The sequence below is a fragment of the Leiobunum rupestre genome, chromosome 2, assembly GCF_980474605.1.
Source record: "Leiobunum rupestre chromosome 2, qqLeiRupe1.1.hap1, whole genome shotgun sequence".
Classification (NCBI taxonomy): domain Eukaryota; kingdom Metazoa; phylum Arthropoda; class Arachnida; order Opiliones; family Sclerosomatidae; genus Leiobunum; species Leiobunum rupestre.
Window position 1 is genome coordinate 90,946,140 of NC_143385.1, and position 72,089 is coordinate 91,018,228.

Here is a 72,089-nt window from a genome sequence, read left to right on the forward strand (position 1 = left end):
TGTGGTAGAGCGCTCGACTGCCAAGCCGAATGGTCTGGGTTCGAAACCTGGTTGGCGGATTTGTTTTTAATCAATAGAGAAACGCTAAATTAGAATTTCTTCGATGCAATAATTTCAATTTCAATTCTATTTCAATTAAACCAAAATTTCGTACTCTATTAAATACGCTTCCGATAAAGCTGAAGGTCTAATTTTCAATAAGGCGTAACAAGTGTCGGTGGTTCTGTGGTAGAACGTCCGCCTGTCAATCAGGAGGTCTCGGGTTCAAATCCCGCACGATGCGATCGCAAATTGATACTAAGACGAATACCGTGTACAACTGGTGGAAACCCTGCCATTGGACGTTGAGAGGTAGCATTACACTCAGCACTCGGTCCGTCCCAAAGTCATTAAGAAGAAGTTGGAGAGAAAACGCCCATATAAACACAACAGACTCAACATGCACATCCATCAGAACACAAACACAACAAATTCAACACTCACAACCTACGCATAAACATTACAAAAACCGTAATACACCAAACCGTCACGACGGTGAGCGAAAAAACACCATCCAAACCAAACCGCAAATGCATCCGTTAACGCTCACCGTCACACGGTGGTTTTGCCAACCCTTTGAGAAACTGCGTACGCAGTGATTACACTTTGCGCCGAAAATGCGAACGCGTTCGCAGTCCTGACAGACAGACACACCCACAGACCCACCCACAGACCCACCCACAGACAGACACGGTCGTTGTATAACCCCTCCTAGGGGACTTTGTCCCCTCGGAGAGGTAAAAAGAGTAATGTAACAGTTTGACTGTATTTTTTTTACACATTCGAGACCATAGCTTTCAATCTAGATTTTACTTATGGAGGCATATAATAAAAAATTACTTTAATCGAACTTATGCTAATGTACTGGTAATTTAGTAATCGAAACGTTTTTATTGAAGTACTCGAACTTAATACTTTTCTGATTTTTCTTAAAATTCAATTTTTTTTATTAATCTTTTTTTAGCCAAACTTAGTTTAAGTTCTACAAAGAATGTACGGATTTAAACATTAAAAATTACTGAATTTTATCTTTGATCCCAAAATCGCTTAGTCTCGTTCGACCCAATAATTAAATCGCAGATTTAATTAAATTATTAAACAATTAAAGAATTGGAATTCACTTTTACAAAACAATGCGTATCTAATTTTAAGATGTTTTTATAAAAGTAGTTTTAAATTTTCATATTAAAATGATTGATTGATTTTGCCGTGGCCTACGTTATTATAAATTCATGGTCAGAGGGGTACATTTTAACTATGTGACAACTTTTTTAATTCTGCGAAATTCACGAAAGATGAGGTTTCCAAAATGTTAGTCTTAAAGCAAGTAGTCGGCAAGTAGCTCTTTTTTCAACAGATGTCGCTAGCGTCAAAATAAAGACAAGATGCTGAAGCTACATTTTGACCTAAAATTCGGGACGTAAAATTACCCTTCGCGTTAATTGGCTCGTTTGAAAATTTCACAATAACTTTAATTAAAGTAAGTTTTAACAATATATTTTAATTTAGATTAAAATATCAACTAAGCAGAGAATAAGTTGCGTTCTCTGACGACTTTATCGTTTCGCTATTTTGAATTTTAGCTTCCCTTGCCATTAATAGATGGCACCACGCTCTCGAGTAAAGTCTTTTTTTTTCAAAGCATCGGATAGATTCATTGCCATCTCTAATAACAAAGGCCTTATCATAATACAGGTGGCAATGATAGAACCGACAGTTGCATTGACCTTTTATCTTGAAACAAAACAAGCCCTTTTTTTTCGTGGCTCTTGACTCTTCAAATTTGAAGCCTTGTCGTTGTCTAGGCAACGATAAAACCTAGTGGGAGAAATTTCCAAACTAAAATGTCATCAATTAATTGACGAAAATTTCCGCGAATGTGTCTTTATAATCACGTAGGCGGCTTTTGAGAGGTAGACGGGTTTATGAATCGATCAGGAGTCGACAAATTAGGAAGAACGAGATTTTGAAGGCAAATGGATTTATGCATTTAAAGACCAATTTGATGATTTTGTGACTTCATACAAAAATTTCTTTCACGAATTTCCGACGTTTCTCATCGTTTTGAAGATTCAAACTGAAAAAGAGCTATGGTTCGATGGGCTTTTCCGATTTTAGTGTAGCAAGTTAATCGTTATTTAAAAAAATAATTTAATAGATTCAAAATTAACCGGTTAATTGTCGACTCTACAGCAGAAATGTTCTTAGGTCATTTTTATCTATAGTGTTTGGGATTTGCGTGAATGTCGGACCCCTCGTTTTTCGTAAATTTGTAAGAAATTAAAGGAAAATGAATACTTATCTTAGATCAAATGTCGGCTCTATCATTGCCACCTGTATTATTAAAAGGCCCCTGTTATTAGATATGGCCATGAATCTATCCGAATCTTCGACAAAAATTACTTTCGTGGAGAGCGTGGAGCCATCTATTAATGGGAACGGAAGCTAAAATTCAAAATGGCGAAACAATAACGTCGTCAGAGAGCCATTATAAAGTATTATATTTAGACCACTTCACTCTACTTAGTGAACTTTAACCTTAATTATATATCCCATATAAAATATATTTTAAACAATTACTATAATTGAAATTATTGACAAATTTACAAATGAGCCAATCAACGCGAAGCATACTTTTATGTCCCGCCTTTTGGGTAAAAATGTAGCTTCAGCATCTTGTTTTGATTTCGACGCTATAGCGACATCTGTTGAAAAAAGAGCTACTTCACCTAGAGCCGACACTTGCTTTAAGTATTCGTCATTGATATTGCAAGTTAGTTGTATATGAAACCAAATGAATTTCATTTCGAAATTTAAAGAAGCTTTCGTGTAATAGCGAAAATTTCATCACGTGCTTGAATGAATGTCTTCCACGCGGATGCACGATTCTATTGAATTTACATCGTCAATTTTTACCTCGAAGTATTAGGGTTAAGGTTGAGTTTCCCTTTGGCGTAAGACTGGTGTGAAATATTATAATTTAAGAGAGAGTTGTACCACAGACCATCACTAGCGTCCCTACACTATCTACAACTTTAAAAGCTCCGAAAGTTTTTATGGATAGAGGAAACCGAAACACTCAACGCAGAAGGAGTTGTTAACGCAGTGCCCCAAGCTGGGACCGAACCCAGGCTTCTCTTGCTGCGAGGCGAAAGTGCTAACAACTTAGCTAACTTTCCTGGTGAGGGTATATACAAGTAATGACTAGTTTGCCTTGGGTATTAGCCTAGCTGATTATTATTATTATTTTTTATTTTTGGGGCCGTGTGAGTACTCGAACATTATTGATTACTCGAACAAAAATTGCAAAGTTTGGTACCCGATTACACGAATAAGCTGTTCTAAGTTCAAAGAGGGGTTTTTGCAACTTTTGGGGGTGGCAACAATAAACGGTACCTACAAAAGGTACAAACAACCAATGCTTTGAATAACCTTGGGGATTTCTCACAGTTTTTAATACGTAGTGCGCCGGCGCTGTTTTTCTCCAAACAATAATATTAAGTTTTGGTTTTGGTTTGGAGTGTCACTTTGATGTTTCTTCAAGAGTTCAGATGTCGACCGGCGTTAGGATTCAGGAGTCTTAACTTCCTAAGCAATATAAGTTACATTTAATAATTTAAAAAATGTATATTGTATTATTTTACTATTAATTACTATAATCAAGAGACATAGAAGAAAAAGAGTCTGCCTCGACGCGGCCTTCGTGTGCCATGAAATTTTCCAACTTCTCTGTCATGTTCTTTCCCCCCTTGCGCATGAGTACATTTGACGGGCGTAGCACTATAAAAATGCGGTATTCCTGAATTCGCCGGAATTCCTACTAGGGTCGCTAGTGTCGCGGGTCCTACTTTAAAAAAAAACACACGATTTGAATTTGAACAATATGATTGGCTCGCAAGTAAGGGGTCGGAGAAGTTGCAAGTTTTCAGGAAACCTATGGTAGAAGCTAGGGGAGGGCTCTCGAGGCAGACTCTTTTTCTTCTATGTCTCTTGCTATAATTAGGCTAGTAGCCTAGTATACTAATATTTTAAATCCCACTAGTCACTATAAGGTTACTAAAGTTGTGGAAACTGTGGTTCATTTAAATTAAAGGAATATTTTTCAGCATTGAAAGTTAGATTAAATTAAATTAAATTTTCTAATTACTTGAAAAAAACCAGCTCCTAATCAAGTATACTCGATAACACGACTCGTTGAAAATATTACTAGAGCTTTTTTCTCAATTATTTGACTCGAATAACAGAAAATTTCCTCTTAATCAAGTACTCGATTACTCGACTAGACTGCAATATTACTCGACTGGAATAATCGATGAAAACAATTTCGCACTCGATATCCAACTCGATTGCCTAAAACCACTACTCGCACAGCTCTACGCTATTTCGATCTCGAATTTCAAAAGAAGTGCATTTACTAACGAAGAAAGTGTTGATAATAATCAATTTTCTGTTTAGATTTAATATTTATCATGGTTGATAATTCTATAGGTCCTTTAAACACCAATGTCTATTGGTACTAGCATTAAAATATAGTATACTCTTACGAGAAAAATTATGCGTAGGGAAGATCGTCAAATATGTATTTTCTTATGGCATTTCATTAGTAAACTCTGTTTTATTAATACGAAGTGTCATTTAAACATATTTAAACCTAGGAGCAACAAACACCAGAACCCAACTAGCCTTTAAACACGCTAACGCCGTGTTGCGTACAAATTTCATTGGACGAACCTTTACGCTGAACGTTTTACGGAAAGGGGGAAGACAATTTCCGAATTTTCCCCTTCCAACGGCAGCAGGCGCTAAAGCGTCTAACCCATAAAGTAAACCACTCACATAGATCTCGAGTGGAAGGCTATTAGCAAAACTTGTTAACATTTTTTCGTACGTAACGTCTTGTTTTCGAGGCGTTAAATAAACAAGTTAGCCTAAAGGTAATATACAATATCTGGACAAAAAAGTAAGTATATACTCTATAAATTGTTAAAACAACAGCATCGCTCTTCGGACTATATTTATTCACGCCTCGAAAACAAGTCGGCCCGTTAGGATTCATGTTTCATGCGCTTCCAAAGGGCCTTCCACTCTATGCGAGTAGGTTACTCTATGGTCTAACCAAAGAAAAATGTACACAACAAAATACACGTCCTCTTTGTTTGGGGTGCTGTGTTTGTGGCTCCTAGTTGAAACGAAGTAATAGATTTTGAGCCTGATAAAGTACAGGTTTAATTTAATGCCCTAAATAGATCCTTTTTTCATTAGAGGTATATTGTAAACTTCTGATACTACGAATTTAAATTAAATATTAGTTTAATAGATATTAACATAATCACGTATAAGTATGCCTCTATATCTGTAATCATTGGGTCACAGGATATTAAAACAAAAATGCTTTTATCCAAGCAGGTTAAAGGAGTGTGAACTAACAAGGAGACGACCCGAGGTGATTTTCACCGATTTTGCTTAAATTCGGTGGATAAGTAGACCTTTATGTAACTTGAAATTTCCCAAAAGGGCTTTAGTTTTGCCAGGGCAACCAAAAATGTTTTTGATTATTGAAAATTTTCTTTACCCTAAGGAAATTAACACGGATAAATGGCATGTACATTTCGGTAAATATTATCATTATTATAAGTCGCTTGGGTGATTATTATTATTATTATTATTATGTGTAAATTAGGTAAATGCAAGTAAAATTTAAAACATTTTGATTGTGGAAGTAAAATTGGTAATCGCCATTAAATTGGGTTAATTTGGGTAAACTCATCAAGTAAATTGGCTAAATTTAGGTAAATTCTATTAAATTGGCAAAATGTTTAATAATATAACCCAAATTTACTTGTATTTACCCAATCTGCTTATTTGGCCCCTTATGTACACGCATTTATCCAAATTAACCTGAAATTACCTAATGTACACTTTTTTTAATATAATTTATGGTTTTAATATTTTAAAATTGTTCGATTTCTCCATGTTAATTTCCATATGGTTTTAAGTTATCAGTGAAAATCATTTCGGGTCGTCTCTTTGTAAGTTGGGACCTATCATTAATGATCAGTTATTAATGATATTTTAGATTTAGAGATATATTTTAGGAATAATTTAAACAAATAAAATATGTTTTAGATTATTTCATAAATGTTTGAAAATTATTGTAGTCAATTTTCTTCACCTTTTCATAAAGTGATATACAGTCTCGGACAAAAGTTTCTGGACACTTTGTTTTTCAGACGTTTCTAAAACCGAATTTCTTGAATTTCTATTGGTTGAAAAGGCGATGTTTTAGTTTTTTTAAGCCTCGTGCCTTGGGTATTAGCCTAGCTGATTATTATTATTATTGTTATTATTATAATTCTTCAAATTTTAAAAAATTTAAATAACCAAACGACGTTCTTCTATAAACGGTTTTATAAAAATTTTAAAATCAAAGTGCCCAGAGACTGTAATATTTATCAGATGTATATATTTTAAAAATCTTTGTTTAACTAGGAACGGTCAAGCTTTAACCAGTTAGATAGCCCTATAGCCCATTAAAAACTAAAATTTATGGCGAAAACCGCATAAAAAATATTGAGTGGTTAATTTTTAATAAAATAAAGAAATTTCGGGAAATCTAAAAGCGCGCGTTCGCCGCGACACCTGGTGAGAAGTCTTAGAGACAGAGAAACAACGTAAAAGCGCCCGCTGCTGAAGACGCAAATAAAAATGTTTTGCACGCGCGGTGCGTTCCAGATATAAGAGACCTAAGCCTAAATTGCGCGATTTCAAAAGTTACGCTAGTTCGCAAATCGCTCATACGGGGTTAGGGGCGCTGGCGGCAGCCCCTAAGATGGCGGCGAAAATTCAAACCCAAACACTTGGCGTTATTTTTCGTTTCAACTTTTTGGGCCAAAAGCTATTTTTTCAAGACAAAAAAAGGTACGTGTTAGTATATTGAACCTCTTGTTAATCTTTTGATACGGAAATAAGGCCATATTTGGAAAAGCTTGGCCGTTCCCCTTTAAATTACAGTCTTAAAAACCGTAATAGTAATTTGCTCAAAATATGAAGCTGTAAAGTAGTACGTTCTGGGTTTACATTTTGGGCAGATTTAATAAATTATTTTATACGAATTAGTTATTGACTTCAGTAAGTAATATATTCGTATTTAGAAGAACAAAGATGATTCTTCAACCCCAAAATTTATATTCCCCGCAACAAAAACCAAATCAGCAGCGGCACCAGCAAATCATATCCTTTCAATATCAATTCCGATGAAAAGAATATATTATAATACAAAATCGGACACAGCCAGTGGAAGGCTGAAGGGAGGAGATTTTTATCATTTCGGGGATATCACGAAAGGGCATTACCATAAAATCGCAGCTGCGTTTTATTTCCTAGGCCGGTAAATCCGGCCTTTGAAAGCGGCCCAAGAAGAAAAGAATCGAGAGGACGCGTAAAGATTGCGAGAAGACGCGTTTGAGAGACAGTATCAGATTGCGTCAAAAGTATAAATAAATCACAAAGTATTTAAGGCCGCCCTACTAATCGAAGCGCTACTCGGTCCATCCTCTGGCGCCTACCTCTCTGCTCTCTCCTCTGTTTCTACCAATAACGTCCAAGCTGTCAAGATATGATGTTCGCGATCGACTTTTAGTCGTTGCTTTCATGAGCTCCCATCGAGCTCCTCTCTCCCAACAGCAGCGCCACCAGCAGCGGCACCAGCAGCGGTGGCGGCTCTCTTTTCTATATCAATTGGTCGTCCGATCCGCGAGAGGGCGTTGGGCTTTTCGCGCTTTAAGCTTCGCCGCATTCAGTTTTGCTCCGAGCCTCCGCCAGTTTGGGTCATCCTCGCGTCGATCCCCGACTAAAACTCCTCTTCGCCTTCCTCGGGAATCGGAGGCAAGAATCTTCAACTCTACCGATTTTCCATCTCACTCGGATCGGCCTTTTCGACCCTGATAGAGCCCTTTTTTGTCCCTTTCGCCAATCTGGCAAACGTCAACTCTTATTGCGCTAGTACGGAGTAACGGGTGGAGTTTTTCCCCATGAATATAAAACGGCGCGAACGCGACTAAGCAGACTTTCCCTTCTTCCGGGGATTCCGAAGGCTGAAGCTCAACGTCGCTGTGGACTGCCGTTTTCATCGCCTTCGTCCGACGCTTGTTAAATGCCCTCGCGGGGATACAGTGGTGTTACCTCCTCGCTGACGTAACAAGGACCAGATATAGATATAATATATATAACTCTTCTCTTCGATCGTCACCCCCTTATACCGGACTGCGGACTGGACTGGACTGCAAAGCGCCGAGGTTTCGACGCTACCGTCTTGACACGTGCGGATTTATGAACAAGGAAATATTTAGGTATTGAATTTTTCCTTTACACTAGAGAAGACCTATTTCTATTTGATGTATACTAGACTAACAAGGACACTACCCGAGGTGGTTAACACCGATTTTGTTGAAACTCGGGGGTTAGGTGGACCTTATGTTAGTATGAAAATTTCCAAACTGAATAGTTGCAATGGGCTTTAGTTTTCCTATGGAAACCGTAAATGTTTTTGACCTCTTCATTTAAAAAAGTGTGGGATTTTCTCGGTTACCCAAATTCTGTTAAAATTTAACCAAAATTGATAAATTTTACCCAAAATCCATGATAAATTTTCCCCAAAATAGGTCAAATTCATCTTTTTTTAGTAAGTTTTGAAAATGTAATTTTTAAAAAAATTTTAAGTAACCGAGAAAATGATATGCTTTTTTAAATGGAGATTTTTTGTTTTGAGATATCAAAAACATTTTCGGTTGCCATGGGAAAACAAAGGCCCATTGCATTTTTTCCCATTGGCAATTTTCATAATAACATAAGGTCTACCTAACCCCCGAGTTTCAACGAAATCGGTGATAACTATCTCGGGTAGTCTCCTGTAAGTTGATATATGTAATTTCAATGTTTTAGATTTTGATTATTTGATCTTTGTAGTGTAAAAAACCGACACTATCGTATTTTACATTATTACAAGTAAATTTATAAAACGAGGGATCAATATTTAGCAATATATATTTTTATTTAATAAGATAATTAAATATAAGTATGATTTAAGGTTGCGTTTACTTTCTTCAAACCAATGGGCTCATTTATCTTGAGAAGGATTTTCGTACAATTGGCATTTCACTAGAAATTTAAGCGATTCCACTAGACACTTAAGACATTTTATCAGTAAAATTTTGATTTTAATGATGTCAGAATATAGCCTGAAGACATATTGTGATTACTGAGAGGTATGGAATAAAAATTTCCGTCTTGGAGAAAGTTGTATGACGCATTTCCGGTAAAACAGGAAGCTAATTAGTTAAGCCTCGTTCATTTATGTATCAGTAATGGGAAGTTCGGAACCTTCTGGAAATTTTAATGATTCGCGAGCAATTACAATAATTATATTTTCGTCTAATTACCGGTATTTTGTTCGACGCAAATTTAATTTTGGGAATTGAACAATTACATTTGGATGGAGAAAAGGAGAGCCTTTTTTAATTTAAGGACCTTTTATTTTAAAATGTATGGTAATTTGAAGAACAATTAATATAGAGAAAGAGATGAAAATCTAATTAAACTTAAGGAATTTTAAATTAATAATGTATGGTAATTTAAATTAAGAGGTATACAGCTATTAAATTAAGGAATATTAATTTAAAATTGAATTGTAGTATGACCTTAAGCATTGATGGTAATTTGATTTTAAACATTGATGATAATATTATTATAAATCTTTATGGTAATTTGACCATAAACATTGGTGGTAATTTGACCATAAACATTGATGGTAATTTGACCATAAACATTGATGGTAATTTGACCATAAACATTGATGGTAATTTGACCATAAACATTGATGGTAATTTCAAAATAAACATTGATGGTAATTTCAAAATAAACTCATACACATCGATGGTGATTTGAAAATACACAATTATGGTAAATTCTAAATAAACATTGACGGTAATTTCAAAATAAACATTGATGGTAATTTCAAAATAGTTATTGATGGTTATTTCAAAATAAACATTGATGGTAATTTCAAAATAAACATTGATGGTAATTTCAAAATAATTATTGATGGTAATTTGATCAAAAACATTGATGGTAATTTGATCAAAAACATTGATGGTAATTTGATCAAAAACATTGATGGTAATTTGATCAAAAACATTGATGGTAATTTGATCAAAAACATTGATGGTAATTTGATCATAAACATTGATGGTAATTTGATCATAAACATTGATGGTAATTTGATCATAAACATTGATGGTAATTTGGTCATAAACATTGATGGTAATTTGATCAAAAACATTGATGGTAATTTGATCAAAAACATTGATGGTAATTTGATCAAAAACATTGATGGTAATTTGATCATAAACACTGATGGTAATTTGATCATAAACATTGATGGTAGTTTGATCATAAACATTGATGGTAGTTTGATCATTCACATCGATGGTTATTTGAAATTACACATCGATGGTTATTTGAAATTACACATCGATGGTAATTTCAAAATACACATCATTGAAATTTTAATTCAATAAAAAGAGATTCGTATATATTTTATAAGGAATATTTAAACTTAGCAACTACGAAAATTTGCAATAACCACTACGACTACATCTCATTAAAATAATTAATTTAAAGTTATTAATAAAATGGTCCCGCACATACAGTAAACGAATACATGCTCGATATCGGCACAGAGTAACTTAAACCGAACTATTAAAGATAATTCACCGTTGAAAAACAAAGATCCTGTTCAGCGTATACAATATATATCATCCCTTTCATAAACGATTTAGCGAGAAGCGAGTGGTGGGGAGGCTCTGGAGCAAACGTCGACCTGCCATGCACAGAGAACGTATCCTCCAAGAAATTTGACATAGAAGATGCGAAGGAGTTCCGAAAGAGACCGTATACGATATGGATCGAACAACATTTTATATTTTGCTCAGTCGCGTGCGCGCCTGTATTTGACTATATATATATATATATATATATATATATATATATATATATATATATATATATATATATATATATATATATATATATATATATATATCGAAAGAGAGCTCTCTTTAAAATTGTGAATAGATAGTCATAGCTTCAGCTTGTATATTTAGTATATGGAAGTACGTTATAGGCCGCTGTATCATCGATTTTCTAATTATATCTGCCTCTTCTCCTCGGGAATCGGGTGGAATTCCTCATTCTCTTTCCCTAACTCGTCGGTTGGCTCCAACGCAATATCGGAGTTCGTGCGCGTTTGTGCGCTCTTGCATTGTTTATTTGCATGACTAGTTTGCACGCCACGGGCCGCCGTTCTATATGTTACCATGGCGAATCGCTCATGGCGTCTTTAAATTGCCAATTACGGTTTGAAGTATTGATCTCGCGGAAGATATTTTTTTAAGTTAGCAGTTGAAATTAACTATAAAAAACCATAATGAAAAGAAGGGGGTGTTTCATTAAATCGATTGGACATTACTGTAACAGATGGAGTTTCATTTTAATAGGTTTGGGTACACTGTAACAAGGGGTTTTTAATTTTGATCGATATCAGTACACTGTAACAAGGGGTTTTTAATTTTGATCGATATCAGTACACTGTAACAAGGAGTTTTAAGTTTTGATCGATTTCTGTACATGGTTACAGAGGAATGATTAATTTCGATTGCGTTTAGTATACTATAGCAAAGGAATCATTCATTTCAATCGCCTTGAGTACACCGCAACAGGGGCTGTTTCATTTTAAAAGCTTTCAGTACACTTGTATAGCTGGAGAATTATTCAGTTTGATCGCTTTGAGTACACTGCAACAGGGGCTTTTCATTTTAAAAGCTTTCAGTACACTTATATAGCTGGATAATGATTCAGTTCGATCGCTTTGAGTACGCTGCAACAGGGGTTGTTTCATTTTGATAAAATTGAGTACACTGTGAAAGGGGCTGTTTCATTATGATCAAATGACACTGTAACAGGGGTTTTTCATTTTGGATATATTGGGTACACTTTAACAGGGGGTTGTTTCATTTGGATCAAATTGAGTACACTGTGAAAGGGGCTGTTTCATTTTGATCAAATGACACTGTAACAGGGGGCTGTTTCATAATGATCAAATTGAGTACATTGTAACAGGGGTAGGTTTCATATTGATGGCTTTGAGTACACTGTAACAGGGCGTTGTTTCATTTTGATCGCTTTGAGCAGGAGCTGATCTAGGCCATCAAGTAAGGAGGGGCGATCATGGGCATTCAAAAGTCGTCTGCTTTTTCTTCACAAATTTAGTTGGCAGGTATTAAAGTACATGGCGCTATCGTTTCTAAGCTCGAAGCCTATATGGAGCGTGAAAATGTAACGTGGAGCTCTCATTTTCGTTTGCTTAAACGAAGTACTTTCTACAACTAGAAAGTCTAGTATACTCTAGTCTCTCTCTAAAATTTGAAAACACGTAAAGAGTAGATTGAAAAGGCAGAACAAGTAACGTGTTTAGCTGACGCTTTAGGCAGTTAGGAAAGTTTTGTTATGTTTTTTCAAGTATTCTAAGGGGGGGCGATCGCCCCCATCGCCCCCCTATGGATCCGCCCCTGGCTTTGAGTACACTGTAACAAGTGGCGGTTTCAATTTGATTAAATTGAGTACACTGTAATAGGGAGCTGTTTCATTTTGATCGATTTGAGAACAGTAACAGGGGTTGTTTCAATTTGATTGATTTGAGAACAGTAACGGGGGTTGTTTCAATTTGATTGATTTGAGAACAGTAACGGGGGTTGTTTCAATTTGATTGATTTGAGAACAGTAACGGGGGTTGTTTCAATTTGATTGATTTGAGAACAGTAACAGGGGTTGTTCAATTTTGAAGGCATTAAGTACCTTGGAAAGCACAACACAGATGTAATAAAATACTAAATTAAAACCTATTTTCGTGATTTTGTAATTGGGAGCACTGTTTTGGGTGAAATTGGGTGAAGTCGATACAAAACTTACTTCTTACGCCAGTATAGGGTTCGATGACTGTTTCTCTCGTGGGGCAATGTTAATATCTGGAAAGGGGAGGTGAGCTGGTGGCTGAAGCGTGTACGTCTTGAGAGGTTCGCATTCCAGACTGGGGGAAAGAAGACTCTTTCTCATCGGCGGTTTCTGATTTTTTGTTATCGGTTCTCGGTTATCGGTCGGAATTAAAGGTTTCTTAATGGTTTTGGTTTCGGGGAAAAGTTAATTGGATTTTTATTATTTATTGATCAATTTTCTGTTCACGTGGACAATTTCACATCAATTACTGTTAGTTGTTCAAATTGCAGAGAAGTTGAGTTTTGTTAAATGAATAGTAACATAGAGTAGCTAACATAGAGTGGTTTACTCTGTGAACTAACCTCTACAAGTTTTAAAGAAAAGGGGAACCGAAGAACACGTCGGAAAACCCCTTTATCCAGTGGGGAGATAAACTCAAACTCTACGCGGAAGGATTGGTTCGAAGTTCTCACCCAGTGCGACAAGTTCGAATCAAAGAATATAAAGCCCCAGGAATGGAAGGATTGATATTATTGGCCGCGTGTTTTGGCTGCGTTAGAAACTTCCGGCAAAGCAAATAAGAGTAACCGGAAACGGTTAACGCAACCGGGTCTCTCTTTAAGAACGAGAGGCGCAAAAGTTCCACTAGACGGAGCTACACCTTCCATTCCTGGGACTTTATATTCTTTGTTCGAATTGAACCCGGCTCCTCTCGCTGTGAGGCGAAAGTGCTAACCACCAAGCCACCCCTCCTACTTCTTAGCCAGTTTTAAACTAGCTTTTATACAAGTATTCAGTATATAACAAGGAAACTATAGAGGTATACACTTGGAATGTCTACGGTTCCATTGGGACGATGATACGAAAGCGCGTCGAGGAAAAGGCGGGGCTTAACTACGTCAAGTGTAAGACGTAACACGAAATTTCAAATTCATTGGCTCGAGGTTTGACGCGAAAAGAATGCGTCGTCATTGTAACAAATAGGCGATCTTCCCGCGCAAAAAAGGCTTATAAAACAATGGATTTAAAAACCTCAATTTGTTATCGTACTTAATATTTTAAAGTAATTATAATGTTCTTCGCGAAAGAAGTGTAGTTATACCTAATTTCAAGTATTTGTATGGTTATAAAAGAGATAATCAGGTAAGCTATTAATATACTAACCATGACTAGGCTTAATGACGAGTTTTCGTCGAATTAGGGTAGCGAGGTGCGAGAGTTTTTGCTCGTGAGTTTTCCCGCTTTAAGACACGCCCATTTCTACGAGCTTCATCACGGCCGTAAAAATCTTCCTTAGACATTCCAAGTGTATACCTTTATAAATTCCTGATATAACTATAATCACCAGCTTTAGAAAATTGAATTGACCGAGCAAAACGGTGTGGATTTAAGTAATTGCATTTTCTAGACGCATTAACCGTCGATATTTTAAACATGGATTAAATCGATAGCTGAGAGTGAATCTCAAACAAGTCGAATTGAAAGAGATGCGCAATAAATATCGTACAGGGTTTTTACATTAAGCTGACTTATTTTTCTTATTTTTAACCTTGTATTCGTATACTTTCTCAAATAGCGGTTTTTAGACTTGCTTGACCTTCGCTATCAGGCAGCGAATTGGTGAAGTGTTTTGCTGTGTAGAAATAGAGATTGGAAAAATAAATTGATTTCTTTCTAAAGTTGATGTTTTGATAAGAATAATTTATGGATTGGATTCCAAATATTTGTTCGTTTTAAAATTTAAACTCTATGTTTGAGCCAAATGTTTCAAACATACATGTTTAAGACAACCATTTTAATAAAAATTAATTTGTTTTTAAAAATATAAGCACGTGTATAAATAGCATTAAATAAGTTTTAATTATAATATAATTGTACTCAAATATTTTCTGTATTTTATAAATGCCAATTATTTTTTAAGAGTTTAATTTATTTTTTTATTTTGATTTATAAACCATAATTTTAACAATGTTTATTTTAGTTTTCTAATGGCCTAAATTATTGTTCTTTAGTTCGTGCCATGGCAAATCGAGTGGGTAGTGTAACGTGTCTTTTTGGGAAATTTCATATATCATATAAGTCTATATTACGGCCGACGTTGAACCAAATTGGCAATAAACACCTCTGGTACTCTCCTTGTAAGTCATCCAACGCCTGCTCACCGTCAACTACACCCATATTTCGCCAATTGAAATGGTCAAATGTCTGATTCCAATATAAACAAATTACAATGCATTACTTTCCAGATGAAAGTGTTTGTTTTAAACTATACATTTTTATTGTACGATTCTTTTATCATAATTTAATTAATTTTTGGTTCCTAAATATTTGAGCCTAGTAGCGTGATTTATTTTGGTCTATTAAATACATTCGTTGCCTATTTATATTTTATTTTATTTTAATTATTATCTCATTTTTTAAGAGTTGTGTCCGAATTATAGATGAACCAAAAATGTAATTTTTATTTATTTGTTAATACTTCTGCATTGAGTTTGCAAGTGCTCTCCCCACTGGTTTTAGAGGTTTTCGCTCGAGCTCTTCGGTTTCCCCTTCCCATAAACACTTGTTGGGGTTGAAGGTAATAGTTAGTGTAGGGAGCTGTTGCCTCGCGTGGCATGCAGGGCTTGCCACCACCCTCCTACGCATTATAACCCGGCCACCTGAATTAATGGCTTTAAAAGTCGGCAGATGACTTGGACCTAGGGTGGTGCCTTGGGTATTAGCCTATCTGATTATCATTATATTGTGTCCTAGACAAAAGGGGGGTTTCCGGGTCCAGACCCCCTTGGACCTACCTTTGACTGTACTAAATTTCCACCCCCTTCTCGACCCCCTCTTAACATTAACATACTTCGACCCCCTTGACGAATTTCTGGCTACGCCACTGCTCGGCCCTCTTTTTAATTATTGCTTTGACCATTGACCTTTGACCATTGACCATTTACTGTACTAAATTTCCACCCCCATCTCGACCCCCTCTTAACATCTTTGTGATTATTGCTGTGACCATTGACATAGATTTTGGCCTTAGGCATTGATTTAATTGAAGGAAATTTTAAAGTTGTATTCTCTTCATATTTGATTTTACGTATTATTTTATATATTAAAAGTTTCAATTTATAATTGACCTAACTTGAATTTGAGCGTATAATTAATTTATGCCTTTATCAGAAATACCTCAATTCCTGCCTTAATTATCGTTAGTTACTCAGTTTCGATAAGATTTAGATTAGATAAAAATAACGTTTATCAATTTCGTATCGATTGATAGGCGATTCTAGCCGTATATTGAATCGAACATTTGCAATATTTCACATTAGTTTAATTCATACTCAGTATCGCGCTAATAATGAAAATTGATGACAATTTGTATTCCAAAAGGCCTGCTGATTTGTCCTTTTCAGTAAAATATGCCCGTTAATGATTATCATAATTTTATAAGATTAGATAAGTTTTATCCGTCAATGCTTAAAGATTTCAAAGGACCATGTTTAAATTTTACGGCCTTTATGGATATTTCTTCTGTACGATAGGTATTATCATTCGATTCTGCTCTGATGTATTGCAAATGCATTTAGACTCAAAGTTCGCAGTGAAAGTTCAATGCTTGTAGTCCCAACATAAACACATGGTTATATAAGTTGAAAGAAAAAATGGTATGCGATACCAGCAGTATATAATATTTGTTTTACATATTCAAGTCTTTATAAAAATTGTATTCCTATTGTAAATATGTAAGCCGAATTTAAGGTGATAATCGTGGTATTCGTTAAAAATTTATTTTTGACTTTGAAACAGAATGGCTCACGATTGTCATACCACTTTCAATCAACGCTGGTTAAGTAGTATAATCGCTCTATGGTTTGACAGTTATTGATTTCAGTTATAATAATTCCTCTAACCTCGATAATGCTGAATCAAATTTGATTTAAAAATAACATCCAAAATTTGGGAGATCAAAAATCGATTTTGATGGTAATCTGTCAAATTTGATTCAATTACTACGTGTGAAATTCTAGTGATTTCATAAATAATAATTTGATCCAATTAAATTTGAATTCATTCTGGATGCATCTTGATTTAATTTGGATCCATATTTTGATCAAGAGATGCTTTTATATACTTCTGATGATACTATATCCGTGGAAGCATTTCTTTGAGTGGTTAAGTAAAAAATATCTTCGATGAAGAAGGGAAATATATAGGACATTGCATTACACGCAATCTCGGTCCAAGTAATATAAATTCAAATATGCGGAGGCCTGTACGGCTTTATTGGAAAGCCTCACATTTTCACCCATAGAAAACGGTCTAGATTGGCAAACAGTATATCCCCGGAAGGTGCGGACGCTCGTGTATCTCATCGGGGAAATATGGGTTTTTATTCGCAATCAAAAGAAATAGGCGCTTCCCGCGCCTAGGGCTACCAGGAAATTCGTTTTTATAAAGCGACACCTCTCGGAGGTTCCAAAGCATTCGTTTTGGAATTTCATCCTATGAAAAGAATGCCTCAAATGATAAATTTCAAATTTAATTTCAAAACATTTTTTCTTGAAAATAAGTTTCCGAATTTAAACCAGAGAAACCATTTAAGGGCAGTCCAAATGTAATAAAAGTAATTTTGGTAATTTTCTAGAATTTTTTTTAAAGTAGGTAAATTTTAGCAATCTAACAAAAGAAATTGATGGTTTTATTAATCTAAGCTGCCATCAGCATAGATATAAACTTTAAGGAATTGCCACGAAATATTCCCTAAACACGTGTTTTTGATAGTCTTCAATTTCCGTTATGGGGTTTCAAATTACCAAATTTTTGGTCTTAATGATAAGCTTCTCTATTAAGAGAAAATGGTTCATTTTAGTCGCTACAATCTAGAAACTATTAGAATTCTTCGATTACGGTGGGCTGCAACAAGCGCAAAACCAAGCGGCAGGGACTTTAAATACTGTTTAAGTTTACTTTTTTTACGCTGGTTACCTCGATTTGTTTACAAAGTCCCTTTTTAACTATCACAGGAACCCAAACCTTAATGTTCGCATTTCCTTGCGGCTTGTTGCAGCCTACTTCCAGGGGCTAGTAGGCCACACTTTTAAGCTCTTTGGCGCTCTTTTAACTAGTGTTCGGAATTGGTTATTCATTATCCACAAATTTTCCGATTTATTTATAAAACGTTGGTAAAAAGAATATCATTTTAACTTATTTAATTATGTTTTTTACTCAACCAAGCATTTATTTGAATAAAAGTGGTATTTATTTAAATAATTGTTGGTTTTATTTAAATAATAGGCTTGCCACCACCCTCATACGAACTGTAACCCGGCCACCTGAATTAATGGCTTCAAAAGTCGCATGATGACTTAGGCCTTAGGTGGTGCTTTGGGTATTAGCCTAGCTGATTATTATTATTATTATTATTATTATTTAAACATTTTACAATTTTTATTCAACTATTGGTTATTTAAATAAGCTCGGCTATATTTAAATAATATTTATTTTATTCATGGATAAAAATTAATCGACTGCCGAACACTACTTTTAACTCATCGTAGGAAAATGGGAAAAATCAGGCCTACTTCTAAACTCGCCCCCTACAACTTCTTAAAATTTTTTGCATAACCTTTTGAAACACCCTGTATATTTTTTATCGCACACTAAGCTAAAAAAACACTAATATGTTCATAAACAGGGTTTGAAAAAAAACACACGTAAATAAATTTGTATATACCTTGTTTCATTACAAATGGGGCTTAAAAGGGTAAATAATTTTGTATATACCTTGTTTCATTACAAATTGGGGCTTAAAAGGAATGTATACTAGTTGTAGCTTCTTAGATTAAACTAAAGACAATTTTTGTTTTTCAAGACTTTGGATTTTTATTGCTTGTTAAAGGCCTGGTTGGAAATAAACCCACCTTATTTGTGTTTTTCAAAATATTTAGTTTTTATTGCTTGTTAAAGGCCAGATTAGAAGTAAACCAGAATAAATGAACTAGAACACCAAATGATTTGGTTAAAATAAAATATTTTCGTCTAAGACCTTTTGAAGGTTGAGACCTCCAATTTTCACATATAGTTCCCTTGGGCACACTGTTGACAATTGATATTAAATCAAAACATTTGAGATATCGCTCGTTACATAACACAAAATTGCACTGAAAGAAAGATACATTAGTGGGTCATTACTGGGTATTTATGTGGGGCAAATACGCATACATTAGTGACTTTGTCCCACTGTGAAATAAGGATTAATTTTGAAGGCCCGTTTTTGGAAGCATAACAGGGGCGTTATCATCAGGGCCGGACTTAGAGATCCTGGGCCCATAGGCAGATAAGGAGTCTGGGCCCCCTTTTGACGCGCTGCATTTACTCTTATCCCTGGAACTAGGCTGTGCCTGAATTTCCCTGATTCAGCGTAGAAGTCTGAGCTCTACGGTTATATTACTAAATAAAAGCTCTTAACATTCGTCGACTAAATATGCGATAATTATACAGCATTGCGATTTAAGGCTGCGTCCGTAAACTGCCAGGCAGAAATTTTGGTAATTTTAAAACAAAATCTTCTAGCTAGGAATTTCTCCAATATAAATAACGATTGATATTATATATTTATGCCTTCGAATACAGTAATTACGGTCACTGGAGGGCCCCTTCCAAGAATGGGTTGGCCTAGGCGGAAATACGGCACTGGTTATCATATTTTATCACTCCTATATTGTTTGAATCGTCGAGATCCATAATGTGTTTTGGATATATCTGAAACCATTAGGTTAAAAAATGGTTAAATAGGAAATATTAATCCTTCACGGTTGTAATACCAATTTGGGCAAGTGGGGTGCAGAAAATTGGGCAATTGATTTAACTTAAATCGTTAGGCCTAGAAAAAACACATTCGATTTGAAACTTTTATTAGAGCCGGACTGACACTATTTTTTTAAGTCGAAATAGGATTTAGACCAAATAATATAAGTTTTAATAAGTGTTTACTTCAATTACAAATTGATCTCTCCAATTTGTATCGAAACTGGTAAACATTTGTACATTTACATTTTAATTATGTACCATTTGAACCCTTCGCATTCAGAATATTGAAATTGAGACTCAGTTTCGTTTACATTTATATTTCTTTATCACGAGTCCTACTTTACCTCATAAGTATTATTTTTAAATAATTCGCCAGACCTCAATTTTGTGGCCCGATTGTTTCAGTTTCTGTATTTGGTACACTGTCTAAACTAATTACCCACCACAGTTTAATTATTTTAAGCATTTGCTTCTCTTCAAAATGTATGGGAGAAAGTTACTTACATTGTTAATCAAAAAATTAATTCAAAGTACCTAAGTGACCAATAGCAAGCCGGAATTAAGTCATCAAAATATGTCAACGCCCAGTAAAGTAATTTATAAAATAAATTACAACATTAACGTAGCTTTTTTCCCAATATCGTGTTTAATACGGGAAGGTTTATGACCCATTATATAAAATAAGAACGCTTTTAAAATATACGTTCAATCTTGGGAGGAAGTATAAAAAGCTGATCTATCTTAATCGATAATATTTTTGATGAGGTCGGCGCTCAGGCCAGCAACGATGAAATAATGTATTGTTCCTAAGGTCAGTGGCCTACTAAAAATCTTTCATAATAATCTGATGTATTAGGTTTTACACAAATATGGAGAAAGCGAGGCAACCTCGGGCCTTGAAAAACATTATTTCTTAGCTTTCGGTCATCAACCTTTGCACTGCACATTTTCTCAAATATTTTAACTACAACGATGAATTGAAGTTTTAATTTGGAAAGTAACTTAGATATGATAACACGTTAATTTAAAGCTTGTAGGAAAATTTAATTTATCAATTTAAAAACATCAAAAATAGTTTCCTTATTTCATTAAGTTGTTATGCTTCCGAAAGTTTTAGTAGGTCCCCATAAGCAAAGGTTTAGGCCAAATTTTTGAAGATCACATTCCCGTTATTCAGAGCAAAAATAATTTAAACTCGTACCCTAGATTCGAAATCACTCTCTCGCGCGTTGCTGATAGCGTTTACCCACTTCCCGCCGGAACTCAGAAAAAAATCGCTCCGTGGTTTGCGCTTTACCGCAACCGATGGAGCCCGATTTTTCTGAGGTCACGTGCCGGAAAAGGGTAAACGCTTCGTAACAAAACCGTCAATGGGAAAGCTCTCAGTATTCGAATCTAGGGTACGAGTTTAAATTATCTTTGTTAAGAGGTAGGTATTCAAAATCTGCATCTCCTAGTGGCTACGTCCTCAACTATGCATTTCTGAAATAAATTTCGCGAAATGCATTATGAATGCGCACAAGCCGTGCGCGAACGTATTTTAAACTTAGAACCACGCGGGAGAAATCTACGCCGCCAGCCCTTAGCACCGTAGCCAAGGCTTATTTACAATTTCATCGATTTAAAACTTAAAATTAACACTTATCTTTGCAAAATGATTCATCGGAACCTAAATCTGGCTATTATATATAAAAGTTGCGTTTCTGAAGGTATTTATTTTTCATATTTGAGATTTCGACGCGTTTTGTGGCATTTATCAACCCAAGCGTGGCTGCTCTACCAAGTACAAAAATATTTTTGATGTAGAAATTTTGAAAAAGATGTCGCTACTGCCATATCGTCGTACGTTCATTTTCTCCAGGACAACGCCGTTACCATGCGCCCCCTATGGTAGACCTTTACTTATGGGGATATTATGATAGGCTGACGGTCTTAACGATAGCTATATTTTATTGTAATAAAGTTTATTTTAGTACCACAGAGGGTTACAAAATACATGTAATTGCAAATTAAGTAAATTTAAGTGCAGTAATATTTTATCAGTATTATTTAGCGATATTATAAAAATAACCAAATTAATATAGAATAAGATATTAAACATGATAGTTCCTCAAATACTCAGTGTTGCGTAATTTACAATAAAAATTTCATCTTTGTGTTTTATAAAACAGTATTTGTATTTTGTTTAAAAATCGTAATTTAAAAGTTTCAGGCTGAATTTTGCTTTAATTTCCGTTGGTATATTACCAGTTTCAATCTTAATATTGCCTTAATTTCCGCTCGTAATTTACCAGTCTTAAGCTGAATTTTGGTTGAATTTCCGCGGGCCATTTACCAGTTTCAAGCTGAATTTTAGCTATAATTTTTGGTGGTCATTTACCAGTTTTAAGCTGAATTTTGCTATAATTTCCAGTGGTAATTAACTGGTCGTTTACCAGTTTTAAGCGGAAAATTGCTTAAATTTCCAACGGTCATTTATCAGTTTGAAATTGAATTTAAATTTCGGAATCACCTATCACTTTTCTTTAAAAAATCATACAAACGCAACTGTTTATTTAATGATCTTCAAACTGTGAGAATTTATAATAATTTAATGCAGAATGGCGTCCCACTCAAGAGCTATAACTCATTGACCCATTTAGCCAAGTTCACAATTAGTAAACCCACCTCGGTTTACTAATCAATATATTGAGTTATAGTGTTCAACAATAGATTATCAAGGATTAAAAGCTAGTCTATGATAATGATTTTAGGGTGAATGTTGCACGCAATTGGAAGACCTCGTATCTTATTTAACTTACCTTAACTCTATTAATTAAGAATTTAACGTTCCTTAACTATACATTAATTTTCCCGCGTTGAATAATTATTACTATCAGGAAATTATTTATACATATATATATATATATATATATATATATATATATATATATATGGCGAAATAGGTTGATCCCGTTGATACCGACCAAAATGGGAGGGCCTAACAGTTTCTGTGCACTAAACTCGACGAGTTAAGATTAAGCCTTGCCTCCAATGATATTTCACAAAGTTTATAAGCTCTTTTTAACCTTTAAGTACTCGAGCATTGACGCAAACTAAATATATTACGCTTAAAACAACTGTCGGCTCTATCATTTCCACCTGTTTTATGAAAATTCCGCTGTTATTACAGATGGCCATGAATCCAACCGATTCTTCGAAAAACGCCACTTTACTGAAGAGCGTTGTGCCATCTATTAATGGGAACGGAAGCTAAAATTCAAAATAGCCATTGGTAGCGTCGTCAGAGAGCCATTGTAGAGTATTATAAATAGACAGCTTATACTCTATATAGTGGACTTTAACCTAAATTATATATCCCATGTAAAAATATTGTTTATAATTGCTGGAATTAAGGTTATTGAATCATTTAAAAACGATCCAATCAACGCGAGGGGTACCCATAGAAATATAAATGAGACTAGAAGTGCGATTAAACTGTGGTACGAGTAAGACGGTTGCCATGCAAGTGGAATCGCCAGTATTCTTTGTGGGAGCACGCCATCTATTTAAAAAATTATCATTTTTAATTTTGTTTTAATAGTAATAATAATAATAATAATAATAATATTTATTTTGCAAAGAATAAAAATAGATGGCGCACTCCTGCGTGGATAAGTAGCGATTCCACTCTCATGGCAGATTTCTAGCTTTACCGGATAGCGCAGTGGTTCTAGTATCATTTCTTTTTCTCAATGGGGTACCTATAAGTATCGCCTTTTTGATTTCGACGTCAGCGACATCTATTCAAAAAAGAGCTACTTCACGTCAAGCCGCCACTTGCTTTAAGATCCACTCTTAAAAAAGGTTATTGCTTACACTTTTCAATATCACCTCTTTGAAGATACAAATACATTCGTAAAGGGGCACCGTTACACCCTTTACGTGAATATTAATCTACTTAAATTAAATGATAAAATCTTTTAAAATTTACTTAAATTGTGCTAAAAATCCATTTTCAGGAAATTAAATTACACCAATAATTGGCTTAAAATACACCCTTTTAATTACGAAATTACACCCCTAAGGTTATAAATTAAGATCTTTTAAGTTATAAATAAGCACCCTTTAAATGATTAAATTTCACATATTAGTTTTCAAGAAAAAACATTTAAAATTTCGAAATAAATGTTGATAAATATGGAAACACCTTTTTAATATGATTAATTTTTATCCATTTTAAATAAAATAAATTTTTGTTCTAAAAACCTTGAGCATGAATTACTAAATTTTTTTTAAACAAATCAGGAATTTAACCGTGGAAATTATTTTAATTTGAAAATATATAAATACCCTAGTACTAGTTAATCAAATTAAATAGTAATGCCAATATTGATTATTTTTATTGAGTTAACATATTTATTGTATCATGATTTTCAACTTAATACAGTGAAAAAAGGTAGAAACCATTATATTAAAAGTTGGATTTTGGTTTCTTTTTGAAATGATCAAATAATGATATACCTTTTTAACACCTTAATACCATGAATATATCTAGCTATGAATATCCAACCCTACGATATAGCCCTTCTATCATGTCGATTTGATTTGGGTGGCAACTTTCGAGACCAGTGACGCGTATTCAGCCAATCAGGAGACTGAAGGAAAAGACGGCATGCTCCTCACTCGGTCGGAGCAGACGTTATTGATCACGTGACTGGATAAGCCCAACCCAAATTTTAGCGGGAGGTTAGAGAGGCTATTGCTATTGTATATTCATAGCTAGATATATTCATGTTAATACTACTAAAATAGGTATTTCTAAAACCCACAGAAGGTGTTAGAGGTGTTTATACCTTTTCACTAACATTTCATAGCTTATGGCCACCTTTGAACACGATTTTGACTCCTTAAAGTGCCAAAGTGGGGCTTAAAACTATTTTTACACTCATTTACACCCTTCAACAGTAGGATTTTTGTCGTCAACGCTCGCCGTCGTGCCGTATTTGCTTAAATGAGAATGAGCCTCAAAAGAATTAGTGAAAGCAACCTTAAAATAAATAGTTAAAACCAACCTTTAAATAAATAGTTAAAACAAATCTTTAAATAAATAGTTAAAACCAATCTTTAAATAAATAGTTAAAACCAATCTTTAAATAAATAGTTAAAACCAACCTTTAAATAAATAGTTAAAACCAACCTTTAAATAAATAGTTAAAACCAACCTTTAAATAAATAGTTAAAACCAATCTTTAAATAAATAGTTAAAACCAACCTTTAAATAAATAGTTAAAACCAACCTTTAAATAAATAGTTAAAACCAACCTTTAAATAAATAGTTAAAACCAACCTTTAAATAAATAGTTAAAACCAACCTTTAAATAAATAGTTAAAACCAACCTTTAAATAAATAGTTAAAACCAACCTTTAAATAAATAGTTAAAACCAACCTTTAAATAAATAGTGTAAACCAGTCTTAAAATAAATAGTTAAAACCAACCTTTAAATAAATAGTTAAAACCAACCTTTAAATAAATAGTTAAAACCAACCTTTAAATAAATAGTTAAAACCAACCTTTAAATAAATAGTGTAAACAAACCTTTAAATAAATAGTTAAAACCAACCTTTAAATAAATAGTTAAAACCAACCTTTAAATAAATAGTTAAAACCAATCTTTAAATAAATAGTTAAAACCAACCTTTAAATAAATAGTTAAAACCAACCTTTAAATAAATAGTTAAAACCAACCTTTAAATAAATAGTTAAAACCAATCTTTAAATAAATAGTTAAAACCAACCTTTAAATAAATAGTTAAAACCAACCTTTAAATAAATAGTTAAAACCAACCTTTAAATAAATAGTTAAAACCAACCTTTAAATAAATAGTTAAAACCAACCTTTAAATAAATAGTTAAAACCAACCTTTAAATAAATAGTTAAAACCAACCTTTAAATAAATAGTGTAAACCAGTCTTAAAATAAATAGTTAAAACCAACCTTTAAATAAATAGTTAAAACCAACCTTTAAATAAATAGTTAAAACCAACCTTTAAATAAATAGTTAAAACCAACCTTTAAATAAATAGTGTAAACAAACCTTTAAATAAATAGTTAAAACCAACCTTTAAATAAATAGTTAAAACCAACCTTTAAATAAATAGTTAAAACCAACCTTAAATAAATAGTTAAAACCAACCTTTAAATAAATAGTTAAAACCAACCTTTAAATAAATAGTTAAAACCAACCTTTAAATAAATAGTTAAAACCAACCTTTAAATAAATAGTTAAAACCAACCTTTAAATAAATAGTTAAAACCAACCTTTAAATAAATAGTTAAAACCAACCTTTAAATAAATAGTGTAAACCAGTCTTAAAATAAATAGTTAAAACCAACCTTTAAATAAATAGTTAAAACCAACCTTTAAATAAATAGTTAAAACCAACCTTTAAATAAATAGTTAAAACCAACCTTTAAATAAATAGTGTAAACAAACCTTTAAATAAATAGTTAAAACCAACCTTTAAATAAATAGTTAAAACCAACCTTTAAATAAATAGTTAAAACCAACCTTAAATAAATAGTTAGAACCAACCTTTAAATAAATAGTTAAAACCAACCTTTAAATAAATAGTTAAAACCAACCTTTAAATAAATAGTTAAAACCAACCTTTAAATAAATAGTTAAAACCAACCTTAAATAAATAGTTAAAACCAACCTTTAAATAAATAGTTAAAACCAACCTTTAAATAAATAGTTAAAACCAACCTTTAAATAAATAGTTAAAACCAACCTTTAAATAAATAGTTAAAACCAACCTTTAAATAAATAGTTAAAACCAACCTTAAATAAATAGTTAAAACCAACCTTTAAATAAATAGCTAAAACCAACCTTTAAATAAATAGTGTAAACCAGTCTTAAAATAAATAGTTAAAACCAACCTTTAAATAAATAGTGTAAACCAGTCTTAAAATTTAAATTGAAAACCAAACCAGCCTTTAATAGAGCTTGAAGAAACGTCTAAATTTACAGTCAAAATTTAAATTAATCATAAGAAATTCGATATATGGATATTATTCCCGACTATTATACGATTTAATATGCAACAAATAAGTTTTTTATTCGGATAATTTTTGGATATGGATATAAAAGAAATGAACGGAAAATTTCCTATCCGAACGCCGAGCGCTAGTCTTTAAAGAAAAAGTGAAAACAGCCTTAAAACGACCACAGCACGTTCCTTTAATACAAAGGCCTATTAAAATCACGTCGTCAATAACTAATAAGTAGTTGTTTTGATTGCAGGTAATGGTATCTGGGAACGGTCCAAATCAGTGAACGTGAGAGTCTCTCGAGTCCTATGATTCGGCCAAGATGCCTTTGGAAAAGAAGAGATCCACTCGGCACCAGCTCCAGAGCGGCGGCGGCGGCGGCGGCGGTGGCAGCTACTGCAACAACCAGAAGAACGGCTGCCTGGAGAGAGACCCGCCCAGTAAATGCCGTTCTTGCTGCCGGAAATTTACAGCGTTCATGTTTTCGCACGTGGGCTTATGCGGCCTCGTCGTGGGCTACAGCATTATGGGTGCTTTCGCTTTTAGGGCCCTGGAGTCCCCTTACGAAGTCGAAAAGGCTTCGCAAGTTATCGCTATGCGCGAGAAAACGGTGCATCGGCTTTGGGATATTACGGTCGAGTTTAATGTTTTGTACAAAGACAACTGGACGACCACGGTCGGGAAAGAAATACAAGACTTTCAGAAGAAACTCATCGCAGCCGTGAAGGAAGGTTACGACGGCAAAGACCAAGGCAGCAGCCAGTGGTCTTTTTCCGGAGCTTTTCTTTATTCACTTACGGTGATTACGACTATAGGTACGTACCACGTATGTTCCTCTCTGTGTCTCTCGTTTCCTTCAGACGGTATCCACAAAATGGAGTTATTCCAGATGGAGAACTCAGACTTTATGGGACACGACCCGAAAAGGTCTAAAAATAACCTTTAATCAGTCCATTTCGAAATACAAACACGTCTAAACACTGTTTCGCGTAAGATTACACTTCCTGTAGCCTAATAACCTTACGACAAAAAGATTTTGGCTGGGTTTTTGTTAACCGTATAAAAACTAATCATCTTGCGCCATTAAGGTTAGAGCCAAGGTTTAAACGGTGGTTAAAATTTTGTTGGGGTTTTAAACTATAACCACGGGGATTTTAGTTAAAAAAAAACTAATTTGTGGTTTTTTTTGTTATTATTTTATAAGTAACATATTGGTTTAGTTTATTTTTAATGATTATTTTGTTTGATCTACACACGGAATTTTAGTACCTTTTTTCAAATTAATATTTAAAGTTTTGGTTTTTATTGGCCGATGCGTATCTACAATAAAAGAAAACTAACAAATCTGTGAAATTAGAACAAGATGTCACGGACATTTAAGTACACACATTCCCCCGGTTTTTATTAATTATATTTAAATATTAAATTTAAATTTGAACAAATTTCCAATCATCTTGTACGTTAACTTAACATACCAAAGAGGAAACTTTTTCGAGTTACCTGGTTTTGGAAATATGGTAGAGAAAAACGAATACCTTATATTAAATACATTTTTAAACAAACCGAACACTTTAAATAATTTAATTTTTAAACAAACCGAATTTTTCGAGTTACCTGGTTTTGGAAATAAGGTTAGATGGCGCCTATATCAAATGGCATGAAATTCTAATATGAAAATAGTGCACACGCCGGTTGTGGGGTCCCGCGAATTGGTCAGTAATCTCACTTATAATTAAATTTTCTTAATGCAACTGAAAACGTTAAAAGAAACTCAGGACATTAATAAATATCAAAAAGTTAATTAATTAATATTATAGCACCCCATTTCAATTTTTCATAATTTAAGCAAATTAAAGCTAAATTTAATTTACAAATATTATAAAAGAATTTAAAAATTAATTTGTTTTTGTTCTTTTTATTATCTTTTAAAAGACAAATCTCGAATATTGGATTTCATTTATTTTTAATTTACCCTTCTCATCAAGAATCCTTTTCAAATAACGAAATGAACTTAGGGAAAAATATATTTTTCAATATTTAATTTACCTAAATATTTAAATAACACGAATTGCTATGTACGTAAAATTTAATTAAAACAGGAAGAGTGTAATTAATAATAAACAGCAAAGCTAATATCTAAGGCACCATCCTAGACCGAAGTCTTCTAGCGACTTTTAATATCATTAATTCAGGTGGTCGGAGAGTTGTGCCAACCTCTACAAGTTATTATTCAAGGGGAAACCAAAGAACTCGGTAAAAAACCCTCTTTAAACAGTCGGTGAAATTTCCCTACCTCCTATTAGTTGAAGAGTCACTTCTCCTACGCCAAAGCGTTGTCTATTTCATCTTCTGTGACTCCCCAGCATTAAGCAAGGTAGTAGATGACGTAAGGGAAGTGAGTGTTCACAAGATAGAAGAATGGAATTTTCACCCCCTGACCATCGGAATAATTTTAATGTTAATGACAATAACACTCTTTAAAAAAAGGTGTTGAAGGGTCTTTTATTGGTGTAACATAATAATCAGTTAGGCTAATACCAAAGGCACCACCTTAGGCCTAAATCATCAAGCGACTTTTGAAGGCATTAATTCAGGTGGCCGGGTTCAAGAGGGTGGTGGCAAGCCCTTCATGCCACGCGAGACAAAACAGCTCCCTACACTAACAATTACGGTTAACCTCGACAAGTTTGCTATAGAAAGGTGAAACTGAAGAGCTCGGGGGAAAACCCCTTAAACCAGTGGGGAGAGAACTTGCAAACTCAATGCGGAAGGATTTGGTCCGAGTTTTCACCCAGTGCCACAAGCTGGGATCGAACCCGGCTCCTCTTGCTGCGAGGTGAAAGTGCTAACCACTCCGCCACCCCACCATAAATGGTGCTAAACCCCCCTTTAAAGAGTGAAAAAGGTATTAAAATGTTGCCATAAGCTCTCAAATGGGAGTGAAAGGATTTAATCACCTTTAACACATCTACTGGGGTTTTAAGAAACACCAATTATTATAATTATTATATTAATATTTATAGTAGTAATAGAGCTCGGGGAAACGGATAACTTAACCGGCAAAATTTCAATTAATCATTAAAAATTCGGTTAACTGTTTATTTCTGGATATTATTCACGACTGCTCTACGATTAAATACATATATTATTACATATATTAAAGAATTTTTAAATACGTTTTTATTCGGATAATTTTCCGATACGGATATACAAGAAATTAATGGAAAATTTACTATCCAAACGCCGAGCCCCAAGTATTAAGGTGTAAATAAGGTATATCATTATTTTATAATTTAAAAAATAAACCAAAACCCAACTTTTAATATAATGGTTTCTTCTTTTTTTCACTGTATAATTTGAAAATCATGATACATTAAATGTTTCCTTAATAGAAATAATCAATATCGACAATAACATTTTACCATATTTAAATTTAAAAACTATTAATTATAATATTTCCAACTTAAAAAAATTTTAACGATTAAATTTATTTTGTAAATTTAATTTTGAGTATATCAAATGTCAAAATTGAGACCAGAGAGTCCCCAACAGTAGACCAGTTTCGCCCTTTAGGGGCTCATCAGTACTGTGTAGAAACTCTGGCTACCCTCGGAAATCTGCAGTTCATTGCAATTTATAATGAAATTCTTCACCAATGATTGCATGGCGGTCGCTATTCAGCAGACATCTTTTACGCTCGGGCGGCCGTTGAATTTCAACGTTAAGATATTTTTATATCAAATGTCAAAATTTAGGCCAGAGATTCCAACAGTACTGATGAGCCCCAAAAGGGCGAAACCGGTCTACTGTTGGAATCTCTGGCCTAAATTTTGACATTTGATATAAAAATATCTTAACATTGGCGACCGCCATGCAATAATGGGTGAATAAGTTAACTATAAGTTGCAATGGACTGCTCACATATAGGGCACTCTGAATGTTTATTAATTTTTAGTATTTTACTTACGCAATAGTTGTTTTTTACATATTTAGTAGTGTATACCCATAAAAAAAGGTATTCTCAAAAATGTATACACCATTGGTATTATAGTCAGCTCATTTACTTAGAGTTATAAACACAATAGCTAATAAAATATTTTGAAAGTATCCTTAGAAATCTAAAATTTTCAGTACATAGTTGATCTTATAAAATAAAAAGTGTTCTTGCCCAACTTGTTAAAATGTTGCTCTTACGTCACAAGACACAGCTTTATTAATATATTCTTCACACGAGCGATTTGTGCGCGCGCGCTGGAAAAAGCTATATTCCTCTGACGACTGTAGACTTGCTTAAGGAAAAGACTAACGTGAGAGCATAAGTAACATAATACACCTAAGTATGACACTTGCATTTTTTCTTACTACATACTTTCTTCACCAAAGATAAATTACTAAAACGACTAGCAACTCTATAACCCGGAAGTTTAACTCTCTTTGTAATTTGAATTTTTCTATAGGTCATCCAAAAGGAGTCAGAGTTCAAATTCAGCAATCATAAAGTACTCCATAAAATTTCGTCTGTTGCATGACTATAGAGTGGCTAAATACGCATTAAGCTTAAAAATGGCGATATTCAAAATCGAGCGCCAAATTCTTGAAATAGAGTAATATCGACGAGAGGTATGTCGACGTCACCCATGCTTTTTCCTATAGATAAAAAACTGACCTCAAAATGGTGGCCATAGCCCAAAGCTACAGAGCGATACTACTCCATAACATGTTAACGGAAGTTGGGTTAGGATAGTTCAATTCGCCGCTACCTAGTGACACTATTTAAAAAAAAAATAACTTCACTGTGAAAGAAAGGATGTATTAAATTTTTATCTCCAGATGTCATACTTAATTAGGGGTGTTATGTTACTTATGGTAAGAGCAACATTAAAACAATAAGGCCACGTTACTTTATAAAAATAACTTGTAGGATAAAGATACCAAATTGATTGGAATTTGACTGGTTTGAAGTTTTTCTTAGTGCCTATCTCAATTTGAATAAATACATATCAACACGCGGGTTTTATTTATCTATTAGAATTTCCCATTTCGAAGGTTTTCTGGAATACGCAATCCATTACGAAGGCAAAGAGCTATAGCCAGATTTACGGAAGCCTAAACCTAAGACCTCATTAATTTCAATTCAAGAAGGCTTAGCGTTTTATAAGCCCCGCCCCTCTGATGGACGAAGCTCCTGAAAAAAAGTTAAAAATAGCGAAGGAAAATTTGTGGAGTCGCGTAACCGAAATTAATTTCCCGGAGATGAAAATCCTCGCTAAAAATATCTCGAAACGCAAGCTATAAGGTTATTAAATAAAGCGCCCTTAATGCGACGCGGATATTTCGTTGACGATTCGAATAGAAGGGTAATTTGGCTAAGGGGTTATGTCGGCGGTAGCCCCGTCATCCCACTCGACTGGTCTCGATTCCATCTCCTTAATTAAACCGAATGCGCGTGAGATAATTTGGAAGAGCTCATTACGAAGACATAATGATCTTGACAAACAGTAGTAACGGCCGCGCGATAAGCAATGTCTGTATATTCTTGCCTTTTTTTTCTTCTTATTTATTTAATTCGATAACCCCGACGATTTAAGTCCGCTGAGTTCACGCCGCCACCGAATAAATGATACGATGCAAACGCCATTATTTTTTATCCGGCTTCTTATTTTATTCATAAAATTATGAAGCGCCATTTTTAGCAGGGTTTGCCTTACTCGATCTTATTTAAGTCCGATTTGAGATAAGAATAACGAATAGGTTTCACGGAAGGAGGCTAACTATCAATGCAACTTATAATTGAACTACAATTTTACTATTAATGAAAGATCAAATTAAATCAACTATAAAAAAATTTGGGAATTAAATCAACTATAAAAATATTTGGGAATTAAATCAACTATAAAAATATTTGGGAATCAAATAAACTATAAAAATATTTGGGAATTAAATCAACTATAGAAATATTTGGGAATTAAATCAACTATAAAAATATTTGGGAATTAAATCAACTATAAAAATATTTGGGAATTAAATCAACTATAAAAATATTTGGGAATCAAATAAACTATAAAAATATTTGGGAATTAAATCAACTATAGAAATATTTGGGAATTAAATCAACTATAAAAATATTTGGGAATTAAATCAACTATAAAAATATTTGGGAATTAAATCAACTATAAAAATATTAAGAATTAAATCAACTATAAAAATATTTGGGAATTAAATCAACAATAAAAATATTTGAGAATCAAATCTACTATTAAAATATTTGGGAATTAAGTCAACTATAAAAATATTTGGGAATCAAATCAACTATAAAAAATATGTCTGAATTAAGGGGGAAGACTACAGTGGCCATAGTCTACTTTCCACTATTTCAAGCTGAACTCCTTAAATTTAGTATTTTAAGTGACTAAAATAATTTTGACAATTTTAAATTTAAAAGTAATTAAGTTATTACGTTTTAATTCGGACCCCCGGAGCTAAACAAGTTGGGTTAGCACCCAAACTACCCTTTAGTTAGGACCTTATATCTCGTTAACTATTAATATTAGAAGTATCAAAATTATTTTAAGCACTAGAGGAAGGTTCAGCCTAATAAGAAAAAAATAATTCAATTGGGTAATTGGTAAAACAGAAACGTTCAGCTTGAACGGAAAAGAGGCTTTTACTGTATTCTTCCCCCTTAAATCAACTATAAAAATATTTGAGAATCAAGCAGAAGACTTTAATTATCTCCCACCACCAATCCATTAAGCTATTAAAACCTAAAATTAGGCTATATTTGATTGAAAAATTAACATAATTTTATTTTTTATTAATTTTCTGATTTGGAGGAAAATTATATTAAATTGAAATAAATATCTTATGAACCATGTAGTATCAGTCGTTTGTTTTAATTCATTTTAGTATATTGGAGGTGCTGGTTAAAATTACAATTCGAATTGTGGTATTATTTTATTATTAATGTAAGGACAATGAAAAGTCAAAGCATATCATTTATCAAAAAAATTAATAAAACTTTTCAGAGATAATACAATCAACTTATAGAGTTATAGATATTTTAAATTAAGAATCAATAAACTTATGATATGAATTATAGAGCCATACATTTCAAAAAGCAAGCTTAAAACGTTGTCGGGTTACAACGCTTAGGAGGGTGGTGGCAAGCCCTTCTTACCACACGAGCCAACAGCTCCCTACACTTACTATAACCGCTAACCTCTACAAGATTTTTTGGGAAGGGGTAAACTTGCAAACTCAACGCAGCAATGGTTCCGGGTTTTCACCCTGTGCCGCCAGGATTATCAGAAGATATGAGTGATTAGCGCTATAGCTACATTCAAAACAAGTCGTAAGGCTTTTAGTAGACGTTTTTCACATTTCTATTAACTTTAGGGAACCTAACCTAAAATAGTATTTTCTAACGAATTACTTATTTTTAATGTTACTTTAACCTTCATTTTACTATATTTTTCAAAATTGCAATTCTTATAGACATTACATTAAAAACGTTTTTTTCTCAAAATGTGCGTTTTCGTTTTGCTTCTTGCGATTTGTAAAATAAATCTCCCTAACCTGTGAATATCCACGTACCGCTGATTTTCGCTTTTAGGTGTAGTTGGTCATATTTACAGAAGTATTCAACTCCATTTGATTTTTCAAAATGACTTTAAGTGTAATTCGTCATATTTACAGAAGTATTCAACTCCATTTGATTTTTCAAAATGCCTTTAAGTGTAATTCGTCATATTTACAGAAGCATTCAACTCCATTTGATTTTTCAAAATGCCTTTGAGTGTAATTCGTCATATTTACAGAAGCATTCAACTCCATTTGATTTTTCAAAATGCCTTTAAGGGTAATTCGTCAAATTTACAGAAGTATTCAACTCCATTTGATTTTTCAAAATGCCTTTAAGTGTAATTCGTCATATTTACAGAAGTATTCAACTCCATTTGATTTTTCAAAATGCCTTTAAGTGTATTTCGTCATATTTACAGAAGCATTCAACTCCATTTGATTTTTCAAAATGCCTTTAAGTGTAATTCGTCATATTTACAGAAGTATTCAACTCCATTTGATTTTTCAAAATGCCTTTAAGTGTATTTCGTCATATTTACAGAAGCATTCAACTCCATTTGATTTTTCAAAATGCCTTTAAGTGTATTTCGTCATATTTACAGAAGCATTCAACTCCATTTGATTTTTCAAAATGCCTTTAAGTGTAATTCGTCATATTTACAGAAGCATTCAACTCCATTTTATTTTTCAAAATGCCTTTAAGTGTAATTCGTCATATTTACAGAAGCATTCAACTCCATTTTATTTTTCAAAATGCCTTTAAGTGTAATTCGTCATATTTACAGAAGTATTCAACTCCATTTGATTTTCCAAAATGCCTTTAAGTGTAATTCGTCATATTTACAGAAGCATTCAACTCCATTTGATTTTCCAAAATGCCTTTAAGTGTAATTCGTCATATTTACAGAAGCATTCAACTCCATTTTATTTTTCAAAATGCCTTTAAGTGTAATTCGTCATATTTACAGAAGTATTCAACTCCAATTGATTTTTCAAAATGCCTTTAAGTGTATTTCGTCATATTTACAGAAGCATTCAACTCCATTTGATTTTTCAAAATGCCTTTAAGTGTAATTCGTCATATTTACCGAAGTATTCAACTCCATTTGATTTTTCAAAATGCCTTTAAGTGTAATTCGTCATATTTACAGAAGCATTCAACTCAACTTAAACTGCCTTTAGGAAGAACATATTCGTTATAAAGCGATTTTTTAAAACTATTAAATCCGGAAAATGATATTTTAATTATTGCATATTATTTTACTTTGTAATTTTAACATTTTACATGGTTAGTAAAATAAATTAGCGCGTTAAATTTTACACCGTTATGCGGTGAACACCTATAAACTTCTGGTGATAATGAAGTTACAAAGCGAAAGGAACAACATGACCAACCACCAGCGGCGTGAGCTGCAGGTGTCAGTATATATTTTATAAAATAAAATACCTGACTTTTTCCTTTTTGAAAAAGGCGTTAAATATTTAAAGTTATATCTTTGGGAGAAAAAATTAACAAATCTTTGTTGAATAAAAGGAGATTTATCGGAGTTTCACACGAATACCATTAGAATGGGTAATTTCTGTCGTGCTTAGAAGTCATCAGTTACATCCTTCCGAAACAGGGAGAGAACCGTTCCTTCGAATGCGTTTCGATTTAGTTTGACGTTTCCATTAAGGCTAAGCGCCAGAACAGAGCTGCTAGGGTCTTGGTGCATTCACATTTTATTCGCAATATACGTTGGTCTCGCTCTGTGCGTCATATTTATCCCAAACACGTGCGAGTGAAAGTATTATAACAGGGTTGCCACCAAATTTTCAGATTCAAATTCCCTGACAATTCCCTGTTTTCCCTTACATTTTAAGGCCAAAATTTTTAAATTTTACTTTAATCAGCAGTTAATAAATTTAAATAGACTTATATTTCAGTAAAACGATTATGGCAATTTTGAATTTTTTTTACAAACTTTCAAGGAAATAAATGATAATTGTAGAATATGTCATAGAGCTAGAGTAAAATTACCTTCAAAAAGTGTCAAGAGAAAATTGAATTCCCTGAATTTCTACAAATTCTTAAAATTCCCTGATTTTTCCCTAAATTTCTACAAATTCTTAAAATTCCCTGATCTTTCCCTGACTTTTAAAGCCCATTTTTAAATTCCCTGATTTCCTGTTTTCCCTGGCGTGTGGAAAACCTTAATAATATATACAGTTTGATTTTAGCATTCGACGTACTGTAAATAACCGTATGTTGGCAAGAATATAATTAATTGAACATAGAATTTGTGTCTTATATTATTAAGATATTATTAAGATCATACCGAGAGAAAGGTTGAAACCTTACACACAAATTTTTTAGGGCCACGTGCAGTGTAGCCGATGCTGCCGCTACCGTATTCCAAATAGCTCTTCAACAATTAGATCTAGAAAGGTCACTGATATGTCAATCGAAAAGGCATGGCAAGCCCTCGGTAGCCCGTTATACCTAGTTCGCACGGGGAACTAGGTCAAATCACCCTGCTGGGTGAGGTCCGGCAACCGTTCGCACGCCGGGTTTTTTCCCAAAGTTTCTCCGATTTTTGAAAATACAGAAACCGTTCGCACGTTCTTTTTCGCTAACTATTATAATATTATTTCCAAAACTCAATTAATAACAACTTTTCTCTCGGTGACCATACATTTTTGGAATCGTATCACAAGAAGTTAATCATTTTCCCATTTTAGTGGTTTTTTGGCGATTTTTGCCTTGAAAGTTAAATTTTTTTTAAATAAAGAGCGACTTGGTCGAATATTATATTTTTAGTTAGTATTGATCATTTCTGAACTACGTATTCTGTTGGATTATGAAATTTTAATTTTAAGTAAGATTTCTGGCCAATTCGCGGGACTCCACAACCAGGCGTACGCACTATTGTCATAATTGAATTTCGTATCAGAAATCGTTTGTTTTTCGCTACCTTATTTCCGAAACCAGGTAACTATAAAAATTCGATTTGTCTAAAAATTAATTTAATTAAAGTGTTCGCGTTTCGCTACTTTATTTCTGAAACCACGTAACTCAAAAAATTCGTTTGTCCTAAAACTTAATTTATTTAAAGTGTTCGTGTTTCGCTACCTTAATTCAAAAACCAGGTAGGTAACTGAAAAAATTCGGTTTGTCTAAAAATTAATTTAATTAAAGTGTTCGCGTTTCGCTACTTTATTTCTGAAACCACGGAACTCAAAAAATTCGTTTTGCCTAAAACTTAATTTAATTAAAGTGTTCGTGTATCGCTACATTATTTCCGAAATACTAAAATCATTCTTTGTAAAAACTGATTTTAATATTGTGGAAAATAAAAAACTATTGTTTTATTTTTTAACTTAATGCACAAGTAACCAAAACCAATTTTTTGTCTTTAAACTTTAATTTGAAAAAAGTACTAAAATTCCGTGTGTAGATAAAACCAAATAATCATAAAAAAATAGAGTAAACCAATATGTTATTTATTAATTAATTGTGTGTACTTAAATGTCCGTGACATCTAAGAGCAACAAACACAAGGAGGAAGCAGCTAGCCTCTAAACACGCTAACGCAGTGTTGTGTATAAATTTCATTGGACGATCGTTTTCGCTGAACGTTTTACGGAAAAGGGGAAGACCATTTCCAAATTTTCCCCTTCCGACGGCAGCAGGCGCTAAAGCGTCTAACCAATGAAAACTGTACGCAAGAAAATCCACGACTTTTGACGGATTGCGTCCTCCTTGTGTGGGGTGCTGTATTTGTTGCTCCTAGCTGGGACTATCACCCTTCTCTTCATTTATCTGTACGTTATTTAGAATCTCTCTCTCGTTTTCAAATTTCGCGTCTGAAACATCTAAGCCTAACGTCGGGATGAATTGGCACTACTCAAACCTGCTGGCTCCTTCAACAGTCGCACTATAATGAAACTCTTCTAATCGCAACTACTCAAACTGAACTGAGGGAACTGTACGCAAGAAAATTCACGACTTTTGACGGGTTGCGTCCTCCTTGTGTGGGGTGCTGTGTTTGTTGCTCATAGTCGTAAATGTTTAATTTGTTGCTCCTAGCTGGCATCATGTTTTCCTTAGGAGTTGCAACGCGAACATGGAATAGTGGTGCCCTCATACTCTCCATTTTCCTGAATACGAACTTGATGTTTGTACCCAAATACGGTATTATCACTGTTTGAGGATCTCCAGAATTTCCCTTTTAATGAGAATTTTTCCTTAAATAGTGAATAACATCGCAGTGAACACTGCCTCTAATTAAAATGTGTTTGTGTACGCTAGACAAATTAGATGCGTTCACACTCCTCCTTCCATTTCAGACCTTTCCGTTTCTGTAATTTGTACTAGTGTTGATAAATGCTGGGATGCAACGGTTGTGTGAATTACAGGGAGCAAGAATTTCCGTTTCTAGAGCTATAAGCTTTCTAACAAAACACAGAAATCGTCTCGCATCCTGTTGGAATTTTCATTTACCTTCATTTCCTGAGCTAAAGGCATTTTTGTTGTTATCGAAGGTAGCCTTAACTTTTAAGAGTCAGCAGGGAGATTTCGTAGAACGTGGCTGGCTTCCGAGTGGATTAATTACTCTAGAGGATGTTTAACGGATTTAAAAACAAACAACCGTTGTCCTGTCCACCTAGCGTGATTTTGTTGTAAACTGGATATATGTGGTGAACGAGTCAGTGGCGTCGCTAGGGTGTTTTAGGCGGCGCTTGAGCCACCTGTCAAATTTCTGAAGCGCCACCTAAAATTTCCGAGAAGCGCCACCTAAAATTCCCAATTTTTCCAATTCACTTGTCGAAAAGTTTCTTCGAACTTAAAAATGGGCATCAAAAATTTAATTTTTCATAGTCGGCCTCAATATTTCAACTTTAAAAACCTTTTTGGGAGCTTCCCCCCTCCCCCATATCACTCACTATAGGACGCCCCTGACCAGTGCTAATGGCTTAAGCGCCACCAGTTTTGAAATCCTGGTGACGCCACTGGAACGAGTAATACCAGCTGATATCCGACCAACCAATAAAAAAGGTCTTAGAGGGAGGTTACGCGTTGAAAAGCACCAAGCGCGGCGTTGATCCTTTAGATTGTGGAACTTTCTTTAGCTTTAATTAATCCATGGCTTAAAAAACTTCAGAAAAGTGGACCATTTGATTTTTCAGAGATTATGAGGTGAATTTATATTGAACATCCATTTTGTGCAGAAAGTTTGATTCTTGTTCGAAATTGTGAGAAAGGGAGATGAGTTTGTCGATATTCTAATGAAAAGTGCACAATTTGTCGATTATCTTATAGGAAATGATATAAGTTTGTCGATAATCTTAGCAAAGGATATACATATATCGAAAATCTTAGCAAAGGATATACATATATCGAAAATCTAAGCAAAGGATATACATATATCGAAAATCTTAGGAAATCATATAAATTTGTCGATATTCTAAGAAAATAAGCTAAATTAGTCGAAAATCTTAGGAAAGGATATAAGTTTGTCGATATTTTACGGGAATAAGCTAAATTAGTTGAACATCTTAGGAAAGGATATACGTTTGTCGATATATTAAGGAAAGGATATAAGTTTGTCGATATATTAAGGAAAGGATATGAGTTTGTCGATATATTAAGGAAAGGATATAAGTTTGTCGATATATTAAGGAAAGGATATAAGTTTGTCGATATATTAAGGAAAGGATATAAGTTTGTCGATATATTAAGGAAAGGATATAAGTTTGTCGATATTTTACGGAAATAAGCTAAATTAGTTGAACATCTTAGGAAAGGATATAAGTTTGTCGATATATTAAGGAAAGGATATAAGTTTGTAGATATATTAAGGAAAGGATATAAGTTTGTCGATATTCTAAGGAAATAAGCTAAATTAGTCGAAAATCTTAGGAAAGGATATAAGTTTGGCGATATATTAAGGAGAGGATATAAGTTTGTCGATATATTAAGGAAAGGATATACGTATGTCGATATTCTAAGCAAGTTGGTCATTTTAAGGAATGGAGTTAAGTTTGTTGCCACTGAGTTAAAAAGCTATTTTTGAGTACAACTTAAAGAACGTTGGTAGCTATTGTAGAGGAGAGCTCTAACTATTACGTTCGATACGTTTGTTACCATTGTGTAGATTGGATCAAAATTGGTAGTCATTATGTGGACAAGATTAAAATTGTTGTCATTACGGAGAAAGAAGATAAATTTGTCGCAACAGTAGGCATTGGAGCTAGGTTGGCCGCCATTGTGGGAAAATGAGCTTTATTGATCACCATTTTGGTTAAGTGAGCGAAGTTGGCCGCCATTGTGGAAAAGAAAGCTAACTTTGTCACCATTTGGGGTAAGGAACGTACATTTCTTGCTATTTAAGGGAAAGCAACTAAGTATCTCGACTATACCAAATCGCAAACGATCAAGGTTCCTTTGATCCTTTCTGTACAATATATCGTGCTACGATTCTTCGAGACGACACGCAATTTTTTCAAAGCGCATGATCAAGAATGTCGTTATATTTCCCAGATATTTCCTCGTGTATATATATTTTCCTCATTATACGAAGTACTATTGAAAATAGCACTTTCCTTAATTGGCTCCATCAGTTACATCGTTTCTTGGAAGTATCGTAATTGTTTCTATAGCGTCGTTCTATTCACTGGGCACCTTCACAATGGCGCTGATTGCGCGCTGAGTCTCGTATTACGAATGGGGGGTTTTTGTAGCGAGCGAGCTGAATCTTTTGGTGCCTTCCCACATTCGCTCATGATTCCTAAGAAATATGGCGATACGAAAAGAGTGATTCCGATTGTAGTCTCTATTTGACCGAAAATCGAGCTATAGTGTTAGCAGGCAAAAAGCGTCTTGGTGGGCGAGCTGAATTTCTTCGGCGAGACGGAGGGGGCGAAGAGGGGAAATCAACTTGCGGGGGCCAGTAGCGGCCCCACGCTCGCCTAAAAGCTTCTCGTTTCGATTTCCCGGGTGACCTCAATTACGGCGGACGACAGAGAAAAAGTGAAAGCAACGACGTTGTAAGGAAAAACCTCTTCGCGAAGAGCGCCAACGTTTGTGCAGTGGCGCTCACTTAGGACTTTCTCCCGCGGCCCCCTCGTTGGCGACCCCCTCCCGCAGTTTTTTCCGTCCGTTGCAAAACAGCGAGAAAGAAGAGATACCCTTTGATTTTCTTTTCTTTCTAAAGATTTGCTTTTTTTCGTCCTATTTCGCGTTCTCCGAAGCTACATCGTCCACTGCAATCTCAAATCGTTTCCGCGCTATCTTAGGCAACATTTCGTTAAGCCTTGGACCAGGCTGCACGTATACTCGCATCAACTCGCTTTAAGGTCCGCTCTGTCTTCCCCCGCCTTTTATGTCCCCCGTTTTTCCTTTTGGTTACTTTTTATCAAGTAGCCCGCGTAATCCCCAGCCATAATTCGTTTTTCAGCGATGATTCATTTCTTCAGCATTCTCTAATCTCCCAGCTGGATTGAACGCGAAATACCGTAAAACCTAGAAGAACAACGAAACGGGGGCCACCTAGAGTATAAAAGATACCAGCGAGGGGCCTCGCTTTTTGGGCCCGTCTACTTTTCGTTCGTATTTATATTTGCCCATTTGTTATATTTGATGGATTAACTTCCTCCTGAAAAGTTGTTGATTTATCGTAACGCAATTTACTATCTACAAAAACTTTCGCCAATGGGAAAAAAAGACTTCAAATAGTTGGCGAACGTTAAGCCTTTGCGTTTCTGTGTTCTCGCTTTTAATACAAAATAACAGTTTATTTCTATTTACAAATCTTAAGAGGGTCTGTTATAAAACCTTTTTTTTTTTGCGACTGCATTATAGAAACTGTTGAAATTCTCGGAGGATATTATTATACGTCACAAACAAATAGTGGTTTTGACCTAATTTTGGTATCATATCCGGATGGGAGATACTTTAGATATTAAGTATGGTTTAATCAACTTCAACCTGAAAGTGGTACAAATAAAGATAAAATAACTATTATAAAACCTCTTTTTCAAACTGATCCGAAATTGAAAAAAATTAATGAGATTATAGTTAATGTTATTAGTAATTGTCCTAATTCCTAAATGTTTTAGAAATATTTACAATGTTTTAGAAATATTTACAATGTTTTAGAAATATTTACAATGTTTTAGAAATATTTACAATGTTTTAGAAATATTTACAATATTTTTGATATATTTAAAAAATATTAGAAATTTCGGAAATATTTGAGAAATTTTGGATATATTGGAAGGAACGTCGGAAAATATCGTGAAATCCAAAAATACAGAAATACAATAGAAATATCGTGAAATCCAAAAGTACAGAAATACAATGGAAATATCGTTAAATCCAAAAATACAGAAATACAACGGAAATATCGTGTAAATACCAACAAGGATGATGCTTTGGCATAAAAGCTCGTTTTCTGGAAATATTTTTAAAGTCTATAGATGGCGCTCGGTTTATGGAAATTCACTTTTTCAGAATTGTATTAAAAATTAAAAATTTGGAAGTAATCGAAAAAATATATTAATTAGTTTAACACAATTTTTGTACAAACAGTTTCGAATTCTAGCATTTTATAGTACATTAAAGCAACTGTCGGCTCTATCATTGCCACCTGTATTATGAAAAGGCCCCTGTTATTAGAGATGGCCATGAATCTATCCCAATCTTCGGAAAAAATGACATTCGTGGAGAGCGTGGAGCCATCTATTAATGGGAACGGAAGCTAAAATTCAAAATAGCGAAACAATAACGTCGTCAGAGAGCCATTATAGAGTATTATATTTAGACCACTTTTACTTTACTTAGTGAACTTCAATCTAAATTATATATCCCATATAAAATATATTGTAAACCATTACTATAATTGAAGTTATTGACCAATTTACAAACGAGCCACTCAACGCGAAGCATACTTTTATGTCCCGCCTTTTGGGCCAAAATGTAGCTTCAGCATCTTGTTTTGAAAAAAGAGCTACTTCACCTAGAGCCGACCCTTGCTTTAAATACACTGGGTAACGGTTTTGCCATGGCAACGAAAAATGTTTTTGACAACATAAAATGGAAATTTCCCATTGAAAATAACATGGGATTTGGACCGATTCCAACATTTTAAAAAATTGAAAAAATTTAAAATACCAAAATTATAAAAAAATTGTTAAAAATTGACGAAAAAAATCAAAATTGATTACATTTTGATTAATTTGAACCAAATGGGTGAAAATAAACCGATATAGCTTAAGTAGGAAAAATTTCCATTTTATGTTGTCAAAAACATTTTTCGTTGCCATGGCAAAACCGTTGCCCATTGAATAAATTCCCTTTAGGATTTTTCAAGTTACATGAAGGTCTACCAATCCCCCGAGTTTGAACAAAATCGGTGTGTAACACCTCGGGTCGTCTCCTTGTTAGTGAACTTTAACCTAAATTATATATCCCATGTAAAATATATTGTTAACAATTGAGTAATTGACAAATATACAAATGACTCAATCAACGCGAAGCATACTTTTATGTCCCGCCTTTTGGGTGAAAATGAAGCTTCAGCATCTTGTTTTGATGTCGACGCTAGCGACATCTGTTGAAAAAAGAGCTACTTCACCTAGAGCCGACACTTGCTTTAAATAATTTTCTAGAAAACTAGACCGATATATACCAATATACTTGTCAAACATTTTGTTGTCGTAACTTCTTAAAGGTTATTTTACGTACTACCAACTTGGTTTTTTCATGACATTATATCTTCATAACAACCAACTTTATTTCTAAATTTCAGAGTATGCTCTACAACTTTATAAAGCAAACTTTATATCTATAATATTAAAAAATAAATTTTTAAAAACAATTAAATATTTTCCTTTTTTTTTGGAAATTTACAAATTAAAGAGTTCCCTTAATAATAAAGAAACACTGAAAAAGTCAGTTTTCTAGATTAAATGGTTTTCAGAAAAAAATCAAACCGAAACTTCCTATACAGATATAATGCTACCACTAGCGTTTGCTGTTACTAAGAGCTAAGGTAAAACTCAAAAGAGTTAAAGTGTACGGAAGATCTACCAAAAAAGACGTGAAAACCTTATTAAAGCAATCGTGCTTCTTTTTCACGACCAACTTTATTTTCTTTATACTGCTAGTTGCCAATTTCCCGCGAGAAAAACGGAGATGTAAAAATATATGTCAGTTTATATTTAAACACTTTTAGAAGCTTTACGTGCGCGAAAAATATTTTGATATAAATATGCAAATACTAAACTGTGAGATCAGCGACATGCAACTTCTATGAAAGCCTTCTAGATAACATTTACACACTCCAAGTTTAACAGTACTGCTCTTCAGAAAAGCACGCGCCAAAACCATTAATAACTTTTATTTATGTTAGAACTTTATCAGGCGTGAAATTTATTTATATTATTAAAGAAAGCCTTCGGTGGCTAGAAATATCTGTTTCGGTTCTATTTTGAAAGTTACTGTTGAGTTTCTAAGTTATCCACAATATTTTGTAGTTATAAAAAACTTTATTAAAAATTTTATGATTTAGAATTATAATTGAGAAATTTGCGAATTAGAATTAGGAGTATTATAAATTATAATTATAATTCAGAACTATATATATTTGAATTATAATTATTATAAATTATAACTATAATTCAGAACTTTATAAATTTGAATTGGGATTATTATACATTATAACTAAAATTCAAAACTTTATAAATTTGAATTTGGATTATTATAAATTATAATTATAATTCAGAACTTGAAAAATTTGAATTATATTTATTATAATAGCAATTTAGAATTTTAAAGATTAGTATTATATTAATAATAACTACAATTCAGTATTTTAAGAATTAGTATTATATTAATTATTATTAATATTCAGAACTTTCTAAATTATAATTATGGTAATTGTAATTAAATTTCAGAAACTTTGAATTACAATTTTGAACATAATACACATTAATTTCAATTTTGAACATTATACACATTAATTTCAATTAAGAACTTTATACACATTAATTTCAATTAAGAACTTTATACACATGAATTTCAATTAAGAACTTTATACACATGAATTGCAATTCTGAACTTTATACACATGAATTGCAATTCAGAACTTTATACACATGAATTGCAATTCAGAACTTTATACACATTAATTTCAATTCAGAACTTTATACACATTAATTTCAATTAAGTACTTTATACACAAGAATTGCAATTCAAAACTTTATACACATGAAGTACAATTTTGAACATTATACACATGAATTTCAATTCAGAACTTAATTTATACACATGAATTGCAATTCAGAACTTTAAACACATGAATTGCAATTCAGAACTTTAAACACATGAATTTAAATTAAGAACTTTATACACAAGAATTGCAATTCAAAACTTTATACACATGAATTACAATTTTGGACATTATACACATGAATTTCAATTCAGAACTTAATTTATACACATAATTGTAATTCAGAACTTTAAACACATGAATTGCAATTCAGAACTTTAAACACATGAATTTAAATTAAGAACTTTATACACAAGAATTGCAATTCAAAACTTTATACACATGAATTACAATTTTGAACATTATACACATGAATTTCAATTCAGAACTTAATTTATACACATGAATTGCAATTCAGAACTTTAAACACATGAATTTAAATTCGAAACTTTATAAATTAGAATAATATTAATTATAATTATGATTCAGAACGTTTAAAATTAGAATTCTATTAATCAGAAATAAATAACAGAACTCTAAAATAAATAAGAACTTAATAAATTAGATTTATATTAATCCAAAACTGAATAACTTGAAATAATTAAAAACTGTACATAGGACGTCTGAAATTGATCCTCCATGGTATCTTTATTTAAACTTATTAATCCTAGATTTCCGAAAATTTCTGGATACACTGAAATTTACTGAGCAACTTAAGATACTCTTATAGTGTACTAATCGAGAAAGCATTTAAAAATTTCTGAAATTTAAGCGCGCGATTGATCATAAATAAAAAGAAAAACGTGATCTTATAAAATTTAATCATATATATTGAATTTATTCATAAAAGAAATCCTAGAAATTTACGTATTTCATAAGAAAATAATCATTTTTTCAAATTATTTAAATTACAGTATCACGATTTAATCATTCTAATTTTGGTTTAATCATTTCAATCACGATTTAGTCATTTCAATCACGATTTAGTCATTTCAATCACGATTTAGTCATTTCAATCACGATTTAGTCATTTCAATGACGATTTTGCCATTTCAATCACGGTTTAGTCATTTCAATCACGATTTAGCCATCTCAATCACGATTTATCCATTTCAATCACGATTTAATCATTTCAATCACGATTTATTCATTTCAATCACGATTTAATCATTTCAAACACGATTTAGTCATTTCAATCACGATTTACTAATTTCATTCACGATTTATTCATTTCAATCACGATTTAATCATTTCAATCACGATATAATCATTTTTATCATTTTAATTATGATTTTATCCAATTTAATTATTTTAATCTTGATTTTATCTGATTTAATAATTATAAAAAATGATTTTTTAAACATAAATTAATTATACCGTGTTTTCTTATTATCTTAGTTCATTGGAAAAACAAAGAGTGTTATAAAAAATTCAACATTCCTTAATTAGTGTTAAAATGAATTTTAAAATATTCAATTTTAAAATAAATAAGTAATTAATTTTATAAATTAAAAAAGGTTACTTAGCAAACGAAAAGTTCGATATTTCGTCCATGTCTACACATCAAACCAAAACTTTATAAAAACCAATATGCTATTTTTCTCACTCGATATTTCGTACATTTATTATTTAATTGCGAATCTTAATTGTTGATGTTTTTAGAAAAACAAAAGATTCACCTTCCGTAGCATGTGGTAGAATATCCAACGAATGATAATTTGAAAATTTTCAAGCCCTATTTTCAAAATATAAACGATTCTCTAGCAATTGACCGATTTCAAAATTACGTTTTTGCGCGTTACAGTACATGTACATTGTGAGGTATAGCAGGCTTATTTACCTGCTTTTATACCCTAACATGGTATAACCGCGTGATCAGATATTTTTAATCTGCGTATTTTTCTACCTTGCGACACACTTTTGATCATAATTATCAACACATAGCTATCATTAGCTATTTTGACAAAGAACAACTCTTATGGAATATAGTTATCAACACATCGATATCAGTAAATATATCCGAGAAAGCAACACACTTATTGAGCATAACTATCCACACATAGCTATCATAAGCTATTTAACACTCTTATGAAACATCATAATCCACACATACATATCAGTAAATATATCCGAGAAAGTAACACACTTATAATAACGTAGTTATGGACTTACGTTGATACCGTTCAACAAATACAAAACAGAGAACCGTTACTGCTAAGATAATCATATCATTAAGCACCCCATGGGGTCTCGGTCCAAAACCTCATTTGCAAATCGATCCCAATTATACGAGAGATTTTAGCACAACCCATAATTAGGCTTAGTAACTTCAACTCCTATTTGGCGACTTCCGCCTCCAAATCACACCGAAAATAAAACGAAAATATTTACATTATGGAAGTACTGTTTATAAGGGTGTTCGCGTAGCCTTGGCTGTGTTTGTGTATGGAAGGGTTCAGAGTAAAATAGCCGAATCGCTTTTCGAAGTTCTGATGAGCGGGGAAAAAAAAACGTGTTTACGAAAATGAGTTGGACCTTTTCCAAATAATCAAGCTTGGAAAAAACCCGCCATCTCTTCGAAGGGGTAATAAATAATATCCTTCGAATATCTTTTCTTGTTCGGTTTTATCGGCTACTAGAACCAACTACGAGAAGAAAAAAAAAATTGAAAATTGCTCGTTAAAAACGCGTGTTTCAAATATGGGCTCGCGATTGACTCTTACGATCTCGCCGAATGGGTTTCTTAATAGAGTCATTTTTGTCCTTGACGCTTATGACGGCGCGAAAAATATATTTATAAAAGAAGACCGAGAACCAATTTCTTCGAGTCATCGTTTTAGAAGGACATATTATATTCATTCTTTGCCTTAACGATTTCATTTCTCTAGATCATTCAAAACGAGGATGATTTTAATAGTTTTAGTTGTTTAAAATATAAGTATTTCTAGGTTTCGCTTTATTAAATAATTAAATTCGTTAACTTAGAACTTACTTCAATCATTTCATTTCTTTCTCATTGAAAACGAAGCTGATTAAGACTTTTTATAGTTTAAAATAAAAGTATTTCTAGTTTATGCCGTTTCAAACCATTTAATCCGTAACTTAGAACTTACTTCAACCATTTAATACGTCTCTCATTGAAAACGAAGCTGATTAAGACTTTTTATAGTTTAAAAAAAATTATAGTTTTCATGGTAAACGCTGATCATTAAGAAATTTTATAGTTTAAAATACAAGTTTTTATAATTTTCGATTTGTGAAGCATTAATACAATTAACTGACAATTTAGCTCAATGATTTCATTCTTTTTTTTATTGAAAACGAAATTGATTTAAGACTTTTTATAATTTAAAATATGAATATATAAAGTTTTCGACATTTGAGCCATTAAATTTTCGTTTTTTTTAAGCATTTATACATTTAACATTTAATTTAGCTCAACGATTTCATTTATTTCTCATTAAAAACTTAGCTGATTAAGACATTAAAATTTAACATATAAAGAACTCTAATTTCCGCTTTTTTAACCTCTAATAGAGTTAACTTAAAAACCAAATTACTCGTAAAAGGAACGAAGCTCCAATTAAGGAATGTTAATTACCTCTTATTTCGGACTTTATAACCATTAATAAGACCGGATAAGAAATTAAAAATTAATCAGAAACATTAAAGATACGTCAACTCTCCTATACGTTCTTCTTTGGCGTCTTTTATCGCGGACTTAACCTCTATTATTTAGTTATTAGATGAAAAAAATCGATATAAAGTTGTTTACTATAAGCGAAGCGCATTTTCATGTTTTCCTTATAATAAAAATTATTAAAAATTGTCAATTTATCGTTAAATAATTTAACATAATGGATAGTTCCAAATAACCTTCCTTTTTAGTAAACTTAGAAGTAAAATTTCTAGGTTAAAACGAAATAAATGTAAAAATTACACAAAGAATTAATTCAAGATAACATGAAGCTACAACCTTTAAGGTCTTAAGAATTTAAACCAAGTAAACTAGCTCTTTTTTCAACAGATTTCGCTAGCGTCGAAATCCCAACAAGATACTTAAGCTACATTTTGACCCAAAAGGCGGAACGTAAAAATAGCCCTCGCGTTGATTGGCCAGTTTTGAAATTTCACATTAACTTATATTACATGTGTAGTAATTTTTAACAACATTTTTATATGGGATATATAATTTAGGTTAAATTCCACTAAGTAGAGTATAAGTTGTCTAATTATGTTTAACTATTTTAAATAATAGCTTCCATTGCCATTACTAGATGGCACCATGATCTCCAGTAAAGTAGTTTTTTCGAAGAATCGGATAGATCGATTACCATTTCTAATACCAATTAGGCACCAGGAATCCATAACGCCGTTGTGGCGCAACATTTTAGGCTGAGTTTACAAGCCAGGTGACTAATGTGTCGTTTGCTCTATCGTCTGTTTGCTAATTAGGTCTTTGGTGGAGTTATAATTTTATAGTTCTGATAGACCAAAATATGAATGATAAAAAAGTTATAAAAGAACTTAAAGCAAGTGTCGGCCCTAGGTGAAGTAGCTCTTTTTTCAACAGATGTCGCTAGCGTCGAAATCAAAACAAGATGCTGAAGCTACATTTTGACCCAAAAGGCAGGACATAAAAGTATGCTTCGCGTTGAGTGGCTCGTTTGTAAATTGGTCAATAACTTCAATTATAGTAATGGTTTACAATATATTTTATATGGGATATATAATTTAGGTTAAAGTTCACTAAATATAGTAAAAGTGGTCTAAATATGATACTCTAAAATGGCTCGCTGACGACGTTATTGTTCCGCTATTTTGAATTTTAGCTTCCGTTCCCATTAATAGATGGCTCCACGCTCTCCACGAAAGTAATTTTTTTCGATGATTCGGATAGATTCATGGCCATCTCTAATAACAGGGGCCTTTTCATAATACAGGTGGCAATGATAGAGCCGACAGTTGCTTTTAAAAAACGATTGGAAGCAGTTGTTTCGGAAATGAACATATTTTTAGAGGACGGCATTTTAAACATTATCTCCACGCCGGTTTAAAGACTGTATTGAGTTCATGCATGTAATAATTAATTAGTCCATGGTTCATGCAAGGAAAAGACCCCATGGTTGTAACAGTTTTTGTCAAGCACTATGGAATACATGTTCGAAATCCTATCATGATAGAATGGCCTTTAATTTGTTGGACTTTATGATAACTCTCACAGGATTTTGATAACAGTTTGTTTCACTCCATGCTTCTAAATCTGAGCTGTTAGGCCTTTGTTCAGGTTTGGAAGTAAATAAACTTTATCTTTACGGGCCATTATTTTCGCTCTTTTCTTGGAAGCTTGGTTACAAACTACTGTTTTTTTCTAAATCATGAATTGCTTTTAATGACTCATCTATCGCGGACTCTAATACCGGAAAAAACATCTAAATCAACTATGCCGATGGGTTCTGCCCTTTTTTCCTGATGATGAAAACTAGCAGTCGACTAACAAAAACCTGTATATTTTAAATAACGAATCAAAAGCGAGAGCTTTCACGTCACCGAATTTTACGTCATTTAAGGCGGTATTTTGGCCCAACCCATAATGTTCCAACACAAAATACCACCGGGAATATGGGGAGATATTCATTCCAAGTAGCGTTATGGATTCCTGGCGGATATGGTAGACAGTTGAGCTCTTCGGTTTCCCCTTCCATAAAAACTTGTTGAGGTTAACGGTAATAGTTAGTGTAGGGAGCTGTTGGCTCACGTGGCACGAAGGGCTTGCCACCACCCTCCTAGGTATTGTAACCCAGCCATCTGAATTAATGGCTTTAAAAGTCGCTTGATGACTTAGGCCTAAGTGGTGCCTTGGGTATTAGCCTAGCTGATTATTATTATTATTATTTTATTTGGGTAACAAAAGTAAATCCTTAATACGATCGTACCGAAGTGTCTTCCTCCTTACAGGCAGAAAGGGGGTAGTTTTACACGAGGGAAGATTTGGCGAACAGGACACAGTATAGATAGCTTCCGTCTTGAATTCGTTCTTGATTCCATTTCCGGTTGTTAATTTTCCGAAAAAAGAAAGTTTTCCGAATTGCGGAATATTTTCCACAAATCGGAAAAATAAAAATTTTAAACATAAATTGCTTTTTAAGAGTTTTTAATGTTTTTATGATAAAACTAGTCTAGAGGTTTAGTTTTACTTTTATATTCGAAAGAAATGTGGCGAAAATGCCTCTTTATTTAAATTTGCAAACAATATTAGACTAATCATGAAATGAAAACTTTATTTTATTTTTTTTCCGGAAAAATACGGAAAATGTTCGGACTTACAACCGAGGGGCTGATCACTCCGCGTAATCGGTGTACAGAGCCGTACCTTTGACTGTACTAATGGGATTACGCGTAATCTTTGAAGTCCCTGCCTTTGGCAGCGCTAATCTAAGTGTAATCCGGTGTACAGACTTTCTAAGAGTGGTTAGCCCCTCGCTTACAACTCTATATATAAGTAGACTGAACTTGATTGGAAACGGTAGCAAAACCTTTCCCATAAACTTAATAGGACTTTATCGCAATGTTTTCCGCATCCCGATTTGCTGAGCCGACGAAACAACTGCGCAATAGTTCCTCGGCTCGAAACCGACATTGCTAAAATCCGCTATAAAGAGAAACAAAATCAAAACTTAATTTTGTTTTCTACCGAAGCCGCCACTCGTCGAGTCTACAAGTTTTCGATATCTGTTTTCCAATTTGGCCGTTGTAACGTACCTTATTTTTGTTTATAGATGGTACGTCTTTTATCGTCTTTTATACTGGCAACACATCATAAACTCAGTTAGTTTTATTACTCGAAAACTATTTCGGCCCCAAAGTGAAAACTTCTTTTTATATATATTATAGGCTTACAATATAAAATCTTTTAACGCCTTCCTTTTTTCATAGCAGTCAAAAAGAGGGGCCGAAGCAATTACATGGGCTCCTGATTTCTTCAAAAGGGATTGCCGTCGTCCAAATTACGCGCTTGAGTTGAGGTGGCCGTGGCTTCTATAATCGCTGTCTTCGCCGTATGATAGAGAAAGTGACTTGGGCTCAGTCTCGCATCCTCAGAAAGCCACCGGGGCTCAAATCTTTTTTGGGCGCTTTTTACTTTTTACGTATTTTTTTCTCGTCACCTCGTTGAAGCCCCTCCCCACATCGGACAAAAAAAAAGGCGTTAAAAGATATTTTTCACCGAATACTTTTTAACAGAATTTTTTTTAACTTCCGGACATTCATCTTAACGAACACGAATTTATCAGGAAAACGGGGTAAAAACCTCAAGGCCTAATTCGAAATATATTTTGCATCACGCTCAGATAAAACGGGATACGCGGGGTGGTTAGCGTTTGGATCTAGCAGTAAGAGCCGGGTCTGATACCATATTGTCGCTGTGGTTACGAAAATAGAGTACAACAATATATTTTAAATTCGGTACAACAAAAATGTGTTATATTTGATGCAAATGCCATGCATATATTAAAGCAAGTGTCGGCTCTAGGTGACGTAGATCTTTTTTCAACAGATGTCGCTAGCGTCGAAATCAAAACAAGGTGCAGAAGCTGCATTTGGACCCAAAAGGCGGGACATAAAAGTATGCTTCACGTTGATTGGCTCGTTTGTAAATTTGTCAATAACTTCAATTATAGTAATTGTTTACATTATATTTTATATGGGATATACAATTTAGGTTAAAGTTCACTAAGTAGAGTAAAAGTGGTCTAAATATAATACTATATAATGTCTCTCTGACGACGTTATTTTGAATTTTAGCTTCCGTTCCCATTAATAGATGGCTCCACGCTCTCCGCGAAAATAATATTTTTCGAAGATTCGGATAGATCCATGGCCATCTCTAATAACAGGGGCCTTTTAATAATACAGGTGGAAATGATAGAGCCGACAGTTGCTTTAAACTTTATGCCGATTTGATTAAAATTATTTGAACTGAACTTTGGAGTAAACCACTCGCATAGAGTGGAAGGCTATCAGCGAAACTTGTGAACACTTTTCGTTCGCAGCTTCTTGTTTCCGAGGCGTGAAATAAACAATTTGGCCTAAAGGTAATGTACAATATCTAGATAAAAATTTAAGTTTATACTCTACGGAATGTGAAAACAACACCATCGCTCTTCGGACTATATTTATTCACGCCTCGAAAACCAATTGGACAGTTAGAATTAATGTTTCATGCGCTTCCATAGGGCCTTCCACTCTATGCGAGTGGGTTACTTTATGGAAGGTGCCTCGATTACAGCTGGATCCAAATTTGAACATTGGATTGAGGCATTGTTGAATTAAGGTTTGCAAGTTCTTTCCGTACTTGTGGAAGAGTTTTTCCATCGAGGTCTTTGGTTTCATTCATTGAATTGGGAATAATACTGCTAGAATTACAATTACGATTTTGGTTGCCATGGTTACGCGGGACCTGTTCTGATAGGACTGTACGAAATGCATCTTTATAATTAGGCGGTAGCGCCATCTATATTTTGTAAAGTTATATGGCTAAAAATAAATAATTATTACTCACCGTAACTTGAGTTACAAAAGGGTCGTGTTGACAGAATGAAATTATTTTTAAACAACATCAAAGGTTTGTTTGTTACGAGTAATCATACATTTCAATTTCGCATCAGATTCGCGAAAAAATTCAATTGCAATATAGTTGCCACTACTATAGACAGATGCCGCCACGGTAGAACGATAAAGTTGATAAAGTCTCCTTATTGAACGAAATTGGTCCCGCGCCAGCCAGATTTAGTTGTACCTCTATTTATTCCCAACTCAATGGTTTCACTATCCAAAAGATTTTGCAGAGATAATAATAATAGTCAAAGTAGGGATTATGATAATAACTAGAAAAAAAAGAGGTATTGCAACTCACTTAATGGTGCGTTGAATTAATTTATAAAGGTACGATGGGATGAAGTCGAGTGATAATGGGCAGTTGTAGAACTATTTTATTTGCCGCCATTTCATAACTGTACGTAATGTTGGAATTTTTTTCTTTTCAACTGGACCTTCGGTCTTTTTGAATCTTGTGTACCATTCAATCGAATCCCAATCGACCTAAAACCGCAATTTTAGGCAGATTTTTTTACTGTTATTTATGCCGTACACATTAAGAATATTTTAATAAAATCCACATATTATTAGATTTTTTATTAAAAGGAGGCAGTCAACAAGCATAACAAAGCTACCCCTAACCTAACCTAAACCTTAACCTAAACATAACCCATCTAACCTATCCTAACCACGGATCTACGCTGAGTTGAAATCCGCTCATAATTGTATCAATTAATTATTTTAAATTTTCATATGAAAAAAAAACATCAATATAAACAGAGCCGTTTTTTAATTGTAATAAATATATTTAATACTTCTCATTCAACCGAAACCCGCAGTTGGGCGATAAATCGAAATATATTAGAGGAAAACTTTGGTCGAATGGGATTCGGTCGAAAGACATACAGCCTTTTGGAACTGTGAGATAGTATTACCATATAAAATAATACTTGGATGAACTGGTACCAAAATTCAGCTACTCCAGCAGACCAGCATATACTGGAACCATGTAAACAATTTCTGCAAAATAAATTATTATTATATTATTATTATATTATTATATATTTCGCCGCGTGGGGACGTACGTCGATCGACCGGAATATGGAAAATATACCGTGTATTTAAAGCAAAGGTCGGCTCTAGGTGAAGTAGCTCTTTTTTCAAAACAAGATGCTGAAGCTACATTTTGGCCCAAAAGGCGGGACATAAAAGTATGCTTCGCGTTGAGTGGCTCGTTTGTAAATTGGTCAATAACTTCAGTTATAGTAATGGTTTACAATATATTTTATATGGGATATATAATTTAGATTAAAGTTCACTAAGTAAAGTAAAAGTAGTCTAAATATAATACTCTATAATGGCTCTCTGACGACGTTATTGTTTCGCTATTTTGAATTTTAGCTTCCGTTCCCATTAATAGATGGCTCCACGCTCTCCACGAAAGTCATTTTTTCGAAGATTCGGATAGATTCATGGCCATCTCTAATAACAGGGGCCTGTTTATAATACAGGTGGCAATGATAGAGCCGAAAGTTGCTTTAAAATCTAACACCACAAAAATATATTATATGCGCTACCCAAATGAAAATCGATGTATTGTATATTTGCTATTTAAAAACATATTCTGCAAAATATCACTTTCCGGTTCTGTAAAATTAGCCTTTCAATTTATATAGAGGTCCAAATTTCTGGATTTTCGTCTTCTAAGCAGATGATATGCTATTCAAGTCACAAAGCGTCTGCTTAGTAGAAGAAAATCCAGTTAATTTAAGCTTCTAAGTTGATCTGTGTGAAGTGGAAAGGCTAAGTGTTGTCGTACGTAGAGGTGAAATTGAAATTTACCCAACTGGGAAAACTATCTCAAAAATTATTTCATTATTTAATTTTATATATACAGCAAGAAATCAAGAAATGTCCACTCCCCATATTTCACTATGATATTCCAAAATTATTTGCATTATTTCTAAGCCTTCAAATAGGCATAAGCTTAAATTTAATGTTATCGAAGTTACAAGTCTCAGGCTAGTTATTCAAATTGAATACTAAATACGTAAATCTTTGTCCAAAGAACTCTAGGCTTTAGGATGGACTTTTCTCCAATAAATTTTCGTTAAAATGTCATTAAATGGGTCGTCATGAATATTGATATTCGCCAAGAAATACCCCCGTCAAAATGCTAATACCCTATAAAAGCATCGCAAAAAAGACACCGAAACTCTTATCTGACAATATTTCTCACGCACCAAAGGCGGGCGAATTGCGCACTGGTTCTCAATCAACGTGGAAATATAGTTCCGCGGATTGCCGTCATAATTCCGTCCACGTTTTCTCTCGCCTTCATTGCAGTAATCACCTCCTTTCCCTGTCCATGGTCCGATTGTTAATCGTATATTTTCATTTTCTCTACGAAGGTTACGGAAACATCGCTCCGAAGACGAACTGGGGCAAGATAGTGACGATAATCTACGCCATTGCGGGCATTCCTCTGATGTTGCTGTACTTAACGAATATCGGCGATTTGCTGGCTAAGGCCTTCAAGTACGTCTACGGCCATTTGTGCTACTGCAAGGGCTACAATTCGGGCAGAAGGCGTCGACCGCACCACCATCTGCATCACCATCACGTGGCGCCTCCCCACGAACAGTACCGCATTCATCACATCGTCGTGCACGACGCCATTTCCAACGCTCACAACTCCATCGATTATGTTAATAAGTTCGCGGCCGCGCGCGAAGAAGAATTAAAGTTGGAGTCGTTGGGCGGCACGGCCAACATCGGAATCGCGCCCGGAATTCTTCATCAAGAGGAAGAACTGGATTACGGAAAGACGCGCGTGACTGTGCCCATTACTCTGTGCTTGGCGCTCATCACGGCGTACATTTGCGGCGGCGCAGCGCTGTTCTCGCTCTGGGAAGAATGGAACTATTTGGACGGTTATTACTTTTGTTTCGTGACGTTAAGCACGATCGGGTTCGGGGATTTAGTGCCCGGTGATACCGTGGTCTCCGACTCGGGCTCTCAAGAGAAACTCGTCATTTGCTCCTTGTACCTACTGACTGGAATGGCTCTGATTGCCATGTGTTTTAACCTGGTCCAAGAGCAGGTGGTCTTCAAAATTAGAAACTTGGGGAAGCGAATGGGTATCGTCAACGATTACGAGGACCCTCTCGAATAGACTCGACGTTATCACGAATAAAATGAATATTACATTTATCCCCGCCTCCCACGAATCATCCTAGTGTTGACTTTTAGAACCAAAAACTGGCCAGCTACGAAACGGTGCGGGTTATTCATCCAAAAGAACTAACAATTATAGTGTGGTACAAAAATAGACCCCCCAAATACAAAGGCCTATTAACGCGAGCCAATATTTTTGCCCGGGTTATATACCAGTTACGGAAAACACATTGCATTGTCGTTCACATAATCCACGAAAAGTGGCCGACATTTTAAACTGGCGAAGAAAAATACTCTTTATTCTTAAAAACACGCTTCTACTACGACGAAATATGTTAATTTACATTATTAAAGTTTGTGGAAAATAATGTTTTAATTTAGTTTTATTTAATCAAAAGGTTGCGTACGAAAATATTTAGATTTATATCTTGTTAATATTGTTTCCGCTACCAATATGTTTTTCTCTATAAAACTCTCCCACTTAAATGCTGATGGTTTTTAATTACTTCTATATGTAAAAACAAAGTGTAATTGGCTGACGAACAAATAGAAACGATCGAGATATAAATACCATTCCGGGTCTTAAACGCATTAACGAATGTTTAGATACGATTTGATTTTGTATAAATACGTATCGATCGATCATTTTTGAAGAAAAAAAACTGATTTGTGAAAATGTTTTCCGGGCAGTAAGGACTATTATAGTGATTTTGTTACTAATTCAGCAAACCGTGAAAGCCAATAAGTGTTTTATGTAAAAATATGATCAGTTTAATAAATTTATCATTAATCACCGCAGCCTTTAAAATTTCATTCATTTAATACTATTTATTAAATAGTTGTTTCTATACAACTAATTCTGATGAATAAAAAGTTAAAAAAAAACTATGCAGCCCTTAAGTCACAAGACACAGATTTGTAGATTGTTTGCACCTAGGAGCAACAAACACAAGGAGAACGCGGCTAGCCTTTAAACACGCTAACGCAGTGTTGTGTACAAATTTCATTGGACGAACCTTTACGCTGAACATTTTACAATTTCCGAATTTTCCCCTTCCGACGGCAGCAGGCGCTAAAGCGTCTAACCAATGAAAACTGTACACAAGAAAATCCACGGCTTTTGACGGGTTGCGTTCTCCTTGTGTGGGGTGCTGTGTTTTTTGCTCCTAGGTTTGCACGTGCTCTATATAAAGCTACAAGTATATTCTATAAATATTAAAACTTTTAGCCATGGTTTATTATAAATTGTTAAATTTATAAAAAAAAAGCTGTTACTTCATGACTTAGAAAAATAAAGTTTTTTTCTAAGTCATGAAGTAACAGCTTTTTTAAAAATTGAACAATTTACAAGTATATTCCTCTGGCGCCTGTAGCGCGTGCTCGTAGACTTGTGACGTAGGAGCAACATTGAAACAAGAACGCAACATTACTTTATAAAAAGAACAATTTCGAACTATACATTTAGTTAAATAAAAAAAATGTTTTAATTGCTTCATGAAGATATTTTAGTGTTTATAAATATGGTAATAGTAGCTTTATACAAGTGGATTTAATGAGCGGACGACAATTCGATGCACCACATAAATGACAAGGTACGTACCCTACTTAATGTTTCGCTAAAGGTTAGTACTCATTTTCCTCAATTCCATTTGATACAATCATGATTATTAATTATTGCTATTTACCCTAAGGGACATAAGCCCAATTCCCATTCATGAGTCTTTTTTTTTAATTTTCTCAAAAATTACAAATCTATATATTTGATTTATTATAAATTTCCATCTATTATAATTGTTTTAATTTTAATTAAATTTTTAGATTACATTGATTTGTGTAATGTTTTATTCCGGTTTTTGTGAACTTATTGATTAATTAATGGAGTGCTGCGGTATTTTAAACAAATCTTCATTATATTTAATTATTAGTTAAAAATTAAATTTAAATGAGTTTGCTCTGAATTATCATTGCCACCAAACCTACTTCCGTATAAATACATTAAAGTATAATTGGTGATTAAATCAACGCTTATTTAAAAAATCACTTGATTTAAATTAGACTAGCCGGTTATAATTTACTTAACGTTTGGACAAATAAATAAATGGACGCGAATCATGACAAAAAACCTCATTCTTAAAATTGAATCGCCCGCCAGCGCTCCTACCGAGAGAGTCGGTTAACTTTTCCACCTAAATTACAGAACGCTCGTAAAAATATTAGTGATGAGCTGAAACAATTGGACCTAAAGTCGTTCGCTTATCTGGCTCACGTGCTCAATATTTGGGGGGAAATCTTTACAATGACGGACACCGTGGCGCTGCTCTAAATTCCAGTCCATTAGGAGCTGTTAACAGATTACGGAAGGCCAAAATATCGACTAATTTGACACCCAAATCGTAAGTAACAATTGGAAGCCCACCAGCCCCTCAATTACGCAAACCCCACTCAATAAACGTTCAAATTATTAAATTTCCTCTTTGTCTTATCTCCAGAAAACTATTACAATTACTAAACTGAAGCTGTAAGTTAAAACACTTGATAATAGAGAGATTAAGCAAAGCGCTCTAGAAGTTTTAACAACAACGTCGGCAATACCTCGACGTTCGAGGTGAACCATTCTTTAAAATCGGTTAAAGGTATTTGGTGTGGAAAACCAACCTTTGCATCTCTGGCCGCTCTCGCCTTTGGCTTTAAAATTGTTTGGCGCCACTGTACAGGGAAATTTGAAAAATTGAACAGGTCTTCGATAAAGATTACTTTGCAGGTTATTATATTCCCTTTAAGCGCTTTCAGTTCGCCAGCCATTGCAATCAAGTACGTTTTCAATCGAATTTTAACAAGTTTCACAACTTACGCTAACCAACGGTACACTAACAAGGAGACTACCCGAGGTGTTACACACCGATTTTGTTCAAACTCGGGGGATTGGTAGACCTTCATGTAACTTGAAAAATCCTAAAGGGTTTTTATTCAATGGGCAACGGTTTTGCCATGGCAACGAAAAATATTTTTGACAACATAAAATGAAAATTTTCTCATTGAAAATAACACGTGATTTTGATGGGTTTCCAAGGTGAAACATTTTACAAAATTTAAAAAAAATTAAAATACCCAAATTATAAAAAATTTTTTATAAAAATTGACGAAAAAAATCAAAATTGTTCACATTTTGATCAATTTTTTAAATTTTTTTCACAATGAAATCGGTCAAAATCCCATGTTATTTTATGTTATCAAAAACAATTTTCTTTGCCATGGCAAAACCGTTACATGGAGGTCTACCAATCCCCCGAGTTTGAACCAAATCGGTGTGTAACACCTCGGGTAGTCTCCTTGTAAGAATTGAAAACTTCGTTTGAACTAAAACAGGTGTTATGTATGGGTATGAGTGTTGTCGAAGTACAATTATTTGTTCCTTCGTGTGCCCGGGTGCACCGCAAAGGAATCTCTTTTTATGCTCGTACCTTGGATTAATAATTAATCCAAGCTCGTACTTTTTTCGCGAAATTCGTCTTAATTGTACAAGGCCTAGATGTAATTCAATTCAAACAAGTATTTACGCTTTTGAACAAGTGCGCTGCTAGATAAATATTAAATTGTCATAACTCTGCCTCGATTTGTTGAGGTGGAAAATTATAATTATCAGAATTTTTATTTAGAGCAACTGTCGGCTTTAGGTGAAGTAGCTCTTTTTTCAACAGATGTCGCTAGCGTCGAAATCAAAACCAGATGCTGAAGCTACATTTTGACCCAAAAGGAGGGACATAAAAGTATGCTTCGCGTTGATTGGCTCATTTGTAAATTTGTCAATAACTTCAATTATAGTAATTGTTTACAATATATTTTATATGGGATATATAATTTAGGTTAAAGTTCACTAACAAGGAGACGACCCGAGGTGTAACACACCGATTTGGTTCAAACTCGGGGGTTTGGTAGACCTTCATGTAACTTGAAACACAATAAAGGGAAATGTCTCCATAGGCAACCGTTTTGCCATGGCAACCAAAAATGTTTTTGACAATACAAAATGGAAATTTTCCTATTATTTTCTTATTTATATTTTCTATTTTTAGCATTTTCTAAAAATTAATTTATTTTTACAGGGGGTACCCTTAATATTGGTCAGATTCCCATGTTATTTTCTATGGGTAAATTTCCATTTTGTGTTGTTAAAAACATTTTTGGTTGCCATGGCAAAACGGTTGCTTATGGAGACATTTCCCTTTAGGGTGTTTCAAGTTACATGAAGGTCTACCAAACCCCCGAGTTTGAACAAAATCGGTGTGTTACACCTCGGGTCGTCTCCTTGTAAGTAGAGTAAAAATAGTCTAAATATAATACTCTGTAATGGCTCTCTGACGACCTTATTGTTTCGCTATTTTGAATTTTAGCTTCCGTTCCCATTAATAGATGGCTCCACGCTCTCCGCGAAAGTCATTTTTTTTCCGAAGATTCATGGTAAATAGAGTAAATTTCACAAGTACGTAACAAAGTAGATAAATACAGACGAAACATAGTGCAACAATCTTAAAGCAAGTGTCGGCTCTAGGTGAAGTAGCTCTTTGTTCAACAGATGTCGCTAGCGTTGAAATCAAAGCAAGATGCTGAAGCTACATTTTGACCCAAAAGGCGGGACATAAAAGTATGCTTCGCGTTGATTGGCTCGTTTGTAAATTGGTCAATAACTTCAATTATAGTAATGGTTTACAATATATTTTATATGGGATATATAATTTAGATTAAAGTTCACTAAGTAAAGTAAAAGTGGTCTAAATATAATACTCTACAATGGTTTTCTGACGACGTTATTGTTTCGCTATTTTGAATTTTAGCTTCCGTTCCCATTAATAGAGGGCTCCACGCTCTCCAGTAAAGTCATTTTTTTCGAAGATTCGGATAGATTCTTGGCCATCTCTAATAACAGGGGCCTTTTCAGAGCCGACAGTTGCTTTAAACATTTCAAATTTATTACGTGTTACGTAAGCTCGACAGAAATATGGCGTCGTCTTGAAGTTGTTCAAAGTACAAACGAATAAACGATAATGTAAAACGTGTTAAATGTTCACGTGACTCCCGACGTTGTTGTTCAATCTTCTATAGTCTGCTTAACCTCTCTATTTTAGGTTTCAGTATAGAATTATTATATGTGACGTCACATATCAGCGGCCCCTCATTTAGTACCGCTTGGACAAACCCATTAAGGTATTGTACCTTGGTACAAACCTTTTTTCCTTGTACTGTGTTACGTAATTTGTAAACGGTCCCTTAGTTTATTTATCCAAGCTCTAAAGAAGGTATAAATGTGGGGACGTGCAGCATATAGGTTTTTGGTTAGGCTTAGCTTAGGTTAGGTCGGTTTGTGTTAGGTTAGATTATGTTATTACCAGAATATTTTATCAAAGTATAGAGTAATGGCCCTGTGACGTCCTAGTACGTCACCCATGCTCTTTCCTATAGATAAAAAATTTGCGACCGAAATGGCGGCCATGGCCAAAGCTACGGAGTGCTACTACTCTATAGTGAAATACAAGCATAAATAACTAATTATCATTCAATTTGTTGAACGATAAAATTGTAATATTATTAATATTTAATTACAGACTATACATGTACGTGTCACAATATGGCGTCGTCTTGAAGTTATAAAAGGTGCCGACTCCAAAGTACAAACGCGAAAAAAGACCGTGGGAAATGATCACGTGACTCTTGACGTTGTCGTTCAAACTTCTAGAGCGCTCTGCTTAGCCTCTCTAATTTGAAGCATTTTGAGAAAATTGTTTGTAAGAGCTTTGAATAAGTTATATATTGTGGTAACGTTTTAGGCTTTAAGCGTTAATGATATTCTCCAAGTTTAGAATAATATTTCTTCAAACAGTTTAATTATAATTTCAGTTAAAATTATGTTAAGTATTTCCTTTACAGGAAGGTGTAATTACTATCTCGCCTTCGCTTTAGGAAGGAAGTAGCCTAACTAAATAACTTACATTTAGAGATTTCAATAGATTAATGTTTAAATTTTACCGAAGTAATTATTCAAATGTCGCCGTCAAAGGAAGTGACATTATAATATTAGATTGCCGAAGAGACGCGCCAGTATACTTACAACTTTAGAGAACGTACAGAGATTGTAAAGATGTTTCTGAAAGCGCCTGGCTTTGACTTCAGTGCCAATTTAACTTGGAGAGACATCTACAAAGCTTCTACTCCTAAAGGTAGACTTAGTGGGCACTCAAAATGGCGTGTAGACGTTGTAAATCTTCAATGTCCATTATCTATTCGAACTTCGTAACTACTTCAATAAGAGCCTAGATCCTTTGCTTAAAACTAACGCGTGTAGGCGCGGATCAACGTAACTGGATTCCTGAGCGTCTGCTATCTAACTTTGAGAACTTTTAATAATTTAAAGAGGTTCATTTGAATAAGAAAAATGTGTAATGCTTCTATATTGACAGAATAAAACGAGATATAATATTAATAATAATTCAGTTGGATGAAATTTTATCAAAGTAATATGAAAACTTTCTATTTGATCGAAGTGAATTGTTGAAAGTAGATACAGTGTGCTCAGATAAGGTTTTAAAGCAAGTGTCGACTCTAGGTGCAGTAGCTCTTTGTTCAACAGATGACGCTAGCGTCCAAATCCAAACAAGATGCTGAAGCTACATTTTCACCCAAAAGGCCGGATATAAAAGTATGCTTCGCGTTGATTGGCTCATTTGTAAATTTGTCAATAACTTCAATTATAGTAATTGTTTACAATATATTTTATATGGGATATATAATTTAGGTTAAAGTTCACTAAGTAGAGTAAAAGTGGTCTAAATATAATACTCTATAATGGCTCTCTGACGACGTTATTGTTTCGCTTTTAGAATTTTAGCTTCCGTTCCCATTAATAGATGGCTCCACGAAAGTAATTTTTTTCGAAGATTCGGATAGATTCATGGCCATCTCTAATAACAGGGGCCGTTTAATAATACAGGTGGCAATGATAGAGCCAACAGTTGCTTTAAGATAGAATTTCTAAATGTCTAGTATAACCTATAATAACAAAAACATTTTGGAAAAAGCTTATTTTTTACAAACTAGATCATGAAATATATGTTAGTAGTAAATGCACAAAATAATGATTTTTAGAGCCTTGTTAATCTTTTATACAAGTTAATCACGTTTATATAAAATTAAATCTAAATTGGTTACTAATAAAATAACTTGTAAAAATCTTTTGAGTACATCCAGTGTCATATAATAAACTCGAATTTAAAAGATTTTAAGTTAAGCACTCAGGAAGTTTGAACAACTAAAGGTGGTTTCTTTTCGCCGGCTCTCGGACTAAAAGTGTACTCTTTTTAACCTAAAACGTTGTATTCGCCTGTTCTCGGACTAAAAGTGTACTCTTTTTACCCTTAAACGTTGTATTCACCTGTTCTCGGACTAAAGATGTACTCTTTTTACCCTAAAACGTTGTATTCACCGGTTCTCGGACTAAAAGTGTACTCTTTTTACCCTAAAACGTTGTATTCGCCTGTTCTCGGACTAAAAGTGTACTCTTTTTACCCTAAAACGTTGTATTCGCCTGTTCTCGGACTAAAAGTGTACTCTTTTTACCCTAAAACGTTGTATTCTCCTGTTCTCGGACTAAAAGTGTATTCTTTTTACCCTAAAACGTTGTATTCACCTGTTCTCGGACTAAAAGTGTACTCTTTTTACCCTAAAACGTTGTATTCGCCTGTTCTCGGACTAAAAGTGTACTCTTTTTACCCTAAAACGTTGTATTCGCCTGTTCTCGGACTTAAAGTGTAATCTTTTTACCCTAAAACGTTGTATTCGGCTGTTCTCGGACTAAAAGTGTACTCTTTTTACCCTAAAACGTTGTATTCACCTGTTCTCGGACTAAAGGTGTACTCTTTTTACCCTAAAACGTTGTATTCGCCTGTTCTCGGACTAAAAGTGTACAAACTATTCGCTTGTTCCAAAGTATTAGGGCTACTCTTTTTACTCCTTCTGAAAAGGAGTTGTAAAGGAGTAAATCGGATTTTGTCTTCTGCTAACCAGAATTTATCTGCCAAAAAGGCCGTCGGTAGCCATTTTGGAAAAACGTTTTTACTCTGACTCAAACTATTCTCCACCACAGAATCGGAATAAAATGACGTCATAGCCTTACTCCTCTAACCCTACTCCGAAATCACGGAACAAGCGAAAATAAACCACCTTAAGTTGAAAGTCACGTGATCATCTTCGTTCGTTTCCTTTTCTTGTGTCTACGTCAGAGTCAAATATTCTTTAAGTAGAAGACGACGTCATTTTTATGTCCAGCTTATGTTATACGTCGAATTATATTGATAGTGTTCAAATAAAATTACTGAATATTGCAATATTCTAGCTCAACTAATCTAGAGATGGTTATGGTAAGCTATTAATTCGGAGTTACATTTAAAGCTATTAATTTTATAGTAGCATGCGTGTAAGACGAAAATACGGGTTGTAATTAAAATTGAAGAACTGTAAAATTGAAGCTAAATCGGTACGTTTTAGTATTCTCTTGTACCCTGGTCTAGAAATAATGAATAAAATGTGTTAAAATTCTATTGAAATCGCCATAGTTATTCGTTACTCTGAAAGCACGACTAGCTATTTTAAGAATTTAATTTCCTGAACGTCTAGATAAGACTGACGTTGTCATTTAAATTTCTAGAGCGCTTGCTTAACCTATCTAAGGCCAAGGTTGCTAGAGACGCTAATACAGGTGTGCTCGCGCAGCCCTTTTTAAAGCCTTCAAATAAGACACAAGATGAAAGTGACAGGGTCTGACAACAACGTAACTAAAACATTCGATTAGCGCCTCAGGCGTAATAAAGAATGCTAAAAAATATATCAAAAATACATTGCTTGGGTACGGCAAAAGTCAGAGCAAATATAGTCCGAGGACATAAAACAACTTCTAAAAATCGTAACATAAAGGCAAAAAAAATTTCCATTTCAAATCAAGCGTGAGCACCTTGATCTAAGGCCACGTTTACGGTTCTATCTAAATCAGTTCAAAACAGCGTTTAAACCCAATTAATAAATTCGATTTCTACAAAGTAGTTTACGCGTTTCTTAGGCTCCTATGGTAGGGTCGGCCCTGACAAGTGGTTTCCTAAGAATCGCGTAAACTGCTTTGTAGAAATCGGATTCAATAACTGGGTTTAAACGCTGTATTTATCTGATTTAGAAAAACCAACGGCCGAATCTCAGAGGGCGCCTCAGACGTAAAGAAAAATAAAGGCAAAACATATTTTTATATTAGGGGCAAGCAAGGGGGGCACCGTAATCGGATCTAGCTCCATCCTAAAACTTGCCCTTGGGCCGCACTGCAACTTGTATTAGTCAGGATGGCTTTCATGTACTATTATGATAAAGTAGGTAACGGATTGTTAAGAATAGACTGTAGTCCAATGGACATTTTACCTTTATTTCAGCGCTATCGCCCGAAACCTTTTGCGTTGCTCCCATAAGCTGCTTCCCAACACAGCGAAGCGGAACCAGATTTATAACACGGTAATTCTGAGTATTAGATTCATTTGATCAACAAGATAAAATTCTAAGTATTAGATTCTTCTGATTAAAAAGATAAAATTCTAAGTATTAGATTCTTCTGATTCAAAAGTAGTGTTGTAAGTCGGAAAATTTTCCGGAAAATGACCGAGGCCTTTTTTCCGGAAACTTTTCCGTATTTTTCCGAAAAAATAAAAAAAAGTTTGCATTCCATGATTAGTCTAATATATTGTTTGCAAATTTAAATAAAGCGGAATTTTCGCCTCGTTTTTTCGAATCTGAAAGTAAAACTAAACCTCTAGACTAGTTTAAACTGATTAACAATGTAACGCTATTAATGGGAATATAACCTCAGGTTTTTTGGTGTGGAACACCAACACTTGGCTATGGCTTCAGATATTTTGGGAGCTGGTTAGTGATTTCCCGCCCAAAATTGTTAACATAAAAAGCATAAAAAACCTTAAAAAAGACTTGAGGTTATATTCCCTTTAATGTTTTGTAGTATGTTTACTGATATTAGACATTTTATATCGGTAAAAAGTTAAAAACATTATAAACCCTTAAAAGGTAATTTATGTTTCAAATTTTTATTTTTCCGATTTACTTTTCTGGAAAATTTTCCGCATTTTATTTGACCGGAAAATTAACAACACTATTCAAAAGATAAAATTAGATTAGATTCTTTAAATTAACAAGAGAAAATTCCAAGTATTAGATTCTTAAAATTAACAAGAGATAATTCTAAGTATTAGATTCTTTAAATTAACAAGAGAAAATTCCAAGTATTAGATTCTTAAAATTAACAAGAGAAAATTCTAAGTATATTCTTCAGATGAACAAGAGAGCCATATACATTTTTCATACCAAATTTAATATTTAAAAAAAATCGCATTAATCTGGTTCTGTTATCTTTTTTTTTCGGGAAAACAATTTTATTGATTGTTATCTCATGTTAAATGCAGGCTTACCAGCAAAAACGGTTTTCGATAAAAGATCCTCGCTTTATAAGACTCGGTTGCCTCCGATATCGACAAAATGATACAATGGGAATGAAATCAGTTAAAATATTCCCAGATCGATCGATGGATGTATGCGCAACTTAAACGAGCTATCCGATCTCATATACGGTTAATATACCGTTCTGAAGTTCTAATGTCGCCGATATTTGAGTTTCCTAATCCAATATTGGTCGAAGCATGTTAATTGCGCGCTCACGAAAAAGTAAGAAATAATAAGAAAAAATCCTAGAATCCTCATTGATATGTAAAAATATATGAACGCGCTTTAACGGAACTAAAAAGAGGCGATTGCACATTTGCATATTCATATTGGAAAGATATCGATTGGGAAGGAAACCAAATCCCCAAGTGGCGAAATATAGGCCTGGAAGGGTTCTTTTAAAAATCGCTTTGTTCCGATATACAACACGCCGTTAAAAGTTTGCAGGTATGTTTTCAGGTTATATATTATTTCTCCCTTCTGTTATGAAAGTTTCCTGCATCAAAATATCATCAGAAATACTAAGTTTTAAACAGATATGGATTTCTATTTCAATTGCTAATCTGTTCCTTTTAAAAGACGATGGTCATCAACCTCAACAGATGCCTTCCTTTGATATTTCTAGCGCCCATGCGTTCCTAAGTTAGTTCTCACTGTGTGAAGCTACTGAGACAATTAACCGATTTACGTTAGGAAAAACCTGGAACCAATTTACTTAACATTTTCTTACAAATTTACTAATTTACTTAAGACACATATTTCGCCATCTATTTGGCGAAATCGGAAGTAATTTTAATTACAACAATCACAAGTGCCAAATTTTAAAATTTCTAACTTCTTATAGAAATACTTGGGAAATACTCTAACGAGAAAGTTAAATCTGAGCTGGGTACTTTTTATGAAATAAGATATTAACGAGAAAATTTTTACTCTATATGAAATCTAAATAATATAAACGAAATGTTATTAGTTTGCTATTAATTATATAAAATATAAAATATTTATAAAATTTAATTTATTATTAATAATAATAATGTTTCTTATTCCTTTCAACCGATGGCGCTCTAGACCTAAAATCAAGATGGTAGCTGAAATCAGGCGGATCGTCGGTATCAAATCCTAACACCGGAGCTACACGTTCTCTTAATCAAAGCTCTGCTTCTTCCTTAGGCTAAGGTGTGTAGTATCGTGCTGGGGGCTGAGGCGACACCCCGTTGTACTCCGCGGCAAGGGTCTACCGAAGACAACACTCAGACTAAGGGTAAGTGCTTCCAAGGCTCGCAATCGCAAGAAAACGAGCGTCACAAGGAAGCAGGCCGAAGAATCTGCAAAAGGGTTCCTCCTCTTCCAACAAGAGATCGGGGAAGTCGAAACAAGACTCTCCAAACTCTCAACAACAGGCTCTCAAAAGGTCCAAAGCTCAGACCTTTAGTGAAGGATGGCGATTAAAAAAGGTGGATTTCCCTCGAACTGTATAACTGTGGAGAAGATGGGACACCCTAGGGTGACCCCCGTCCTCGATTCTGGCACTTCTGGCAGAGGGGGGGGGTGCCTTAATTTACTTGTGTAAGGATAAGTTTACAGGTAATTGGTTATGAAAGGAGTTTGACCTAAACATACAGGTTCTTGGACGGACGAGGCTTTTGGTCAAAAAAGTCAGTGACCTGTCGAAACCTTTTTAGGTCACTCTCCGCCCAAGGGACGTCTGGAGGAAGGACCCTGAAGTCATTTTAAGGCGTCTTCAAACCGTCAACGGGGTCCTAAACACCAACTGGGGGAAGGTTCTCGGCAAGGATAAGGGACCGACTGCCATCCGTTGGATTTTTCAAATGGATGGAGAGTTGGTCAACGCCATCAAGGACAAGGAGGCAGGATTTGTTTACCGAAACAGGTCTGGACAGGGGTATTTTTAAAATACTGCAGAATCCAAACCGAACCAAAGCTTCAAGTGTTGCAGAGTTTGAGTTTAATTCCTCACCTGTAATTGTAACGAATCCTAACGACTTGGAAATTTCAGAATTAGAAGACTGTTAAGCGATGACTTGGAAGAGGACATGCTGACCAAGGACATCAAAGTCTTCAGCTTATTGGATCTGAAGAGGTCCATGATAAGGTGGTTTAACCAGATGGAGCAAGAATGGAGGTGACCGGTGGAAATAATCAAACAAGTAGGAATGGTGTGGTTTTCGCACTCACCGCTGGCGAGGGTGGTCACACCGAAAAGAGAAACTAATTAGGCTTAGTTTATCTTTTCGGTGTAATAGTCGCGAGCCAGATCTCCCGCGCGCTACTGACGAGTCCCAAATAGGATGAAACCGGTCTACCGTTGGAATTTCTGGCTATTTTATTTAATTTAATTTTTTCACTCGAAGATCTATTTGGTCCGAGTTTCGCGTCTTTTTGTTTGCTCGAAGACCTACCGGTACGAGCTATTTGTAAGTTTTTAAATTTTTATTTAAATTTGTGTAGGGTTTATCTTTTTAACCCTTTTCATAATGGACTAATCTATTTATTCGCTAATTTTATCATCCTTTGCAATGCAGTCCATAGGTGGTTCCTTTTAACTCCAGTTACTTCCGTTACCATGATGCTCTGCCCCCACTATCACAGGAGGTGACCAAATTGGTTAACCACTGTGAGTGGTCGGAAAAGGAACTCATAATTGGTTGTGATGCGAACGATCATCATGTCATTTTGGGCAGCAGTGACTTCAATGACCGTGGAATACGTGATATTATGGAATACGTGATTAGTACCAAACTTACTATTCTCAATAGGAACAATGAGCCGACTTTTGTTACTCGTAACCGAAGAGAGGTCATTGATCTTACGCTCTGTACAGAAAATGTCGCAGCTCTAATTTCTGACTGGCATGTGTCTAGTGAACCGTCATTGTCGGATCACAGACACATTTACAACACTATCAAGGTGAAACTGGTTCAGGTTAACCCCAAACTTGGTAATCTGGTTATAGGGAAGATTTAAATCTCCACCTGAAGGATGGTAAGCCTAGGCTGTTATCGGTGCTGGATTTCTATTTGGCTGTTGATCGCGTGCAACATGCCATTATTGACTCCTACCACCACAATTGTCCGGTGAAGTCTACCAACCAGCAAGGTTAGTTCCTTGGTGGAATCATGAGATTGGTAGATTTCGGAAAGAAACTAGGAAGCTTTTTAACAAAGCTAAAAATTTAATGCCTACCATAAGACCATCCGCGAGGTCAAGAGGGACTCGTGGAGGAATTTCTGAGAGCATATCTCTGATATTTCCAGCACGGTCAATTTAATGAAAATTATGACCCATGATAAAACTAAACATCTTGATAAAATTAAGTGGGAAGATAGCAGTTATTCTACATCTGGTAAGGAGACTATTACTCATATGTTAGTTTCCTGATTCCAGAGTCACGACTAGCGCCATCTCTGATCCTCTTCTCTTTAGGATTGCACGTACAAAAAGGGACGATTGGATTGTGGCGAATAAAATTGTCACGCATTCCAGTGTTATTAGGGCTATAAATTTTTTTAAGCCCTATAAGTCTCCAGGTCCTGATGGGATTACACCCATTCTTTTGCAGGAGGGCATTGTCATTCTCTGCCCCAAGTTGTGCGCAATCTACAGGGCTTTTATTGCCATTGGATATAAATCAAGCACCTGGAAACGTTCTAGGGTGATCTTCACTCAGAAGACCGGGAAATCTAGTTATCTAAAGGCAAATGCCTTAATTTGGACCAATTAGTCTGACCTGCTTTTTCCTAAAGGTTTTGAAATAATAATAATAATAATAATATTAGGGGTGAGGTTATTTTTCAAATGCCTCTCTCGACTGCTTAGTATGCCCATAAAAAGGCAAATCTACTGAGACTGCTCTCCATGGTATAAGTAAGTGCATTACCTTTAAGGAGATAGCTTTAGCGGTTTTCCTTGATAGTGAGGGCACTTTTGATAAGGTGTCTTGCGCAGTCTTTGGATCAAAGCTCTGCTGACGAATCGTGTGTTGGTATCCTCCCTGCTTGGTGAAT

The 72,089-nt window shown here is 34.1% G+C and overlaps 1 protein-coding gene across 1 annotated transcript; it reads left to right on the plus strand.

Annotated features, from left to right (window-relative positions):
- Positions 1-7,858: 7,858 nt before the first annotated feature.
- Positions 7,859-58,208, plus strand: LOC149960330 (TWiK family of potassium channels protein 7-like). Its single transcript, XM_090165236.1, has 3 exons — positions 7,859-8,387; positions 27,177-27,738; positions 56,763-58,208. The coding sequence occupies exons 2-3, from the start codon at positions 27,246-27,248 to the stop codon at positions 57,524-57,526; spliced, it is 1,257 nt and encodes a 418-aa protein (XP_090021362.1). The 5' UTR covers positions 7,859-8,387; positions 27,177-27,245; the 3' UTR covers positions 57,527-58,208.
- Positions 58,209-72,089: the final 13,881 nt, after the last annotated feature.

Bases quoted from the DNA above. Each gene is read 5' to 3' on its own strand.
- LOC149960330 (XM_090165236.1), top strand. From the start codon at position 27,246: ATGCCTTTGGAAAAGAAGAGATCCACTCGGCACCAGCTCCAGAGCGGC. The intron at 27,739-56,762 runs GTACGTACCACG...TTCTCTACGAAG, and splicing joins TACGGTGATTACGACTATAG to GTTACGGAAACATCGCTCCG.